At 44.2% G+C, this 62,054-nt stretch overlaps 2 protein-coding genes across 2 annotated transcripts; both read left to right on the forward strand.

Moving 5' to 3' along the window:
• Window positions 1–16,408: 16,408 nt before the first annotated feature.
• Window positions 16,409–23,640, forward strand: zgc:153284 (SH3 domain-binding glutamic acid-rich-like protein 3). The gene is made up of 3 exons (XM_042321345.1): window positions 16,409–16,566; window positions 19,098–19,265; window positions 23,569–23,640. The coding sequence occupies exons 1-3, from the start codon at window positions 16,522–16,524 to the stop codon at window positions 23,629–23,631; spliced, it is 276 nt and encodes a 91-aa protein (XP_042177279.1). The 5' UTR covers window positions 16,409–16,521; the 3' UTR covers window positions 23,632–23,640.
• Window positions 23,641–32,553: 8,913 nt separating this feature from the next.
• Window positions 32,554–57,159, forward strand: lca5 (lebercilin LCA5). Its single transcript, XM_042321543.1, has 10 exons — window positions 32,554–32,773; window positions 32,821–32,944; window positions 36,861–37,107; window positions 37,709–37,873; window positions 38,437–38,577; window positions 40,783–40,920; window positions 41,208–41,301; window positions 42,067–42,239; window positions 54,578–54,731; window positions 55,807–57,159. The coding sequence occupies exons 1-10, from the start codon at window positions 32,554–32,556 to the stop codon at window positions 56,700–56,702; spliced, it is 2,352 nt and encodes a 783-aa protein (XP_042177477.1). The 3' UTR covers window positions 56,703–57,159.
• Window positions 57,160–62,054: the final 4,895 nt, after the last annotated feature.

A 62,054-nucleotide genomic window follows, 5' to 3' on the forward strand; every position in this document is an offset into this window, starting at 1 on the left:
CATGTCCTTACAGAACACCAACAAGCTCCCATCTCTCTGCTCCATGTCCTTACAGAACACCATCAAGCTCCCATCTCTCTGCACCATGTCCTTACAGAACACCAACAAGCTCCCATCTCTCTGCACCATGTCCTTAACACCAACAAGCTCCCATCTCTCTGCACCATGTCCTTACAGAACACCAACAAGCTCCCATCTCTCTGCACCATGTCCTTAACACAAACAAGCTCCCATCTCTCTGCACCATGTCCTTACAGAACACCAACAAGCTCCCATCTCTCTGCACCATGTCCTTACAGAACACCAACAAGCTCCCATCTCTCTGCTCCATGTCCTTACAGAACACCAACAAGCTCCCATCTCTCTGCACCATGTCCTTACAGAACACCAACAAGCTCCCATCTCTCTGCTCCATGTCCTTACAGAACACCAACAAGCTCCCATCTCTCTGCACCATGTCCTTACAGAACACCAACAAGCTCCCATCTCTCTGCTCCATGTCCTTACAGAACACCAACAAGCTCCCATCTCTCTGCTCCATGTCCTTACAGAACACCAACAAGCTCCCATCTCTCTGCACCATGTCCTTACAGAACACCAACAAGCTCCCATCTCTCTGTACCATGTCCTTACAGAACACCAACAAGCTCCCATCTCTCTGCACCATGTCCTTACAGAACACCAACAAGCTCCCATCTCTCTGCACCATGTCCTTACAGAACACCAACAAGCTCCCATCTCTCTGTACCATGTCCTTACAGAACACCAACAAGCTCCCATCTCTCTGCACCATGTCCTTACAGAACACCACCAAGCTCCCATCTCTCTGCACCATGTCCTTACAGAACACCAACAAGCTCCCATCTCTCTGCTCCATGTCCTTACAGAACACCAACAAGCTCCCATCTCTCTGCACCATGTCCTTACAGAACACCAACAAGCTCCCATCTCTCTGCACCATGTCCTTACAGAACACCAACAAGCTCCCATCTCTCTGCACCATGTCCTTACAGAACACCAACAAGCTCCCATCTCTCTGCACCATGTCCTTACAGAACACCAACAAGCTCCCATCTCTCTGCACCATGTCCTTACAGAACACCAACAAGCTCCCATCTCTCTGCACCATGTCCTTACAGAACACCAACAAGCTCCCATCTCTCTGCACCATGTCCTTACAGAACACCAACAAGCTCCCATCTCTCTGCACCATGTCCTTACAGAACACCAACAAGCTCCCATCTCTCTGCACCATGTCCTTACAGAACACCAACAAGCTCCCATCTCTCTGCACCATGTCCTTACAGAACACCAACAAGCTCCCATCTCTCTGCTCCATGTCCTTACAGAACACCAACAAGCTCCCATCTCTCTGCACCATGTCCTTACAGAACACCAACAAGCTCCCATCTCTCTGCACCATGTCCTTACAGAACACCAACAAGCTCCCATCTCTCTGCACCATGTCCTTACAGAACACCAACAAGCTCCCATCTCTCTGCACCATGTTCTTACAGAACACCAACAAGCTCCCATCTCTCTGCACCATGTCCTTACAGAACACCAACAAGCTCCCATCTCTCTGCACCATGTCCTTACAGAACACCAACAAGCTCCCATCTCTCTGCACCATGTCCTTACAGAACACCAACAAGCTCCCATCTCTCTGCACCATGTCCTTACAGAACACCAACAAGCTCCCATCTCTCTGCACCATGTCCTTACAGAACACCAACAAGCTCCCATCTCTCTGCACCATGTTCTTACAGAACACCAACAAGCTCCCATCTCTCTGCACCATGTTCTTACAGAACACCAACAAGCTCCCATCTCTCTGCACCATGTCCTTACAGAACACCAACAAGCTCCCATCTCTCTGTACCATGTCCTTAACACCAACAAGCTCCCATCTCTCTGCACCATGTCCTTACAGAACACCAACAAGCTCCCATCTCTCTGCACCATGTCCTTACAGAACACCAACAAGCTCCCATCTCTCTGCTCCATGTCCTTACAGAACACCAACAAGCTCCCATCTCTCTGCTCCATGTCCTAACAGAACACCAACAAGCTCCCATCTCTCTGCTCCATGTCCTTACAGAACACCAACAAGCTCCCATCTCTCTGCTACATGTCCTAACAGAACACCAACAAGCTCCCATCTCTCTGCTCCATGTCCTTACAGAACACCAACAAGCTCCCATCTCTCTGCTCCATGTCCTTACAGAACACCAACAAGCTCCCATCTCTCTGCACCATGTCATTACAGAACACCAACAAGCTCCCATCTCTCTGCACCATGTCCTTAACACCAACAAGCTCCCATCTCTCTGCACCATGTCCTTACAGAACACCAACAAGCTCCCATCTCTCTGCTCCATGTCCTTACAGAACACCAACAAGCTCCCATCTCTCTGCACCATGTCCTTACAGAACACCAACAAGCTCCCATCTCTCTGCACCATGTCCTTACAGAACACCAACAAGCTCCCATCTCTCTGCACCATGTCCTTACAGAACACCAACAAGCTCCCATCTCTCTGCTCCATGTTCTTACAGAACACCAACAAGCTCCCATCTCTCTGCTCCATGTCCTTACAGAACACCAACAAGCTCCCATCTCTCTGCACCATGTCCTTACAGAACACCAACAAGCTCCCATCTCTCTGCACCATGTCCTTACAGAACACCAACAAGCTCCCATCTCTCTGCACCATGTCCTTACAGAACACCAACAAGCTCCCATCTCTCTGCACCATGTCCTTACAGAACACCAACAAGCTCCCATCTCTCTGCACCATGTCCTTACAGAACACCAACAAGCTCCCATCTCTCTGCACCATGTCCTTACAGAACACCAACAAGCTCCCATCTCTCTGCTCCATGTCCTTACAGAACACCAACAAGCTCCCATCTCTCTGCACCATGTCCTTACAGAACACCAACAAGCTCCCATCTCTCTGCACCATGTCCTTACAGAACACCAACAAGCTCCCATCTCTCTGCACCATGTCCTTACAGAACACCAACAAGCTCCCATCTCTCTGCACCATGTTCTTACAGAACACCAACAAGCTCCCATCTCTCTGCACCATGTCCTTACAGAACACCAACAAGCTCCCATCTCTCTGCACCATGTCCTTACAGAACACCAACAAGCTCCCATCTCTCTGCACCATGTCCTTACAGAACACCAACAAGCTCCCATCTCTCTGCACCATGTCCTTACAGAACACCAACAAGCTCCCATCTCTCTGCACCATGTCCTTACAGAACACCAACAAGCTCCCATCTCTCTGCACCATGTTCTTACAGAACACCAACAAGCTCCCATCTCTCTGCACCATGTTCTTACAGAACACCAACAAGCTCCCATCTCTCTGCACCATGTCCTTACAGAACACCAACAAGCTCCCATCTCTCTGTACCATGTCCTTAACACCAACAAGCTCCCATCTCTCTGCACCATGTCCTTACAGAACACCAACAAGCTCCCATCTCTCTGCACCATGTCCTTACAGAACACCAACAAGCTCCCATCTCTCTGCTCCATGTCCTTACAGAACACCAACAAGCTCCCATCTCTCTGCTCCATGTCCTAACAGAACACCAACAAGCTCCCATCTCTCTGCTCCATGTCCTTACAGAACACCAACAAGCTCCCATCTCTCTGCTACATGTCCTAACAGAACACCAACAAGCTCCCATCTCTCTGCTCCATGTCCTTACAGAACACCAACAAGCTCCCATCTCTCTGCTCCATGTCCTTACAGAACACCAACAAGCTCCCATCTCTCTGCACCATGTCATTACAGAACACCAACAAGCTCCCATCTCTCTGCACCATGTCCTTAACACCAACAAGCTCCCATCTCTCTGCACCATGTCCTTACAGAACACCAACAAGCTCCCATCTCTCTGCACCATGTCCTTACAGAACACCAACAAGCTCCCATCTCTCTGCTCCATGTCCTTACAGAACACCAACAAGCTCCCATCTCTCTGCACCATGTCCTTACAGAACACCAACAAGCTCCCATCTCTCTGCACCATGTCCTTACAGAACACCAACAAGCTCCCATCTCTCTGCACCATGTCCTTACAGAACACCAACAAGCTCCCATCTCTCTGCTCCATGTTCTTACAGAACACCAACAAGCTCCCATCTCTCTGCTCCATGTCCTTACAGAACACCAACAAGCTCCCATCTCTCTGCTCCATGTCCTTACAGAACACCAACAAGCTCCCATCTCTCTGCTCCATGTCCTTACAGAACACCAACAAGCTCCCATCTCTCTGCACCATGTCCTTACAGAACACCAACAAGCTCCCATCTCTCTGCTCCATGTCCTTACAGAACACCAACAAGCTCCCATCTCCCAGCTCCCACCATCTCTGACCCAGTCACAGCACAGCCGTGTTGAAACCGCCGCCACACTGAGTAAAGTTTGATTGGTTGTTAATCAACTAGCGCTAGCCACAGCTTTCAGCCTCTCCTTCACTTCAGTTCATTTGCATGGCAAAGAGGGACTTTGCAATTAATTGCAATTAATCTGATCACTCTTCATAACATTCTGGAGTATATGCAAATTGCCATCATACAAACTGAGGCAGCAGACTTTGTGAAAATTAATATTTGTGTCATTCTCAAAAATGTTTGGCCACGACTGTATGTTCAGGGAATCCTAAATTTGAACTATCTTTCTGGAATATCTCGTTGTTTGAATACGTATTTATTTGGCGTAGGCTACAGACACACAGTAATACCCTGATGAAGACAGTTTGGCTGTCGAAACGGACAAACAGTAGCCTGTGTGAGTTCTGGTTCATAAACCGTTACGTTTGACTACTACTCGATCCTCTGTTGCGGACATTCTCTTACATATGATCTATCGAGGTCATTACAATACGATTAATTGAACATATTTGAAAGTACACAGTTTAAAAAAAAACATTTTTTTCCCCTCTCCATTATTTAAAATGTGTCGACCAATGCTTTGTATTGTCACGGGATTCTTCTGTTGAAGGAGAAGTGGACCAAAACGCAGCGTGGTTATTTAGATACATCTTTAATAAGGATGAAAATAGAACAATATAGAAAAACAAGAACTGTGAAAAACCGAAACCAGCCCTATCTGGTGTAACAGACAGGAACAATCACCCACAAAACCCAACACAAAACAGGCTACCTAAATATGGCTCCCAATCAGAGACAATGACTAACATCTGCCTCTGATTGAGAACCATATCAGGCACAGAAACACAGAAACAGACAAACAAGACATCCAGCATAGACAGCCCACACAGATCACACCCTGACCAAACAAAACATAGAACATACAAAGCAAACTATGGTCAGGGTGTGACAGGTATTTAATTTAATCTCGTGCCGCCAGGCATAGCCAATGCTAAGATTCATTAGAATGTTTTTACTGCATAGAATCTATGATTGTAACATTCATATTCTCGTGTTTCTTCAGAATGCTGAACTTTGAGTGTAAGTATGTACAGGGCCTTCAGAAAGTATTCATACCCCTTGACTTATTCCACATTTTGTTGTTACAGCCTGGATTAAAAAATGGATTCAATGGTTTGTTTTTTTCTCAAACATCTAGACACAATACCCCATAATGACATTACAATACCCCATAATGACATTACAATACCCCATAATGACATCACAATACCCCATAATGACATTACAATACCCCATAATGACATTACAATACCCCATAATGACATCACAATACCCCATAATGACATCACAATACCCCATAATGACATTACAATACCCCATAATGACATCACAATACCCCATAATGACATTACAATACCCCATAATGACATTACAATAGCCCATAATGACATCACAATACCCCAAAATGACATCACAAAACCGCATAATAACATCACAATACCCCATAATGACATTACAATACCCCATAATGACATCACAATACCCCATAATGACATCACAATACCCCATAATGACATCACAATACCCCATAATGACAAAGTGAAAACATGTTTTTTAGAAATGTTAGCAAATGTATTGAAAATTAAATACAGAAATATTGAATTTACATAAGTATTCACACCCTGAGTCAATACATGTTAGAATCACCTTTGGTAGCGATTAAAGCTGTGAGTCTTCCTGGGTACGTCTCTAAGAGCTGTGAGTCTTTCTGGGTACGTCTCTAAGAGCTGTGAGTCTATCTGCGTACGTCTCTAAGAGCTTTGAGTCTATCTGGGTACGTCTCTAAGAGCTGTGAGTCTATCTGGGTACGTCTCTAGGAGCTGTGGGTGTTTCTGGGTACGTCTCTAAGAGCTGTGAGTCTATCTGGGTACGTCTCTAAGAGCTGTGAGTCTTTCTGGGTCAGTCTCTAAGAGCTGTGAGTCTATCTGGGTCAGTCTCTAAGAGCTGTGAGTCTTCCTGGGTCAGTCTCTAAGAGCTGTGGGTGTTTCTGGGTACGTCGATAAAGAGATTTCCACATCTGGATTGTACAATATCTGCCCATTATTATTTTCTAAATTCTTCAAGCTCTGGCAAATTGGTTGTTGATCATTACTAAACAGCCACGTTCTGGTCTTGCCATAGATTTACAAGAAGATTTAGGTCAAAACTGTAACTCGGCAACTCAGGAACATTCACTGTGTTCTTGGTAAGCAACTCCAGTGTAGATTTGGCCTTGTGTTTTAGGTTATTGTCCTGCTGAAAGGTGAATTAATAAATTAGTAAAGCAGACTGAACCAGGTTTTCCTCTAGGATTTTTCCTGTGCTTAGCTCCATTCCGTTTATGTTGTATCCTAAAAAACTCCCCAGTCCTTAACGATTACAAGCATACCCATAACATGATGCAACCACCACTATGCTTAAAAATATGAAGAGTGGTACTCAGTAATGTGTTGTATTTGCCCCAAACATAACACTTTGTATTAAGTACAAAAATGTTAATTGCTTTGCCAAATTTTTAGCAATTTTACTTTAGTGCCTTGTTGCAAACAGGATGCATGTTTTGGAATATTTTTGTTCTGTACAGGCTTCCTTCTTTTCACTCTGTCATTTAGGTCAGTATTGTGGAGTAACTACAATGTTGTTGGTCCCATCCTCAGTTTTCTCCTATCACAGCCATTAAACTCGGTAACTATTTTAAACCACCCTGAGTGGTTTCCTTCCTCTCTGGCAACTGAGTTAGGAAGGACGCCTATATCTTTGTAGGTGTATTGGGTGTATTGGTACACCATCCAAAGTGTAATTAATAACTTCACCAGGCTCATGCTTTTTTTTTACTCATCTACCAATGGGTGCCCTTCTTTGTGAGGCATAGGAAAACCTCCTGTAACGGCTGTTGGAAGGAGTGGAGGACCAAGGTGCAGCGTGGTACATGTTCATCTTTATTATTGGAACTGAACACTGATTAACAAAAATAACAAAGAGAATGAACAAAAAAACCAAAACAGTTCTGTGGTGGTGCAGAAAGACACAAAACAGAAAACAACCACCCACAAAAACCCAGTGGGATAAAGCTACCTAAATATGGTTCTCAATCAGAGACAACGATAGACAGCTGCCTCTGATTGAGAACCACACCGGCCAAACAACAAAGAAATAGAAAACATAGAAAATGAACATAGAATGCCCACCCTAGTCACACCTGGCCTAACCAACATAGAGAATAAAAGCCTCGCTATGGCCAGGGTGTGACACCTCCTTATCTTTGTGGTTGAATATGGGGTACAGAGATGAGGTAGTCATTACAAAAATCATGTTAAACACTATTATTGCACACAGAATGAGTCCATGCAACTTATTACTTGACTTGACAAATTATTACTTAATTTGTACAAATTTGTAAAAACATAATGTCACTTTTGACATCATGGTGTATTGTGGGTAGTGACAAAACATCTCAATGTAATTCAGGCTGTAACAACAAAATGTGGACAAAAGCCAAAGGGTTTTTCTGAAGGCTGCATGTATCTACTGTATTCAGCGTCTGCATCTCTTCAGACCTAAGACATATATCTACTGTATTCAGCGTCTGCATCTCTTCAGACCTAAGACATATATCTACTGTATACAGCGTCTGCATCTCTTCAGACCTAAGACATATATCTACTGTATTCAGCGTCTGCATCTCTTCAGACCTAAGACATATATCTACTGTATTCAGCGTCTGCATCTCTTCAGACCTAAGACATATATCTACTGTATTCAGCGTCTGCATCTCTTCAGACCTAAGACATATATCTACTGTATTCAGCGTCTGCATCTCTTCAGACCTAAGACATATATCTACTGTATTCAGCGTCTGCATCTCTTCAGACCTAAGACATATATCTACTGTATTCAGCGTCTGCATCTCTTCAGACCTAAGACATATATCTACTGTATACACCATCTGCATCTCTTCAGACCTAAGACATATATCTACTGTATTCAGCGTCTGCATCTCTTCAGACCTAAGACATATATCTACTGTATTCAGCGTCTGCATCTCTTCAGACCTAAGACATATATCTACTGTATTCAGCGTCTGCATCTCTTCAGACCTAAGACATATATCTACTGTATTCAGCGTCTGCATCTCTTCAGACCTAAGACATATATCTACTGTATACAGCGTCTGCATCTCTTCAGACCTAAGACATGTATCTACTGTATTCAGCGTCTGCATCTCTTCAGACCTAAGACATATATCTACTGTATACAGCGTCTGCATCTCTTCAGACCTAAGACATATATCTACTGTATACAGCGTCTGCATCTCTTCAGACCTAAGACATATATCTACTGTATTCAGCGTCTGCATCTCTTCAGACCTAAGACATATATCTACTGTATTCAGCGTCTGCATCTCTTCAGACCTAAGACATATATCTACTGTATTCAGCGTCTGCATCTCTTCAGACCTAAGACATATATCTACTGTATTCAGCGTCTGCATCTCTTCAGACCTAAGACATATATCTACTGTATACACCATCTGCATCTCTTCAGACCTAAGACATATATCTACTGTATTCAGCGTCTGCATCTCTTCAGACCTAAGACATATATCTACTGTATTCAGCGTCTGCATCTCTTCAGACCTAAGACATATATCTACTGTATACAGCGTCTGCATCTCTTCAGACCTAAGACATATATCTACTGTATTCAGCGTCTGCATCTCTTCAGACCTAAGACATATATCTACTGTATTCAGCGTCTGCATCTCTTCAGACCTAAGACATATATCTACTGTATTCAGCGTCTGCATCTCTTCAGACCTAAGACATATATCTACTGTATTCAGCGTCTGCATCTCTTCAGACCTAAGATATATATCTACTGTATTCAGCATCTGCATCTCTTCAGACCTAAGATATGTATCTACTGTATTCAGCGTCTGCATCTCTTCAGACCTAAGATATATATCTACTGTATTCAGCGTCTGCATCTCTTCAGACCTAAGATATATATCTACTGTATTCAGCGTCTGCATCTCTTCAGACCTAAGACATATATCTACTGTATACAGCGTCTGCATCTCTTCAGACCTAAGATATATATCTACTGTATTCAGCGTCTGCATCTCTTCAGACCTAAGACATATATCTACTGTATTCAGCGTCTGCATCTCTTCAGACCTAAGACATATATCTACTGTATTCAGCGTCTGCATCTCTTCAGACCTAAGACATATATCTACTGTATTCAGCGTCTGCATCTCTTCAGACCTAAGACATATATCTACTGTATTCAGCGTCTGCATCTCTTCAGACCTAAGACATATATCTACTGTATTCAGCGTCTGCATCTCTTCAGACCTAAGACATATATCTACTGTATTCAGCGTCTGCATCTCTTCAGACCTAAGACATATATCTACTGTATTCAGCGTCTGCATCTCTTCAGACCTAAGACATATATCTACTGTATTCAGCGTCTGCATCTCTTCAGACCTAAGACATATATCTACTGTATTCAGCGTCTGCATCTCTTCAGACCTAAGACATATATCTACTGTATTCAGCGTCTGCATCTCTTCAGACCTAAGACATATATCTACTGTATTCAGCGTCTGCATCTCTTCAGACCTAAGACATATATCTACTGTATTCAGCGTCTGCATCTCTTCAGACCTAAGATATATATCTACTGTATTCAGCGTCTGCATCTCTTCAGACCTAAGACATATATCTACTGTATTCAGCGTCTGCATCTCTTCAGACCTAAGACATATATCTACTGTATTCAGCGTCTGCATCTCTTCAGACCTAAGACATATATCTACTGTATTCAGCGTCTGCATCTCTTCAGACCTAAGATATATATCTACTGTATTCAGCGTCTGCATCTCTTCAGACCTAAGACATATATCTACTGTATTCAGCGTCTGCATCTCTTCAGACCTAAGACATATATCTACTGTATTCAGCGTCTGCATCTCTTCAGACCTAAGACATATATCTACTGTATTCAGCGTCTGCATCTCTTCAGACCTAAGACATATATCTACTGTATTCAGCGTCTGCATCTCTTCAGACCTAAGACATATATCTACTGTATTCAGCGTCTGCATCTCTTCAGACCTAAGATATATATCTACTGTATACAGCGTCTGCATCTCTTCAGACCTAAGACATATATCTACTGTATTCAGCGTCTGCATCTCTTCAGACCTAAGACATATATCTACTGTATTCAGCGTCTGCATCTCTTCAGACCTAAGACATATATCTACTGTATTCAGCGTCTGCATCTCTTCAGACCTAAGACATATATCTACTGTATTCAGCGTCTGCATCTCTTCAGACCTAAGACATATATCTACTGTATACAGCGTCTGCATCTCTTCAGACCTAAGATATATATCTACTGTATTCAGCGTCTGCATCTCTTCAGACCTAAGACATATATCTACTGTATACAGCGTCTGCATCTCTTCAGACCTAAGATATATATCTACTGTATTCAGCGTCTGCATCTCTTCAGACCTAAGACATATATCTACTGTATTCAGCGTCTGCATCTCTTCAGACCTAAGACATATATCTACTGTATTCAGCGTCTGCATCTCTTCAGACCTAAGACATATATCTACTGTATTCAGCGTCTGCATCTCTTCAGACCTAAGACATATATCTACTGTATTCAGCGTCTGCATCTCTTCAGACCTAAGACATATATCTACTGTATTCAGCGTCTGCATCTCTTCAGACCTAAGACATATATCTACTGTATTCAGCGTCTGCATCTCTTCAGACCTAAGACATATATCTACTGTATTCAGCGTCTGCATCTCTTCAGACCTAAGACATATATCTACTGTATTCAGCGTCTGCATCTCTTCAGACCTAAGACATATATCTACTGTATTCAGCGTCTGCATCTCTTCAGACCTAAGACATATATCTACTGTATTCAGCGTCTGCATCTCTTCAGACCTAAGACATATATCTACTGTATTCAGCGTCTGCATCTCTTCAGACCTAAGACATATATCTACTGTATTCAGCGTCTGCATCTCTTCAGACCTAAGATATATATCTACTGTATTCAGCGTCTGCATCTCTTCAGACCTAAGACATATATCTACTGTATTCAGCGTCTGCATCTCTTCAGACCTAAGACATATATCTACTGTATTCAGCGTCTGCATCTCTTCAGACCTAAGACATATATCTACTGTATACAGCGTCTGCATCTCTTCAGACCTAAGACATATATCTACTGTATTCAGCGTCTGCATCTCTTCAGACCTAAGACATATATCTACTGTATTCAGCGTCTGCATCTCTTCAGACCTAAGACATATATCTACTGTATTCAGCGTCTGCATCTCTTCAGACCTAAGACATATATCTACTGTATTCAGCGTCTGCATCTCTTCAGACCTAAGACATATATCTACTGTATTCAGCGTCTGCATCTCTTCAGACCTAAGACATATATCTACTGTATTCAGCGTCTGCATCTCTTCAGACCTAAGACATATATCTACTGTATTCAGCGTCTGCATCTCTTCAGACCTAAGACATATATCTACTGTATACACCATCTGCATCTCTTCAGACCTAAGACATATATCTACTGTATTCAGCGTCTGCATCTCTTCAGACCTAAGACATATATCTACTGTATACAGCGTCTGCATCTCTTCAGACCTAAGACATATATCTACTGTATACAGCGTCTGCATCTCTTCAGACCTAAGATATATATCTACTGTATTCAGCGTCTGCATCTCTTCAGACCTAAGACATATATCTACTGTATTCAGCGTCTGCATCTCTTCAGACCTAAGACATATATCTACTGTATTCAGCGTCTGCATCTCTTCAGACCTAAGACATATATCTACTGTATTCAGCGTCTGCATCTCTTCAGACCTAAGACATATATCTACTGTATACACCATCTGCATCTCTTCAGACCTAAGACAAAACATTCTCTGAGGTGCTCACTGGCATCTCTCTCTCTCTCTCTCTTTTGTGTGTGTGTGTCTGTGTGTGATGCATGTGTGTCTATCTATGTGTGTGTGTGTGTCTGTCTATGTGTGTCTGTCTATGTGTGTCTATCTATGTGTGACTATCTATGTGTCTGTCTATGTGTGACTATCTATGTGTCTGTCTATGTGTGACTATCTATGTGTCTGTCTATGTGTCTGTCTATGTGTGTCTGTCTATGTGTGACTATCTATGTGTCTGTCTATGTGTGTCTGTCTATGTGTGACTATCTATGTGTCTGTCTATGTGTGTCTGTCTATGTGTGACTATCTATGTGTCTGTCTATGTGTGACTATCTATGTGTCTGTCTATGTGTCTGTCTATGTGTGACTATCTATGTGTCTGTCTATGTGTGACTATCTATGTGTCTGTCTATGTGTGTCTGTCTATGTGTGACTATCTATGTGTCTGTCTATGTGTGACTATCTATGTGTCTGTCTATGTGTGTCTGTCTATGTGTGTCTGTCTATGTGTGTCTGTCTATGTGTGACTATCTATGTGTCTGTCTATGTGTGACTATCTATGTGTCTGTCTATGTGTGTCTGTCTATGTGTGACTATCTATGTGTCTGTCTATGTGTGACTATCTATGTGTCTGTCTATGTGTGACTATCTATGTGTCTGTCTATGTGTCTGTCTATGTGTGTCTGTCTATGTGTGACTATCTATGTGTCTGTCTATGTGTGACTATCTATGTGTCTGTCTATGTGTGTCTGTCTATGTGTGACTATCTATGTGTCTGTCTATGTGTGTCTGTCTATGTGTGACTATCTATGTGTCTGTCTATGTGTGACTATCTATGTGTCTGTCTATGTGTGTCTGTCTATGTGTGACTATCTATGTGTCTGTCTATGTGTGTCTGTCTATGTGTGACTATCTATGTGTCTGTCTATGTGTCTGTCTATGTGTCTATCTATGTGTCTGTCTATGTGTGACTATCTATGTGTCTGTCTATGTGTGTCTGTCTATGTGTGACTATCTATGTGTCTGTCTATGTGTGACTATCTATGTGTCTGTCTATGTGTGTCTGTCTATGTGTGTCTGTCTATGTGTCTGTCTATGTGTGACTATCTATGTGTCTGTCTATGTGTGACTATCTATGTGTCTGTCTATGTGTGTCTGTCTATGTGTGTCTGTCTATGTGTGACTATCTATGTGTCTGTCTATGTGTGACTATCTATGTGTCTGTCTATGTGTGTCTGTCTATGTGTGTCTGTCTATGTGTGACTATCTATGTGTCTATCTATGTGTCTGTCTATGTGTGACTGTCTATGTGTGTCTGTCTATGTGTCTATCTATGTGTGACTGTCTATGTGTGACTATCTATGTGTCTGTCTATGTGTCTATCTATGTGTCTGTCTATGTGTCTGTCTATGTGTGACTGTCTATGTGTGACTATCTATGTGTCTGTCTATGTGTGTCTATCTATGTGTCTGTCTATGTGTGTCTGTCTATGTGTGTCTATCTATGTGTGACTATCTATGTGTCTATCTATGTGTCTGTCTATGTGTCTATCTATGTGTCTGTCTATGTGTGACTATCTATGTGACTATCTATGTGTCTGTCTATGTGTCTATCTATGTGTCTGTCTATGTGTGACTATCTATGTGTGTCTGTCTATGTGTGACTATCTATGTGTCTATCTATGTGTCTGTCTATGTGTGACTGTCTATGTGTGTCTGTCTATGTGTGTCTGTCTATGTGTGACTATCTATGTGTGACTGTCTATGTGTGTCTATCTATGTGTCTGTCTATGTGTGACTGTCTATGTGTGTCTGTCTATGTGTCTGTCTATGTGTCTGTCTATGTGTGTCTGTCTATGTGTCTGTCTATGTGTCTATCTACGTGTGTCTGTCTATGTGTGACTATCTATGTGTGTCTGTCTATGTGTCTGTCTATGTGTCTGTCTATGTGTGACTATCTATGTGTGTCTGTCTATGTGTCTGTCTATGTGTGACTATCTATGTGTGACTGTCTATGTGTCTATCTATGTGTCTGTCTATGTGTGACTATCTATGTGTGTCTGTCTATGTGTCTATCTATGTGTGACTATCTATGTGTCTATCTATGTGTCTGTCTATGTGTGACTATCTATGTGTGTCTGTCTATGTGTCTATCTATGTGTGTCTGTCTATGTGTGACTATCTATGTGTCTGTCTATGTGTGACTATCTATGTGTCTGTCTATGTGTGACTATCTATGTGTCTGTCTATGTGTGACTATCTATGTGTCTGTCTATGTGTGTCTGTCTATGTGTGTCTATGTGTGTCTGTCTATGTGTGACTATGTGTGTCTGTCTATGTGTGTCTGTCTATGTGTGTCTGTCTATGTGTGACTATCTATGTGTCTGTCTATGTGTGACTATCTATGTGTCTGTCTATGTGTGTCTGTCTATGTGTGTCTGTCTATGTGTGACTATCTATGTGTCTATCTATGTGTCTGTCTATGTGTGACTGTCTATGTGTGTCTGTCTATGTGTCTATCTATGTGTGACTGTCTATGTGTGACTATCTATGTGTCTGTCTATGTGTCTATCTATGTGTCTGTCTATGTGTCTGTCTATGTGTGACTGTCTATGTGTGACTATCTATGTGTCTGTCTATGTGTGTCTATCTATGTGTCTGTCTATGTGTGTCTGTCTATGTGTGTCTATCTATGTGTGACTATCTATGTGTCTATCTATGTGTCTGTCTATGTGTCTATCTATGTGTCTGTCTATGTGTGACTATCTATGTGACTATCTATGTGTCTGTCTATGTGTCTATCTATGTGTCTGTCTATGTGTGACTATCTATGTGTGTCTGTCTATGTGTGACTATCTATGTGTCTATCTATGTGTCTGTCTATGTGTGACTGTCTATGTGTGTCTGTCTATGTGTGTCTGTCTATGTGTGACTATCTATGTGTGACTGTCTATGTGTGTCTATCTATGTGTCTGTCTATGTGTGACTGTCTATGTGTGTCTGTCTATGTGTCTGTCTATGTGTCTGTCTATGTGTGTCTGTCTATGTGTCTGTCTATGTGTCTATCTACGTGTGTCTGTCTATGTGTGACTATCTATGTGTGTCTGTCTATGTGTCTGTCTATGTGTCTGTCTATGTGTGACTATCTATGTGTGTCTGTCTATGTGTCTGTCTATGTGTGACTATCTATGTGTGACTGTCTATGTGTCTATCTATGTGTCTGTCTATGTGTGACTATCTATGTGTGTCTGTCTATGTGTCTATCTATGTGTGACTATCTATGTGTCTATCTATGTGTCTGTCTATGTGTGACTATCTATGTGTGTCTGTCTATGTGTCTATCTATGTGTGTCTGTCTATGTGTGACTATCTATGTGTCTGTCTATGTGTGACTATCTATGTGTCTGTCTATGTGTGACTATCTATGTGTCTGTCTATGTGTGACTATCTATGTGTCTGTCTATGTGTGTCTGTCTATGTGTGTCTATGTGTGTCTGTCTATGTGTGACTATGTGTGTCTGTCTATGTGTGACTATCTATGTGTCTGTCTATGTGTCTGTCTATGTGTGACTATCTATGTGTCTGTCTATGTGTGACTATCTATGTGTCTGTCTATGTGTCTGTCTATGTGTGTCTATGTGTGTCTGTCTATGTGTGACTATCTATGTGTGTCTGTCTATGTGTCTGTCTATATGTGTCTGTCTATGTGTGACTATCTATGTGTCTGTCTATGTGTGACTATCTATGTGTCTGTCTATGTGTGTCTGTCTATGTGTGTCTGTCTATGTGTGTGATGCGTCTGTCTGTCTGTCTCTGTGTGATGCGTGTGTGTGCTTGGGTCTGTGTTTGTGTAATGTGTGTGTAGTGTGAGTGTGTGTGACAATAGCAAGGAATAGACATAACAGGAGTGGTCGGCAGCCAGGGGGTGTGGCCAACAGGTAAGCCATGTTTAAACCTGTTCACCTTGTCTGCTGCAACACCTTGAAGCAGTCTACACTCCACACACACTCTCCACTGGATCATATTATATTGATATTTTGTAGCAGTATATATCATCAGGCATTATGTCTATCGTGGTGTATTTCAGCAGCGTGAGCGGATCCAGAGAGGTATGTGTTCTCACCTGTCTCATTCATTTACCTGGCTGCATCCACCTCACCACTCTGCCTCTGTAGCTGAGGGATATAAAGAAGAAGAACTGAACATCAATTGTACCTTTCTTGGACTAACACTTGTACTTCTCTTACTAGCTCAGACTTAATACCTCTGATTTACTTAGCTCTGACTTACTAGCTCTGGCTTACTTAGCTCTGGCTTACTTAGCTCTGACTTACCAGCTCTGACTTACTTAGCTCTGGTTTACTAGCTCTGACTTACTAGCTCTGACTTACTAGCTCTGGCTTACTTAGCTCTGACTTACCAGCTCTGACTTACTTAGCTCTGGTTTACTAGCTCTGGCTTACTAGCTCTGACTTACTAGCTCTGGCTTACTTAGCTCTGGCTTACTAGCTCTGACTTACTAGCTCTGGCTTACTTAGCTCTGGCTTACTAGCTCTGGCTTACTAGCTCTGGCTTACTTAGCTCTGGCTTACTAGCTCTGGCTTACTAGCTCTGACTTACTAGCTCTGGCTTACTAGCTCTGGCTTACTAGCTCTGGCTTACTAGCTCTGACTTACTAGCTCTGGCTTACTTAGCTCTGGCTTACTAGCTCTGGCTTACTAGCTCTGGCTTACTTAGCTCTGGCTTACTAGCTCTGACTTACTTAGCTCTGACTTACTTAGCTCTGGTTTACTAGCTCTGACTTACTAGCTCTGACTTACTAGCTCTGGCTTACTTAGCTCTGGCTTACTTAGCTCTGGCTTACTAGCTCTGGCTTACTAGCTCTGGCTTACTTAGCTCTGGCTTACTAGCTCTGACTTACTTAGCTCTGACTTACTTAGCTCTGGTTTACTAGCTCTGACTTACTAGCTCTGACTTACTAGCTCTGGCTTACTTAGCTCTGGCTTACTTAGCTCTGGTTTACTAGCTCTGACTTACTAGCTCTGGCTTACTTAGCTCTGGCTTACTTAGCTCTGACTTACTTAGCTCTGGTTTACTAGCTCTGACTTACTAGCTCTGACTTACTAGCTCTGGCTTACTTAGCTCTGGCTTACTTAGCTCTGACTTACTTAGCTCTGGTTTACTAGCTCTGACTTACTAGCTCTGGCTTACTTAGCTCTGGCTTACTTAGCTCTGACTTACTTAGCTCTGGTTTACTAGCTCTGACTTACTAGCTCTGGCTTACTTAGCTCTGACTTACTTAGCTCTGGTTTACTAGCTCTGACTTACTAGCTCTGGCTTACTAGCTCTGGCTTACTTAGCTCTGACTTACTTAGCTCTGGCTTACTTAGCTCTGACTTACTAGCTCTGGCTTACTTAGCTCTGGTTTAATTAGCTCTGACTTATTTAGCTCTGACTTACTAGCTCTGACTTAGCTGCTTTATCGACGAGAGTTGTGTACTGACTATGAGTTGTGGTTGTCTTACCTAGCTAGCTTAAGATGAATGACAGGAAGCCGCTCTGGGCAAGAGAATCTGATAAATAACTAAAATGTAAACGTTTTCCTGGCTGCATCTACCACGCCACTCCCGACTCGGCCTGCCTCTGTCACGCTATCTATCAGGCGTCTCAGAGTAAAAGTGCTGATTTAGAATCAGTTGTGCTTTTTCACAACGCAATGAATTAAATTACATGGACAGATCCTAGATCAGAACCCGTAATCTGAGATACCGTCACACCGTCCCTGAGCTCCACTATGAATGTGGTGGAGCTCTTACTGTCTCATATAGTAAACTACGACCTCTGTAATCATTATAATATTAAGTTATATAGTAAACTACGACCTCTGTAATCATTATAATATTAAGTTATATAGTAAACTACGACCTCTGTAATCATTATAATATTAAGTTATATAGTAAACTACGACCTCTGTAATCATTATAATATTAAGTTATATAGTAAACTATGACCTCTGTGATCAGTAGAATATTAAGTTATATAGTAAACTACGACCTCTGTAATCATTATAATATTAAGTTATATAGTAAACTATGACCTCTGTGATCAGTAGAATATTAAGTTATATAGTAAACTACGACCTCTGTAATCATTATAATATTAAGTTATATAGTAAACTATGACCTCTGTGATCAGTAGAATATTAAGTTATATAGTAAACTATGACCTCTGTGATCAGTAGAATATTAAGTTATATAGTAAACTATGACCTCTGTGATCATTATAATATTAAGTTATATAGTAAACTACGACCTCTGTAATCATTATAATATTAAGTTATATAGTAAACTACGACCTCTGTAATCATTGTAATATAGTAAACTACGACATCTATTATAATCAGAATATTAAGTTATACTGTACCGCTACAGTATAGATTGTTCCATTTTTTTTTTTTACAATATCCTTCTCTAGGCGATTCTGATTCACCCCTATGGGTCCTGGTCAACAGTAGTGCACTTTATAGGGATAAGGGTGTCATTTGGGAAGCAGACAATGTTATCAATAAATGATACATATGACAAAATATTATAAGTATCACTACTGTTCTATATTATTTCTACTGTTCCCATCCCGTCAGCTAAAGCAACAGCAGAGCCAGATCTTCTCCTTCCTGGACTCTAAGAAGATCAAGTACCAGGCGGTGGACATCACCCAGGGGTCAGAGATCAAAGAGGAGATGAGGAAGAAGACGGGAAACCCCGCCGCTCTGCCACCACAGGTCTTCAACAAGGACGTCTACTGCGGGGTGAGTCTAGAAGACCGCTAGCACAAGGCCAGGGCTGAATTCGAAATGGCCCGTTTCCAATATAGTCCACTACTTTTGACCAGGGAGCCTATTGTGTATGTGTGGGCCCTGGTCAATAGCACCAAGTAAGGAGTAGGTACACATTTGGGGAGCAGTTCTAGCTTCTCTGGTTCAGGAGAGCTACTAGTTCTGTAGAGCTACTGGTTCTGTAGAGCTACTGGTCCTGAAGAGCTACTGGTCCTGAAGAGCTACTGGTCCTGTAGAGCTACTGGTCCTGTAGAGCTACTGGTTCTGTAGAGCTACTGGTTCTGTAGAGCTACTGGTTCTGTAGAGCTACTGGTTCTGTAGAGCTACTGGTTCTGTAGAGCTACTGGTTCAGGAGAGATACTGGTTCTGTAGAGCTACTGGTTCAGGAGAGATACTGGTTCTGTAGAGCTACTGGTTCAGGAGAGATACTGGTTCTGTAGAGCTACTGGTTCAGGAGAGATACTGGTTCTGTAGAGATACTGGTTCTGTAGAGATACTGGTTCTGTAGAGCTACTGGTTCAGGAGAGATACTGGTTCAGGAGAGATACTGGTTCAGGAGAGATACTGGTTCTGTAGAGCTACTGGTTCAGGAGAGATACTGGTTCAGGAGAGATACTGGTTCAGGAGAGATACTGGTTCTGTAGAGCTACTGGTTCAGGAGAGATACTGGTTCTGTAGAAGAACTGGTTCAGGAGAGATACTGGTTCTGTAGAGCTACTGGTTCAGGAGAGATACTGGTTCAGGAGAGATACTGGTTCAGGAGAGATACTGGTTCTGTAGAGCTACTGGTTCAGGAGAGATACTGGTTCTGTAGAAGAACTGGTTCAGGAGAGATACTGGTTCTGTAGAGCTACTGGTTCAGGAGAGATACTGGTTCAGGAGAGATACTGGTTCAGGAGAGATACTGGTTCAGGAGAGATACTGGTTCAGGAGAGATACTGGTTCAGGAGAGATACTGGTTCTGTAGAGCTACTGGTTCAGGAGAGATACTGGTTCTGTAGAAGAACTGGTTCAGGAGAGATACTGGTTCTGTAGAGCTACTGGTTCAGGAGAGATACTGGTTCAGGAGAGATACTGGTTCTGTAGAGATACTGGTTCAGGAGAGATACTGGTTCTGTAGAAGAACTGGTTCAGGAGAGCTACTGGTTCAGGAGAGATACTGGTTCAGGAGAGATACTGGTTCAGAAGAGATACTGGTTCTGTAGAGATACTGGTTCAGGAGAGATACTGGTTCAGGAGAGATACTGGTTCTGTAGAGATACTGGTTCTGTAGAGATACTGGTTCTGTAGAGATACTGGTTCAGGAGAGATACTGGTTCAGGAGAGATACTGGTTCAGGAGAGATACTGGTTCAGGAGAGATACTGGTTCAGGAGAGATACTGGTTGAGGAGAGATACTGGTCCTGTAGAGATACTGGTCCTGTAGAGATACTGGTTCTGTAGAGATACTGGTTCTGTAGAGATACTGGTCCTGTAGAGATACTGGTCCTGTAGAGATACTGGTTCTGTAGAGATACTGGTCCTGTAGAGATACTGGTTCAGGAGAGATACTGGTTCAGGAGAGATACTGGTTCTGTAGAAGAACTGGTTCAGGAGAGATACTGGTTCTGTAGAGATACTGGTCCTGTAGAGATACTGGTCCTGTAGAGCTACTGGTCCTGTAGAGATACTGGTTGTAGATTTTGTTCCACCCGAATACAGAAACACCATTTTCAAAGTAATCAACTCATCAGGGTCTTCAGTGTGGACCTTCAACCATTTCAATCAGGTGTATAAGTGTCATACTGGAACAAAAGCCTACACCTGCAGTGGGACATCCTGGTTCTGCTGGCTGACTGGTTGAACCTATTCCCTATGTAGTGCACTACGTTTGACTAGAGATACTGACTAGAGATACTGACTAGAGCTACAGACTAGAGCTACAGACTAGAGCTACAGACTAGAGCTACAGACTAGAGCTACAGACTAGAGCTACTGACTAGAGCTACTGACTAGAGCTACTGACTAGAGCTACTGACTAGAGCTACAGACTAGACTACTGACTAGACTACTGACTAGAGCTACTGACTAGACTACTGACTAGAGCTACTGACTAGACTACTGACTAGACTACTGACTAGACTACTGACTAGACTACTGACTAGAGATACTGACTAGAGCTACTGACTAGACTACTGACTAGAGCTACTGACTAGACTACTGACTAGAGCTACTGACTAGAGCTACTGACCAGACTACTGACCAGAGATACTGACTAGACTACTGACTAGACTACTGACTAGACATACTGACCAGAGATACTGACTAGACTACTGACTAGACTACTGACTAGACTACTGACCAGAGATACTGACCAGACTACTGACTAGAGATACTGACTAGAGATACTGACTAGACTACTGACTAGAGATACTGACTAGACTACTGACCAGAGAGACTGACTAGACTACTGACTAGAGATACTGACTAGAGATACTGACTAGAGATACTGACTAGAGATACTGACTAGACTACTGACTACTGACACTGACTAGAGATACTGACCCGACTACTGACCCGACTACTGACCAGACTACTGACCAGAGATACTGACTAGACTACTGACTAGAGCCACTGACTAGAGATACTGACTAGAGATACTGACTAGACTACTGACTACTGACACTGACTAGAGATACTGACCAGACTACTGACCAGAGATACTGACTAGACTACTGACTAGAGATACTGACCAGAGATACTGACTAGACTACTGACTAGACTACTGACTAGACTACTGACTAGAGATGCTGACTAGAGATACTGACTAGAGACTACTGACTAGAGATACTGACCAGACTACTGACTAGAGATACTGACCAGACTACTGCCCAGACTACTGACCAGAGATACTGACTAGAGATACTGACTAGAGATACTGACTAGAGATACTGACTAGACTACTGACCAGAGATACTGACTAGAGATACTGACCAGACTACTGACCAGAGATACTGACTAGACTACTGACCAGACTACTGGCTAGAGATACTGACTAGACTACTCTGGTTATAAGGAGCCATTTGGAATGCAGCCTGGGTGTGGACCAAAATCTAATCATTACTCAGGCTGCACAACGCCCACAGCTTTAAGTCAACACACACACACACACACACACACACACACCAGTAATTCTCGTTCAGGCAGCATTGGAATTCCACCACAGCAGGGTGTGGCACGGCCACTTGAAAACCTTCATGTAACCACGGTACGGCAAACATCCTTCCTATTGGGGTGGACTTCATGGTCACTGGCGTACCCTCACACACCAGCAGCCCCCGCAAGACAGGGGGTACGGGGGGGGGGTCCCCACTCCCCAGATAGCATATGAACATGTCCTAAGCCATGGCAGGGGCTTGCTCAGACCTGGCGGTGCGTCACTGTGTCTGGCCTTGCCGTTTAACTGAACGAAGAAGAAATTAACCTCTGATTGTAGACCAATACTGTGCCATGTTGTTGTTGGGGGTTTATCGTAGCTGGTCCTGTCGGTCTGTGATGCTGTTATTGTGTTTAAAGCGTTGTGTTTGTTCATGTGTCCAAATCCCATTTCCATCTATTTGCATCAGTATTACTCAGAATCAGTGAAACACACTGCATCCACAAACACAGCTCTCACGCTCTCCCTCCCTATCCAACTGATGTTTTTCTCCTCTCCCTCCTCTCTCTCATCACTCTCTCTGCCCTCTCTCCCCCATCTCTCATTGCTCTCTCTGCCTTCTCTCTCCCCATCTCTCATTGCTCTCTCTGCCCTCTCTCCCCCATCTCTCATTGCTCTCTCTGCCCTCTCTCCCCCATCTCTCATTGCTCTCTCTGCCTTCTCTCTCCCCCATCTCTCATTGCTCTCTCTGCCCTCTCTCCCCCATCTCTCATTGCTCTCTCTGCCTTCTCTCTCCCCATCTCTCATTGCTCTCTCTGCCCTCTCTCCCCCATCTCTCATTGCTCTCTCTGCCCTCTCTCCCCATCTGTCCTCGCTCTCTCCCATCTCTCATCATTCTTTCTGCCTCATCTCTCATCTCTCTCTCCCCATCTCTCATCGCTCTCTCTGCCCCCATCTCTCATCTCTCACTCTACTCTCATCTCTCCCCGCTCTCTCCCATCTCTCATCACTCTCTCTCCCCCATCTCTCATCTCTCTGCACCCCTTTCTCCCCATCTCTCATCATTCTCTCCGCCCCAACTCTCATCTCTCTCTCTGCCCCTCTCTCTCTCTCTCTCCCCTCATCTCTCTCGCTCTGCAGGACTTCTCTGTGTTTTATGAGGCGGTGGAGACTGGAAAAGCAGAGGCCTTCTTTAAGCTGTAACAGACAGAGGAAGATCACCTGCCAGAAGACTCTCCCCTCCACTTCAGAAAGTATTCACACCCCATGACTTATTCCCCATTGTGTTGTGTTACAGCCTGAATTCAAAATGGATTGAAAATGTTTGCAAATTTATTTAAAATGAAATACAGAAATATCAAATTTACATAGGTATTCACACCCCTGAGTCAATACATGTTAGAATCACCTTAGGCAGCGTGTACAGCTCTGAGTCTCCATGGATGTCTCTAAGAGCTCTGAGTCTCCCTGGATGTCTCTAAGAGCTCTGAGTCTCCCTGGATGTCTCTAAGAGCTCTGAGTCTCCCTGGATGTCTCTAAGAGCTCTGAGTCTCCCTGGATGTCTCTAAGAGCTCTGAGTCTCCCTGGATGTCTCTAAGAGCTCTGAGTCTCCCTGGATGTCTCTAAGAGCTCTGAGTCTCCCTGGATGTCTCTAAGAGCTCTGAGTCTCCCTGGATGTCTCTAAGAGCGCTGAGTCTCCCTGGATGTCTCTAAGAGCGCTGAGTCTCCCTGGATGTCTCTAAGAGCTAGTCAAGTTAGCTAGACAGCCATTACCAAGTCTTGCCATAGATTTTCAAGCTAATTTAAGTCAAAACTGTAACTAGGCCACTCAGGAATATTCAGTGTAGTCTTGGTAAGCAACTACAGTGTAGATTTGGCCTTGTGTTTTAGGTTATTGTCCTGCTGAAAAGGTGAATTCATCTCCCAGTGTCGATTGGAAAGCAGACTGAACCAGGTTTTCCTCTAGGATTTTGCCTGTGCTTAGCTCTATTCTGTTTCTTTGATCCTAAAAATCTCCCTAGTCCTTGCCAATGACAAGCATACCAATAACATGATGCAGCCACCACCATGCTTGAAAATATGAAGAGTGGTGCTCAGTGTTGTGTTGAATTTGCCACAAACATAACACTTTGTATTCAGGACATAAAGTGAATGTCTTTGCCAAATTTTTTGCAATTTTACTTTAGTTGCAAACAGGAAGCATGTTTTGGAATATTTTTATTTTGTACAGGCTTCCTTCTATTAACTCTGTCATTTAGGTTAGTATTGTGGAGTAACTACAATGTTGTTGATCCATCCTCAGTTTTCTCCTACAACAGCCAGTAAACTCTGTAACTGTTTTAAAGTCACCATTGGCCTCATGGTGAAATCCCTGAGGGGTTTCCTTCCTCTCCGGCAACTGAGTTAGGAAGGACGCCTTTATCTTTGTAGTGACTGGGTGTATTGATACACCATCCAAAGTGTAATTAATAACTTCACCATGCTCGAGGAATATTCAATGTCTGCATTTTTAAACACTATCATTGCACACAGAGCGAGTACATGCAACTTATGAGACTTGTTAAGCAAATATTTACTCCTGAATTTATTTAGGCTCGCCATAACAATGGGATTGAATACTTGACTCATTTCAGCTTTTCATTTTTTATTGATTTGTAAACATGTAAAAAAAAAACAACAACATAATTCTACTTTAAAATGGGGTATTGTGTGTAAGCCAGGGACACATCTCACAAGTTAAGGGGTGTGAAGGCTTTCTGAATGTAAAACCATTGTCTTGTTTAACAAAATAAAACGATTCATATATTTCTTATTGTGTTATTTATCATTGTTACAATGTTATTATGTTATTTGTAGTAGTCCTCTCATGTAAGTCAAATCTCTTAACATAATCAATAATACATATCAGCAGGAATCATAATTACACACACACACAACAACAAATTCTGAACCTACACTTCCATGCATAACTGACCAAATGATGAAATACATTGCATTGTAATTTTGAATTCTGTAAAGTAAGTGTGGAAGAGGTAAAAACATTTTTTTTTTTAAATCTATCAACAATGACAATCCAAGTCTGACAACTTGGATGGATTTTAAAAATTAATATTTGTTTTAATTTCACCTTTATTTAACCAGGTATTTATAAATATAACCCTTTATTTAACCAGGTATTTATACATATAACCCTAACCCTTTATTTAACCAGGTATGTATATATATAACCCTAACCCTTTATTTAACCAGGTATTTATATATATAACCCTAACCCTTTATTTAACCAGGTATTTATATATATAACCCTAACTCTTTATTTAACCAGGTATTTATATATATAACCCTAACCCTTTATTTAACCAGGTATTTATATATATATATATAACCCTTTATTTAACCAGGTATTTATATATATATAACCCTTTATTTAACCAGGTATTTATATATATAACCCTAACCCTTTATTTAACCAGGTATTTATATATATAACCCTTTATTTAACCAGGTATTTATATATATAACCCTTTATTTAACCAGGTATTTATATATATAACCCTTTATTTAACCAGGTATTTATATATATATAACCCTAACCCTTTATTTAACCAGGTATTTATATATATAACCCTAACCCTTTATTTAACCAGGTATTTATATATATAACCCTTTATTTAACCAGGTATTTATATATATAACCCTAACCCTTTATTTAACCAGGTATTTATATATATAACCCTTTATTTAACCAGGTATTTATATATATAACCCTAACCCTTTATTTAACCAGGTATTTATATATATAACCCTAACTCTTTATTTAACCAGGTATTTATATATTTAACCAGGTATTTATATATATAACCCTTTATTTAACCAGGTATTTATATATATAACCCTTTATTTAACCAGGTATTTATATATATAACCCTAACCCTTTATTTAACCAGGTATTTATATATATAACCCTAGCCCTTTATTTAACCAGGTATTTATATATATATAACCCTTTATTTAACCAGGTATTTATATATATAACCCTAGCCCTTTATTTAACCAGGTATTTATATATATAACCCTTTATTTAACCAGGTATTTATATATATAACCCTAACCCTTTATTTAACCAGGTATTTATGTATATATAACCCTAACCCTTTATTTAACCAGGTATTTATATATATAACCCTTTATTTAACCAGGTATTTATATATATAACCCTTTATTTAACCAGGTATTTATATATATAACCCTTTATTTAACCAGGTATTTATATATATAACCCTTTATTTAACCAGGTATTTATATATATAACCCTAACCCTTTATTTAACCAGGTATTTATATATATAACCCTTTATTTAACCAGGTATTTATATATATAACCCTAACCCTTTATTTAACCAGGTATTTATATATATAACCCTTTATTTAACCAGGTATTTATATATATAACCCTTTATTTAACCAGGTATTTATATATATAACCCTAACCCTTTATTTAACCAGGTATTTATATATATAACCCTTTATTTAACCAGGTATTTATATATATAACCCTAACCCTTTATTTAACCAGGTATTTATATATATAACCCTTTATTTAACCAGGTATTTATATATATAACCCTTTATTTAACCAGGTATTTATATATATAACCCTTTATTTAACCAGGTATTTATATATATAACCCTTTATTTAACCAGATATTTATATTTATATAACCCTAACCCTTTATTTAACCAGGTAGGCCAGTTGAGAACAAGTTCTCATTTACAACTGCGACCTGGCCAAGATAAAGCAAAGAAGTTCCACACATACAACACAGAGTTACACATGGAGTAAAACAAACATACAGTCAATAATACAGTAGAAAAAATAAAAATAAAGTCTATATACAGTGACACCTGTATTTAATGGATTTTATTTGTCAAAATTACAGACAATGACAGCGGATGATATTGCCACTTCTATTTGTCGTCTCTTCAATCTAAGCCCAAAGGAAAGTGTCTCAAGCCCTCAGGAGGGAAGTAAAAGACATTCCTCTACCCAAGAATAGCAAAGCACCCTTCACTGGCTCAAACAGCCGACCAATCAGTCTGTTACCAACCCAAACCTAACTGTGCTTCGGACCGAGAGAGCCTCCTCTCTCTACTGCCGCATGGCACACTGTACCGGAGTGCCAAGTCACGGACAAAAAGGCATCTCAACAGTTTTTACCCCCAAGCGATAAGACTCCTGAACAGGTAATCAAATAGCTACCCGGACTATTTGCACAAACCCTATTTTAAATTGCTGCTACTCTATGTTTATCATATATGCATAGTCACTTTAACTATACTTTAATGTAAATACTACCTCAATTGGCCTGACCAACCAGTGCCCCCGCACATTGGCTAACTAGGCTATCTGCATTGTGTCCCACCAACCACCAACCCCTCTTTTACGCTACTGCTACTCTCTGTTCATCATATGTGCATCGTCACTTTAACCATATCTACATGTACATACAACCTCAATCAGCCTGACTAACAGGTGTCTGTATATAGCCTTGCTACTGTATATATCCCCTCTACTGTATGTAGCCCCTCTACTGTATATAGCCCCTCTACTGTATATAGCCCCTCTACTGTATATAACCTCTCTACTGTATATACCCTCTACTGTATATAGCCTCTCTACTGTATATAGCCTCTCTATTGTATATAGCCTCTCTACTGTATATATCCTCTCTACTGTATATAGCCTCTCTACTGCATATAGCCTCTCTACTGTATATAGCCTCTCTACTGTATATGGCCTCTCTACTGTTATAACCTCTCTACTGTATATAGCCTCACTAATGTATATACCCTCTCTGCTGTATATACCCTCTCTACTGTATATAACCTCTCTACTGCATATAGCCTCTCTACTGTATATAGCCTCTCTAATGTATATAGCCTCTCTACTGTTATAGCCTCTCTACTGTATATACCCTCTCTACTGTATATAGCCTGTACTGTATATAGCCTCTACTGTATATAGCCTCTCTACCGTATATATCCTCTCTACTGTATATAGCCTCTCTACTGTATATAGCCTCTCTATTGTATAAAGCCTCTCTACTGTATATAGCCTCTCTACTGTATATAGCCTGTCTACTGTATATAGCCTCTCTACTGTATATAGCCTCTCTACCGTTTATAGCCTCTCTATTGTATATAGCCTCTCTACTGTATATAGCCTCTCTACTGTATATAGCCTCTCTACTGTATATAGCCTCTCTACTGTATATAGCCACTCTACTGTTTATAGCCTCTCTACTGTATATAGCCACTCTACTGATATACCCTCTCTACTGTATATAGCCACTCTACTGTATATACCCTCTCTACTGTATATAGCCACTCTACTGTATATACCCTCTCTACTGTATATAGCCTCTCTACTGTATATAGTCTCGCTGCTGTTATAACCTCCCTACTGTATATATTTCTCTACTCTATATAGCCTCTCTACTGTATATAGCTTCTCTACAGTATATAGCCTGTCTACTGTATATAGCCTCTCCACTGTATATAGCCACTCTACTGTATATACCCTCTCTACTGTATATAGCCTCTCTACTGTATATAGCCACTCTACTGTATATAGCCACTCTACTGTATATAGCCTCTCTACTGTATATAGCCTCTCTACTGTATATAGCCTCTCTACTGTATATAGCCTCTCTACTGTTTATAGCCTCTCTACTGTATATAGCCTCTCTACTGTTTATAGCCTCTCTACTGTATATAGCCTCTCTACTGTATATAGCCTCTCTACTGTATATAGCCTCTCTACTGTATATAGCCTCTCTACTGTATATGGCCTCTCTACTGTCTATAGCCTCTCTACTGTATATAGCCTCTCTACTGTATATAGCCTCTCTACTGTATATGGCCTCTCTACTGTCTATAGCCTCTCTACTGTATATAGCCTCTCTACTGTATATAGCCTCTCTACTGTATATAGCCTCTCTACTGTATATAGCCTCTCTACTGTATATAGCCTCTCTACTGTACATAGCCTCTCTACTGTTTATAGCCTTGCACTACTATTTTTCAAGGTCTTTTTACTCTTGTTTTTATTTTTGTACTTACCTATTGTTCACCTAATACCTAATACCTTTTTTGCACTGTTGGTTAGAGCCTGTAAGTAAGCATTTCACTGTAAGGTCTACTACACCTGTTGTATTCGGCGCACGTGACAAATAAACTTTGATTTGAGGTGCATGCCGCTACCTGCTGTATGGGTTGGTAAACTATAGAAGAACAAAAAAAATCCACAATATAAAAACAGACACATACAATAAAAAAAGTCACATTGAAATTCAAGTCACATCCTTTGACATGATGTTTTTGCCTCTGCTGTAAACTCATCGAGACCCCAAAAGAGTTCTGCTGCACTCACAATAATTCACCTTTTCCTCCGATTTATTCTCCGTTTTGTGATGTGTGTACAGTTTATGACCATTGCAAAAATCCACTCTGTTTTTATTTTATTTTTACATGCACTCACAATAATTCACCTTTTCCTCCGATTTATTCTCCGTTTTGTGATGTGTGTACAGTTTATGACCATTGCAAAAAATCCACTCTGTTTTTATTTTATTTTTACATGCACTCACAATAATTCACCTTTTCCTCCGATTTATTCTCCGTTTTGTGATGTGTGTACAGTTTATGACCATTGCAAAAAATCCACTCTTTTTTTTTTAATTTTTTTTTTTACATGCAAATATATCAGGATGAATGAATCCCTTCGGTTCCCGGAATGAAATAATCTGTATAATCTCTTATCTGGGTTCATGCAACAAGTGGTCACAGCGTCTCTCTGTGGCGCAACTCTGGAACTACACCGTGAAGCGGTACCGGAGGGTTGCCATGGCGCCGCGTCACAGTGACCAGAGCGGACCGACCGAAAGGGGCCAGGCGTGGAGTCTGTCATGTAGCGGTGCCTATCCCCTAGCTAGTTTTTAGTAGATCTCCCCCCAAAATTAGATTAGAGGACAGTAAATGACCCATATCCTAAATAGATAGCTAAAGAGCCATGGACATATTCTGGCATAAATGCAGGGTTAAATGTTACTAAGGTTACAGGCTTTGTTGTTGTTAGCTAGACTGCTAATTTAGCTAACGTCGTTAGCTATATAACTAGCTATTCGGAGCTAACGAACGGTGCTAGGTTAGCAAGACAAATAGCTAGTTATCTAGACTAGTCAGCAAGACAAATAGCTAGTTATCTAGACTAGTCAGCAAGACAAATAGCTAGTTATCTAGACTAGTCAGCAAGACAAATAGCTAGTTATCTAGACTAGTCAGCAAGACAAATAGCTAGTTATCTAGACTAGTCAGCAAGACAAATAGCTAGTTATCTAGACTAGTCAGCAAGACAAATAGCTAGTTATCTAGACTAGTCAGCAAGACAAATAGCTAGTTATCTAGACTAGTCAGCAAGACAAATAGCTAGTTATCTAGACTAGTCAGCTACCAAGTTGACCAGACAAGAGACCATCCCGCGAAAGCAGAGAAGTCACGGAGACGTGACGCCAAGGTTCATCTAAACGAGGTGGGTTGATAATGCCTCTTTCCAAACTTTTACATTTAAAATGAGCCTAAACAAATAGCAAATCGACTCAAATAAATGTTGATTAAACCTGGTGATGTAGGGGGGGGGGGTAGCTGGGGATTTACGTTTTGCAACGGAAAGGCTTTTATAACTAAGCCAAGATAGACCACAGTCTATCGTTTCCAATGGGAACTAATGAGTCATAGTGGCCAGAAGAAGCAAGAAGTTGGCTTGCTAAGCGAAACACCCGCTGGGGATATCTTTATTGACGCAGTCTAGTATACATCTGCATATCTCCGTCAGGAAACGCATAACTCTTTGATGTGCGCGTAATGCAATAACTTAACTCGCTTTTGCACTCCTTTATAAACAGCTTGATTTAAAAAACATTTTTTTATAATGTTTTTACAAAAGGGTGAAGTCTACAAAACTTAGTCCGTTCTGTTCATAGCATATTTTAGTTTTGGTAACAGAAAGCTGCATTGAGATCAAATGTTTTAATTGATGAGAAGATTTGCAGAATATCGGACAAAATCTATCTTGTTCCATCTTCTCCCACTGCCCGCCAGTGGGCTTCCTCTAACTACCAAATTTGGTAGTGAGCGGAAACGCTAACCGGATGCTTCATATTTATAAATCCAGTGAAATATCTGTGCGTTTACGGTTTACTCTTTACCAAACGGAAGCAAACAGAGTGTAAACAGAACTAAACGGGGCAGGACCTACCTGAATTTGTCCAATAGAAACACAATTTTTTGTTCAAAACGTTTGTTTGCGCTAACCTTTGTTGGACTCATCACACGCAACTGCTACTGTACAATCTGTCACTTTATTCCTATTCTTGTATTTGATTTGAACATCGCAGCGTTCTAAGGCACTGCATCTCAGTGCTAGAGATGTCACTACAGACACCCTGGTTCGAATCCAGGCTGTATCACAATCGGCCTTGATTGGGAGTCCCATAGGGCGGAGCACAGCTGGCCCAGCATCTTCCGGGTTTGGCCGGTGGAGGCCATCATTGTAAATAAGAACTGACTTGCCCAGTTAAATAAAGGTTACATACATGTTTTTTTAAGTAAGATGTGAAAGCTTCTCAGACCTGTCCAAAAATGTTGTCCTCCTGAATTGCATTAATGTGAAATAGGCTACCCTGGGGAGGCAGGGTAGCCTAGTGGTTAGAGCGTTGGACTAGTAAACGTAAGGTTGCAAGTTCAAACTCCCGAGCTGACAAGGTACAAATCTGTCGTTCTGCCCCTGAACAGGCATTGAAAATAAGAATTTGTTCTTAACTGACTTGCCTAGTTAAATAAAGGTAATAAAAAATACAATGACAAAATGGCTAGGATGTTATGCCTTAGAGAGAATGATTAAGGACCAAATTAAGGACCTATTGCCTTTGTAGTACACTAGGTTATATCAATGTTATTGACTGGTAGGGAGCCTACACAGTCAGTGATACAGTGTAATAGGACAAATCGGATGACTTCTTCTGTGTATCCATCTTATCCATGAAGAATCTCCTGTCAGAGGGACCACATGGATACGGAGAACATTCCTCACCCTTACGAGGACAACCGAGATGCAGAGCGCCAGAGTCGTCAGTCCCGCAGCAGGAGCACGGCTGGGAAAGGTTCCAAGGCGTCGGTACGAACTCTGAAACGGGACAAGAGTCGGGACGGAGAAAGAGATGAGAGGGACAGCTGTGCTGGGGACCAGGCTAAGACACGGACACAGGAAGTGGATCCGGACCGGGACCGCATGTCAGACAGAGAGCATCGGAGGAGCAGCTCTTTCTACTCTGAGGACTACGAGAACCTAACACCCTCGGAACACACGCTGTCGCCCTACTCCCGTACGCCCTCCCCCAGCCCTCGCAGAAAGGGACCTCGCGCCAAGAGGGTCTCCAGCAGTCCTCTACACAAAACAGGTACTGTAAACCCACACCCACCCACTCAATGTCTCCAGCAGTCCTCTACACAAAACAGGTACTGTACACCCACACCCACCAACACCAAGAGGGTCTCTGTACCCGCACCAAACAGTTACTGTACACCCACACCCACCAACACCAAGAGGGTCTCTGTACCCGCACCAAACAGGTACTGTACACTCACACCCACCCACCCACGCAATGTCTCCAGTAGATAGCAGTGTAGCTCGCTAGCACACTTCAAATGTGGTCTCTGTACTACTCTAAGGTGTAACTTGTTATGTAGGTGTAACAGAGATGTCCTAGTTGTTATGTAGGTGTAACAGAGATGTCCTAGTTGTTATGTAGTTGTAACAGAGATGTCCTAGTTGTTATGTAGTTGTAACAGAGATGTCCTAGTTGTTATGTAATTGTAACAGAGATGTCCTAGTTGTTATGTAGTTGTAACAGAGATGTCCTAGTTGTTATGTAGTTGTAACAGAGATGTCCTAGTTGTTATGTAATTGTAACAGAGATGTCCTAGTTGTTATGTAGTTGTAACACAGAGATGTCCTAGTTGTTATGTAGTTGTAACAGAGATGTCCTAGTTGTGTGTCCCAGGTGTGTACTGTGTAACCCTGTGTGTGTGTGTCCCAGGTGTGTACTGTGTGTAACCCTGTGTGTGTGTGTGTGTCCCAGGCGTGTACTGTGTGTAACCCTGTGTGTGTGTGTCCCAGGTGTATACTGTGTGTAACTCTGTGTGTGTGTGTGTCTCAGGTGTGTACTGTGTGTAACCCTGTGTGTGTGTGTCCCAGGTGTGTACTGTGTGTAACCCTGTGTGTGTGTGTGTCCCAGGTGTGTACTGTGTGTAACCCTGTGTGTGTGTGTCCCAGGTGTGTACTGTGTGTAACCCTGTGTGTGTGTGTCCCAGGTGTGTACTGTATGTAACCCTGTGTGTGTGTGTCCCAGGTGTGTACTGTGTGTCCAAACATACAGGAACTCAAATCCTTCTGTTCACCTGATTTAGAATTCCTCACAATCAAATGTCGACCGCATTATCTACCAAGAGAATTCTCTTCGATTATAATCACAGCCGTATATATCCCCCCCCAAGCAGACACATCGATGGCTCTGAACGAACTTTATTTGACTCTTTGCAAACTGGAAACCATTTATCCGGAGGCTGCATTCATTGTAGCTGGGGATTTTAACAAGGCTAATCTGAAAACAAGACTCCCTAAATTTTATCAGCATATCGATTGCGCAACCAGGGGTGGAAAGACCCTGGATCATTGTTACTCTAACTTCCGCGACGCATACAAGGCCCTGCCCTGCCCTCCTTTCGGAAAAGCTGACCACGACTCAATTTTGTTGATCCCTGCCTACAGACAGAAACTAAAACAAGAAGCTCCCACGCTGAGGTCTGTCCAACGCTGGTCCGACCAAGCTGACTCCACACTCCAAGACTGCTTCCATCACGTGGACTGGGAGATGTTTCGTATTGCGTCAGATAACAACATTGACGAATACGCTGATTCGGTGTGCGAGTTCATTAGAACGTGCGTTGAAGATGTCGTTCCCATAGCAACGATTAAAACATTCCCTAACCAGAAACCGTGGATTGATGGCAGCATTCGTGTGAAACTGAAGGCACGAACCACTGCTTTTAATCAGGGCAAGGTGACTGGTAACATGACCGAATACAAACAGTGCAGCTATTCCCTCCGCAAGGCTATCAAACAAGCTAAGCGCCAGTACAGAGACAAAGTAGAATCTCAATTCAACGGCTCAGACACAAGAGGTATGTGGCAGGGTCTACAGTCAATCACGGACTACAAGAAGAAAACCAGTCCAGTCACGGACCAGGATGTCTTGCTCCCAGGCAGACTAAATCACTTTTTTGCCCGCTTTGAGGACAATACAGTGCCACTGACACGGCCTGCAACGAAGACATGCGGACTCTCCTTCACTGCAGCCGAGGTGAGTAAGACATTTAAACGTGTTAACCCTCGCAAGGCTGCAGGCCCAGACGGCATCCCCAGCCGCGGATAGGGGGTGTTAGAGCATGCGCAGACCAGCTGGCCGGTGTGTTTACGGACATATTCAATCAATCCCTATACCAGTCTGCTGTTCCCACATGCTTCAAGAGGGCTACCATTGTTCCTGTTCCCAAGAAAGCTAAGGTAACTGAGCTAAACGACTACCGCCCCGTAGCACTCACATCCGTCATCATGAAGTGCTTTGAGAGACTAGTCAAGGACCATATCACCTCCACCCTACCTGACACCCTAGACCCACTCCAATTTGCTTACCGCCCAAATAGGTCCACAGACGATGCAATCTCAACCACACTGCACACTGCCCTAACCCATCTGGACAAGAGGAATACCTATGTGAGAATGCTGTTCATCGACTACAGCTCGGCATTCAACACCATAGTACCCTCCAAGCTCGTCATCAAGCTCGAGACCCTGGGTCTCGACCCAGCCCTGTGCAACTGGGTACTGGACTTCCTGACGGGCCGCCCCCAGGTGGTGAGGGTAGGCAACAACATCTCCACCCCGCTGATCCTCAACACTGGGGCCCCACAAGGGTGCGTTCTGAGCCCTCTCCTGTACTCCCTGTTCACCCACGACTGCGTGGCCACGCACGCCTCCAACTCAATCATCAAGTTTGCAGACGACACAACAGTGGTAGGCTTGATTACCAACAACGACGAGACGGCCTACAGGGAGGAGGTGAGGGCCCTCGGAGTGTAGTGTCAGGAAAATAACCTCACACTCAACGTCAACAAAACTAAGGAGATGATTGTGGACTTCAGGAAACAGCAGAGGGAACACCCCCCTATCCACATCGATGGAACAGTAGTGGAGAGGGTAGCAAGTTTTAAGTTCCTCGGCATACACATCACAGACAAACTGAATTGGTCCACTCACACAGACAGCATCGTGAAGAAGGCGCAGCAGCGCCTCTTCAACCTCAGGAGGCTGAAGAAATTCGGCTTGTCACCAAAAGCACTCACAAACTTCTACAGATGCACAATCGAGAGCATCCTGGCGGGCTGCATCACCGCCTGGTACGGCAACTGCTCCGCCCACAACCATAAGGCTCTCCAGAGGGTAGTGAGGTCTGCACAACGCATCACCGGGGGCAAACTACCTGCCCTCCAGGACACCTACACCACCCGATGTTACAGGAAGGCCATAAAGATCATCAAGGACAACAACCACCCGAGCCACTGCCTGTTCACCCCGCTATCATCCAGAAGGCGAGGTCAGTACAGGTGCATCAAAGCTGGGACCGAGAGACTGAAAAACAGCTTCTATCTCAAGGCCATCAGACTGTTAAACAGCCACCACTAACATTGAGTGGCTGCTGCCAACACCGACACTGACTCAACTCCAGCCACTTTAATAATGGGAATTGATGGGAAATGTAAATATATCACTAGCCACTTTAAACAATGCTACCTTATATAATGTTACATACCCTACATTATTCATCTCATATGCATACGTATGTACTGTACTCTATATCATCGACTGCATCCTTATGTAATACATGTATCACTAGCCACTTTAACTATGCCACTTTGTTTACATACTCATCTCATATGTATATACTGTACTCGATACCATCTACTGTATCTTGCCTATGCTGCTCTGTACCATCACTCATTCATATATCCTTATGTACATATTCTTTATCCCCCTACACTGTGTATAAGACAGTAGTTTTGAAATTGTTAGTTAGATTACTTGTTGGCACAAGCTAGAACTAGAAGCACAAGCATTTCGCTACACTCGCATTAACATCTGCTAACCATGTGTATGTGACAAATAAAATTTGATTTGATTTGATTTGTGTAACCCTGTGTGTGTGTGTCCCAGGTGTGTACTGTGTGTAACCCTGTGTGTGTGTTTCTCCTCCATAGGCGTCCGTCGGGGTGTGTCTCGCCCTCCCCGCGTGGGTGCCCAGCCCCAGCGGGCTCAGCGTTGGGGGTACGGACCGAGTCCCAGAGCCTGATCAAGGACACCACGGCACCCCCTAAAGATCTTGACCTGGTGACCAAGCGCATGCTGTCGGCCCGCCTGTTGAAGATCAACGAGTTACGCAACGCCCTGTCAGAGCTACAGCTCCACACCGACCAGATAACTAAGGAGAACCGCATCCTCAGACAGGTAAACCTACTAACCCTAACCCCTAACCCTGACCCTCAGACAGGTAGCTAACTAACCCTGACCCCTAACCCTGACCCTCAGACAGTTAAACCTACTAAACCTGACCCCTAACCCTGACCCTCAGACAGGTAAACCTACTAACCCTGACCCCTAACCCTGACCCTCAGACAGGTAAACCTACTAACCAAGACCCCTGACCCTTAGACAGGTAAACCTACTAACCCTGACCCCTTTTAGCATGGGTATTGCCAAGGGCTTCCACATTTTAAAAGTAGTCAACTGGGTAGGGTTTTCTACGGATTGGGTGCGATCAGCCAATGATCAGAGGGTTGTGGTTGTTCATATTGGGTTGCCTATGATTTGTACATTTCTTCTATATCACTACCAGTTAGTGGCCACAATACATGAATGACACATAATATTTGGTTTAGGTCAATCACCAATATAAGGTTTATGCTTTTTTTTCAAACGCAAAAGAAGAATAAAATGGACTACTTTAAAATGGAGATAGCCTCAATGGTGATGTCACAGACGCCACAATAACTCAGATACAGACTCCTCAATCTATTTCAATCGGCCTGTCTGTGTGTGATTCCTATAGCTCCATCACCGCCAGGAGAGGGCGCTGCAGCGATACGACGACACGGAGAGTGAGATCGCCCAGCTGCTGTCGCGCCACGCCAACGAGACCACAGCTCTGCGGGAACGTCTACGGCGGACACAGGAGAGGGAGCGGGACGCTGAGAGGCGACTCAAAGACACACAGGTACGGAAAGCCAGAGGACTCATACTGACCAGATCTAAATGCAGAAAGTGTTTGCTTTTTGTTGAAGAGTACAAAATAAATCAAATAGATTTAAGTGTGAGCTGGCCAGAAGTGTCCATCTGTCTGTCCATCTGTCTGTCCATCTGACTGTCCCTCCCTCCCTCCCTCCCTCCCTCCCTCCCTCCCTCCCTCCCTCCCTCCCCTCCCTCCTGCCTGCCTCCCTGCCTGCCTGCCTCCCCTCCCCTGCCTGCCTGCCTCCCCTCCCTGCCTCCCTCCCTCCCTCCCTCCCTCCCTGCCTGCCTGCCTCCCCTCCCTGCCTGCCTGCCTCCCTCCCTCCCTCCCTCCCTGCCCTGCCTCCCTCCTCCCTCCTCCCTCCCTCCCTCCCTCCCTGCCTCCCTCCCTCCCTCCCTGCCTCCCCCCTGCCTCCCTCCCTCCCTCCCTCCCTCCTCCCCTCCCCCTGCCTCCCCTCCCTCCCTCCCTCCCTCCTCCCTCCTCCCCCCTCCCTCCCTCCCTGCCTCCCTCCCTCCTCCCTGCCTCCCTGCCTCCTCCCTCCCTCCCTCCAGGAGCAGCTGCAGCGTAGCCAGTCGTCCCTGGGTCGTCTGAGGCGTCTGGCAGAACAGCAGGAGTTAGGTCCCAGGGAGGAGCTCACCAGGAGACTAGAGCAGGAGAGGGCCAAGGACCAGGAGAACCAGCTAAAGATCAAGGTACAGTAGCTACTAACACACTACAGAGACCATCTCCTGCACGTGTTAAACAAAGATCACACATCACAGAGCTCTAAAGGAGAAGTACCGGACACTAGTCCCCCCCCATACACGCAGGCAGGCAGGCAGGCAGAGCAGTAGCTATCCTCTTTGTAGCGTGGTTTCTGTTCCTGGGCGATGGTTGGTTTCAACATGTTGTTTGGCATCGATTATTGTAGGGGCGATAAACCAATATGACACCAATGTCTATGAAAATTCCACATACCGGATTTTTAAGAGGGTCGTTAGCATTTTAGTTTTCAGAGTATTTCCTGCACCTACTTAACTCAAATTCGAGACGTCGGATTACAACGAGACTGTAGCGTCCCATAAAGCGACGATTGGACTTACAAAAATGTCAGATTGTCTTAAGTTTGTAGGTGCAAGAGTTTTATTAAATGTATCAATTATCGGTTTCACATGCTAATTTCTGTCCATTAAGAACCAACGGTCCTTCTTGTAGCATTTCGGATACAGTGCCAGTCAAAAGCTCATTCAAGGGTTTTTCTTTTCTTTTTTACTATTTTCTAAATTGTAGAATAATAGTGAAGACATCAAAACTATGAAATAACACATATGGAACCATGTAGTAACCATAAAAGTGTTAAACAAATCAAAATATATTTTATATTTGAGATTCTTCAATGTAGCCACCCTTTACCTTGATGAAAGCTTTGCACACTCTTGGCATTCTCTCAACCAGCGTCATGAGGTAGTCACCTGGAATACATTTCAATTAACAGGTGTGCCTTGTTAAAAGTTCATTTGTGGATTTTATTTCCTTCTTAATGCAACAAAAGATCTTTGTTTCTTGGGACCTAGAACTAGTATCTCTGTTTTGTCCGAGTTTAAAAGTAGAAAGTTTGCAGCCATCCACTTCCTTATGTCTGAAACACATGCTTCTAGCGAGGGCAATTTTGGGGCTTCACCATGTTTCATCGAAATGTACAGCTGTGTGTCATCCGCATAGCAGTGAAAGTTTACATTATGTTTCCGAATGACATCACCAAGAGGTAAAATATACACTGCTCAAAAAAATAAAGGGAACACTTAAACAACACAATGTAACTCCAAGTCAATCACACTTCTGTGAAATCAAACTGTCCACTTAGGAAGCAACACTGATTGACAATAAATTCCACATGCTGTTGTGCAAATGGAATAGACAACAGGTGGAAATTATAGGCAATTAGCAAGACACCCCCAATAAAGGAGTGGTTCTGCAGGTGGTGATCACAGACCACTTCTCAGTTCCTATGCTTCCTGGCTGATGTTTTGGTCACTTTTGAATGCTGGCGGTGCTTTCACTCTAGTGGTAGCATGAGACGAAGTCTACAACCCACACAAGTGGCTCAGGTAGTGCAGCTCATCCAGGATGGCACATCAATGCGAGCTGTGGCAAGAAGGTTTGCTGTGTCTGTCAGCATAGTGTCCAGAGCATGGAGGCGCTACCAGGAGACAGGCCAGTACATCAGGAGACGTGGAGGAGGCCGTAGAAGGGCAACAACCCAGCAGCAGGACCTCTACCTCCGCCTTTGTGCAAGGAGGAGCAGAAGGAGCACTGTCTTCTTCTCCCTTAAAACTTCTCCCATAAATATCTGGTCTAAGCTGCAGGGTAAAACCAATGGCACCACTCCTGATGTAACAACAGCAGACCTTTTATTGCAGACTGAACATGGTGACATCAAAGAACAATCTGAACAATATACAGTACATTTAACATGAATAGTTAAAATACATTATTTAAACATACTTTTAGTTTCCTGTTACATATATATTAAAACTAGTACACAAATAGACTCCACATATACAAACAAACTTAAATATAGCGTTTAACCGTCACATACAGCAATATTAAAATGGAATGTTGAGTTCAGACAACGTTGGAGCATTGTTACATCATCAAGAGGAGACGGGAAGACTAGGGGGTAGGGAGTAGGGGGTAGGGACTAGGGGGTAGGGAGTAGGGGTTAGGGGACCGGACGGATCTCAACACCACAAAGCATTCTGTCCATCATATCAGACCAATGCCTACTTCTCCCTTAAAACATAGTTGTTGATGTTCTTAGTGTCCAGTTCCCTCTCCTTCTCCTACAAGGGTTAGAGTTAGCTTCTATAACGCAAATTATAGTGTGTGTGTGTGTGTCCGTGTGTGTGTGTGTTTAGGATCTGGAGCGCAGAGTGGAACTGAGCAGCAGTAGTTACCAGAGACAGCTAGCTACAGAGAGGAGGAAGACCATCAGTACCCAGGACCAGGTCTCAGACCTGCAGGAGGAGGTGGAACGACTCAGCAACAAACTCAAGGTACACACACACACACACACGGACACAGACACACACACACAGACACACACACACACACACACGGACACAGACACACACACACACAGACACACACACACACACGGACACACACACACGGACACAGACACACACACACAGACATACACACACACACGGACACACACACCCACACACACACACACACGGACACAGACACACACACACACACAGACACACACACACACAGACACACACACACACACACACACTCTACGTTGCGTTATAAAAGCTAACTCTAACCCTTGTAGGAGAAAGAGAGGGAACTGGACACTAGGAACATCTATGCCAACCGCTTGTTGAAACCATCGCCCAGGAATACAGACAACACCACAAAGAGGAAAGGTAGGGTCGCTTGGTGTTAAATGCAGTCCAGGGTTAAAGGTCCCCCTCCTGTTATTCTCTCACTGTCCCTGGGTGCCACTAGTCCTGCTCAACTAAACAATGTTGAAGTCACTCCTAGAAAACTATTGAGGTAAATGTATTTAATCATTTGTCATTTAGAGAAAATAATGTTGTATATACCAGTAGGGGAGCCTAAAGATATATTATTTAATTTATATATATATACCAGTAGGGGAGCCTAAAGATATATTATTTAATTTATATATATATACCAGTAGGGGAGCCTAAAGATATATTATTTGATTTATATATACATACCAGTAGGGGAGCCTAAAGATATATTATTTAATTTATATATATATACCAGTAGGGGAGCCTGAAGGTAGATTATTTAATTTATAAATATATATATATACCAGTAGGGGAGCCTGAAGGTAGATTATTTAATTTATAAATATATATATATATACCAGTAGGGGAGCCTTAAGGTAATAATAGTAGAAAGAAATTATAGAAATTATAGAAGAAATTGTAATGAAAAAATAAAAAGATTGTAATAAAATGTCATGTTTGGTTGCACCCTACTGCTCTGTGTCTGTGTGTGTATGTGTATGTATGTATGTATGTATGTATGTGTATGTGTGTGTGTGTGTGTGTGTGTGTGTGTGTGTGTGTGTGTGTGTATGTGTATGTGTGTGTGTGTATGTGTGTGTGTGTGTGTGTGTGTGTGTGTGTGTGTGTGTATGTGTATGTGTGTGTGTATAGGCCCCAGTATGTCCAGCTCTAAGGCAGTACAGACAGTGAACGAGAACTTGAGTCTCGACTTCCCGTCACCGCCCCCGGCCGTCACCGAGGGCAACTATCACTACAACGACCAAGCCCCTGATGACTACCTGTCACTCAAGCCAGGTGTCTCTAGTACACCTTACAGCTCTAGGGTGAGTCACAAATAGTGCCCTATTTGCTCTGTAGTGCACTACTTTTGAACCTTATTCCCTACATACAGTGCCTTGCAAAAGTATTCAGATCCCATGGATTTCTTCGCATGTTATTGTGTTACAAAGTGGGATTAAAATCGATTTAAATGTCTTTTTCTTGTCAACAATGTACAGAAAATACTCTGTCAAAGTGGGGGGAAAGAGTACATATATTTTAGGATAAATAAAAAATTCATAACTATAGTATAGTCATACTCCATGTGAAATAACAGGGGTTGGCATGATTTTTAATGACCACTCCTTCCTCTGTCCCTCATACATACCACATCTGTAAGGTCCCTCAGTCTAGTAGTGAATGACCACTCCTTCCTCTGTCCCCCATACATACCACATCTATAAGGTCCCTCAGTCTAGTAGTGAATGACTACTCCTTCCTCTGTCCCCCATACATACAACATCTGTAAGGTCCCTCAGTCTAGTAGTGAATGACTACTTCCTTCCTCTGTCCCCCATACAACATCTGTCCCCCAAGGTCCCTCAGTCTAGTAGTGAATGACTACTCCTTCCTCTGTCCCCCATACAACATCTGTAAGGTCCCTCAGTCTAGTAGTGAATGACTAACCCTTCCTCTGTCCCCCATACAACATCTGTAAGGTCCCTCAGTCAACTATTGAATTTCAAGCACAGATTCAACTCTTTGAAAGCCTCATAAAGAAGGGCAGTGATTGGTGGATGGGTAACAATGACACATATAGACATTGAATATCTCTTTAAGGTTAATAAGTTAATAATGATGCTGTGGATTATTTATTAAACCACTCAGACACATCAAAGATACAAATCAAATGTTATTTTGTCACATGCGTAAACAACATGCGTAAACAACAGATGTAAACAACATGCGTAAACAACATGCGTAAACAACATGCGTAAACAACATGCGTAAACAACATGCGTAAACAACATGCGTCAACAACATGCGTAAACAACATGCGTAAACAACATGCGTAAACAACAGACTAACAGTGAAATGCTTACTTACGCTTTGAGGTAGATATGTACATATGACTAGGAATAAAATGACAGATAAGAAACAGTAGCAGCAGCGTATGTGACGAGTATAAAGAGTGCAGAAAGGGTTAATGCAGAAAGACCGGGTAGCTATTGATTAACTATTGAACTATTGATCAGTCTTATGGCTTGGGGGTAGAAGCTGTTCAGGGTCCTGTTGGTTCCAGACGGTAGCAGAGAGAACAGTTTGTCTTGGGTGGCTACCCGGTCTTTCTGCATTAACCCTTTCTGATCAATTGATTAACTATTGAACTATTGATCAGTCTTATGGCTTGGGGGTAGAAGCTGTTCAGGGTCCTGTTGGTTCCAGACGGTAGCAGAGAGAACAGTTTGTCTTGGGTGGCTAGAGTCTTTTGATAATTTTTAGGCAGCCAGTCAAGATGCTCTCAATGATGCAGCTGTAGAACTTTATGAGGATCTGAGGGGGCCATGCAGAATCTGAGGGGGCCATGCAGAATCTGAGGGGGCCATGCAGAATATTTTAGACTATTCGAAGAGGGAAGCAAGCTATTGTTTGGTGAATGTTAAAAACAGCAGTCAATAGTTTGAAAGAAGAGTGAACGCGCAATCGCGGTCGACTATAGCAGTTACTAATTCAGACCAATAACCATTCAGGGCCATAACCATTCAGATGGTGGTAGACTATAGCAGTTATTAATTCAGACCCATAACCATTCAGACCCATAACCATTCAGATGGTGGTAGACTATAGCAGTTATTAATTCAGACCCATAACCATTCAGATGGTGGTAGACTATAGCAGTTATTAATTCAGACCCATAACCATTCAGACCCATAACCATTCAGACCCATAACCATTCAGACCAATAACCATTCAGATGGTGGTAGACTATAGCAGTTATTAATTCAGACCCATAACCATTCAGATGGTGGTAGACTATAGCAGTTATTAATTCAGACCCATAACCATTCAGATGGTGGTAGACTATAGCAGTTATTAATTCAGACCCATAACCATTCAGATGGTGGTAGACTATAGCAGTTATTAATTCAGACCCAGAACCATTCAGACCCATAACCATTCAGACCCATAACCATTCAGACCAATAACCATTCAGATGGTGGTAGACTATAGCAGTTACTAATTCAGACCAATAACCATTCAGGCCCATAACCATTCAGACCAATAACCATTCAGGCCCATAACCATTCAGACCCATAACCATTCAGATGGTGGTAGACTATAGCAGTTACTAATTCAGACCAATAACCATTCAGGCCCATAACCATTCAGACCAATAACCATTCAGGCCCATAACCATTCAGATGGTGGTAGACTATAGCAGTTATTAATTCAGACCCATAACCATTCAGATGGTGGTAGACTATAGCAGTTATTAATTCAGACCCATAACCATTCAGACCCATAACCATTCAGACCAATAACCATTCAGAGGGTGGTAGACTATAGCAGTTATTAATTCAGACCCATAACCATTCAGATGGTGGTAGACTATAGCAGTTATTAATTCAGACCCATAACCATTCAGATGGGGGTAGACTATAGCAGTTATTACCTCAGACCCAGAACCATTCAGATGGTGGTAGACTATAGCAGTTATTAATTCAGACCCATAACCATTCAGATGGTGGTAGACTATAGTAGTTATTAATTCAGACCCATAACCATTCAGATGGTGGTAGACTATAGCAGTTATTAATTCAGACCCATAACCATTCAGAACCATAACCATTCAGATGGTGGTAGACTATAGCAGTTATTAATTCAGACCCAGAACCATTCAGATGATGGTAGGCTATAGCAGTTATTAATTCAGACCCATAACCATTCAGACCCATAACCATTCAGATGGTGGTAGACTATAGCAGTTATTAATTCAGACCTACAACCATTCAGATGGTGGTAGACTATAGCAGTTATTAATTCAGACCAATAACCATTCAGACCCATAACCATTCAGACCAATAACCATTCAGACCCATAACCATTCAGATGGTGGTAGACTATAGCAGTTATTAATTCAGACCCATAACCATTCAGATGGTGGTAGACTATAGCAGTTATTAATTCAGACCCATAACCATTCAGATGGTGGTAGACTATAGCAGTTATTAATTCAGACCCATAACCATTCAGACCCATAACCATTCAGACCAATAACCATTCAGAGGGTGGTAGACTATAGCAGTTATTAATTCAGACCCATAACCATTCAGATGGTGGTAGACTATAGCAGTTATTAATTCAGACCCATAACCATTCAGATGGTGGTAGACTATAGCAGTTATTAATTCAGACCCATAACCATTCAGACCCATAACCATTCAGACCCATAACCATTCAGGCCCATAACCATTCAGATGGTGGTAGACTATAGCAGTTACTAATTCAGACCAATAACCATTCAGGCCCATTACCATTCAGACCAATAACCATTCAGGCCCATAACCATTCAGACTATAACCATTCAGACCCATAACCATTCAGACCAATAACCATTCAGATGGTGGTAGACTATAGCAGTTACTAATTCAGACCAATAACCATTCAGGCCCATTACCATTCAGACCAATAACCATTCAGGCCCATAACCATTCAGATGGTGGTAGACTATAGCAGTTACTAATTCAGACCAATAACCATTCAGGCCAATAACCATTCAGACCAATAACCATTCAGATGGTGGTAGACTATAGCAGTTACTAATTCAGACCAATAACCATTCAGGCCATAACCATTCAGACCAATAACCATTCAGGCCCATAACCATTCAGACCCATAACCATTCAGATGGTGGTAGACTATAGCAGTTACTAATTCAGACCAATAACCATTCAGGCCCATAACCATTCAGACCAATAACCATTCAGGCCCATAACCATTCAGGCCCATAACCATTCAGATGGTGGTAGACTATAGCAGTTACTAATTCAGACCAATAACCATTCAGGCCCATAACCATTCAGACCAATAACCATTCAGGCCCATAACCATTCAGATGGTGGTAGACTATAGCAGTTATTAATTCAGACCCATAACCATTCAGATGGTGGTAGACTATAGCAGTTATTAATTCAGACCAATAACCATTCAGGCCCATAACCATTCAGATGGTGGTAGACTATAGCAGTTATTAATTCAGACCCAAAACCATTCAGACCCATAACCATTCAGATGGTGGTAGACTATAGCCGTTATTAATTCAGACCCATAACCATTCAGACCCATAACCATTCAGACCAATAACCATTCAGATGGGGGTAGACTATAGCAGTTATTAATTCAGACCCATAACCATTCAGATGGTGGTACACTATAGCAGTTATTAATTCAGACCCAAAACCATTCAGACCCATAACCATTCAGATGGTGGTAGACTATAGCAGTTATTAATTCAGACCCATAACCATTCAGATGGTGGTAGACTATAGCAGTTATTAATTCAGACCCATAACCATTCAGATGGTGGTAGACTATAGCAGTTATTAATTCAGACCCATAACCATTCAGATGGTGGTAGACTATAGCAGTTATTAATTCAGACCCATAACCATTCAGACCCATAACCATTCAGACCAATAACCATTCAGATGGTGGTAGACTATAGCAGTTATTAATTCAGACCAATAACCATTCAGGCCCATAACCATTCAGACCAATAACCATTCAGGCCCATAACCATTCAGACCCATAACCATTCAGATGGTGGTAGACTATAGCAGTTATTAATTCAGACCAATAACCATTCAGGCCCATAACCATTCAGACCAATAACCATTCAGGCCCATAACCATTCAGATGGTGGTAGACTATAGCAGTTATTAATTCAGACCCATAACCATTCAGATGGTGGTAGACTATAGCAGTTATTAATTCAGACCCATAACCATTCAGACCCATAACCATTCAGATGGTGGTAGACTATAGCAGTTATTAATTCAGACCCATAACCATTCAGACCCATAACCATTCAGATGGTGGTAGACTATAGCAGTTATTAATTCAGACCCATAACCATTCAGACCCATAACCATTCAGATGGTGGTAGGCTATAGCAGTTATTAATTCAGACCTACAAACCATTCAGATGGTGGTAGACTATAGCAGTTATTAATTCAGACCCATAACCATTCAGATGGTGGTAGACTATAGCAGTTATTAATTCAGACCTACAACCATTCAGATGGTGGTAGACTATAGCAGTTATTAATTCAGACCAATAACCATTCAGACCCATAACCATTCAGACCAATAACCATTCAGACCCATAACCATTCAGATGGTGGTAGACTATAGCAGTTATTAATTCAGACCAATAACCATTCAGACCCATAACCATTCAGACCAATAACCATTCAGAGGGTGGTAGACTATAGCAGTTATTAATTCAGACCCATAACCATTCAGATGGTGGTAGACTATAGCAGTTATTAACTCAGACCCATAACCATTCAGATGGTGGTAGACTATAGCAGTTATTAACTCAGACCCAGAACCATTCAGATGGTGGTAGACTATAGCAGTTATTAATTCAGACCTACAACCATTCAGATGATGGTAGACTATAGCAGTTATTAATTCAGACCCATAACCATTCAGACCCATAACCATTCAGATGGTGGTAGGCTATAGCAGTTATTAATTCAGACCTATAACCATTCAGATGGTGGTAGGCTATAGCAGTTATTAATTCAGACCCAGAGATGTTGTATATGTTGTGTTATATAGTGACAGTGCTCTCTGGTCTTGGTATATGTTGTGTTATATAGTGACAGTGCCCTCTGGTCTTGGTATATGTTGTGTTATATAGTGACAGTGCTCTCTGGTCTTGGTATATGTTGTGTTATATAGTGACAGTGCTCTCTCTGGTCTTGGTATATGTTGTGTTATATAGTGACAGTGCTCTCTGGTCTTGGTATATTTTGTGTTATATAGTGACAGTGAATACTGGGGGAGCTGAATACTGGGGGAGCTGAATACTGGGGGAGCTGAATACTGGGGGAGCTGAATACTGGGGGAGCTGAATACTGGGGGAGCTGAATACTGGGGAGCTGAATACTACTGGGGGAGCTGAATACTGGGGAGCTGAATACTGGGGCTGAATACTCGGGGAGCTGAATACTGGGGGCTGAGCTGAATACTGGGGAGCTGAATACTGGGGGAGCTGAATACTGGGGGAGCTGAATACTGGGGGGGGAGCTGAGCTGAAATACTGGGGAGCTGAATACTGGGGGAGCTGAATAGTGGGGAGATGAATAGTGGGGAGCTGAACACTGGGGAGCTGAATACTGGGGGAGCTGAATAGTGGGGGAGCTGAATACTCAGGGAGCTGAATACTCAGGGAGCTGAATAGTTATGCAATGACTATATAAGTTATTACATTTTTATAAATATTTTTAAAAATGTATATTTTTTTCCACTTTTCTTTCACTTTGTATTTTGTGTAGATTGTTGAAAAAAAAAACAATAAATCAATTTTAATCCCACTTTGTAACACAATAAAATGTGAATAAATCCAAGGGGTCTGAATACTTTTGCAAAGCACTGTAGTATACTACTTTTCTCTATATATTGCAGCCGTTTCCCCATATATTGCAGCCGTTTCCCTATATATTGCAGCCATTTCCCTATATATTGCACCCGTTTCCCCATATATTGTACCCGTTTCCCTATATATTGCACCTGTTTCACTATATATTGCACCCGTTTCCCTATATATTGCACCCGTTTCCCCATATATTGTACCCGTTTCCCCATATATTGCACCTGTTTCCCCATATATTGTACCCGTTTCCCTATATATTGTACCCGTTTCCCTATATATTGCACCCGTTTCCCTATATATTGCACCCGTTTCCCTATATATTGTACCCGTTTCCCTATTATTGTACCCGTTTCCCCATATATTGCAGCCGTTTCCCATATATTGTACCCGTTTCCCTATATATTGTTCCCGTTTCCCTATATATTGTACCCGTTTCCCCATATATTGCAGCCGTTTCCCTATATATTGTACCCGTTTCCCCATATATTGCACCCGTTTCCCTATATATTGTACCCGTTTCCCCATATATTGCACCCGTTTCCCCATATATTGCACCCGTTTCCGCATATATTGCACCCGTTTCCCCATATATTGCACCCGTTCATATTTCCACCCGTTCATGTAACGGTTTTCTAGTGGTGATAAAGGAGAGTCGGACCAAACTGCAGCGTGTCGATTGCGATCCATGTTTAATACAACAAAGAAACACGAACTTACAAAAAACAATAAACGAAACCGAAACAGCCTATCTGGTGCAAACTAACAGAGAGTACACATAGGACACTAAGGACAATCACCCACGACAAACTCAAAGAATATGGCTGCCTAAATATGGTTCCCAATCAGAGACAACGATAAACACCTGCCTCTGATTGAGAACCACTCCAGACAGCCATAGACCTTTGCTAGACAACCCACTAAGCTACAATCCCAATACCACCACCAAAACCCCAAGACAAACACACCACAATTACAAAAACCCCATGCCACACCCTGGCCTGACCAAATACATAAAGATAAACACAAAATACTTTGACCAGGGCGTGACAGAACCCCCTAAGGTGCGGACTCCCGAACGCACCTCAAAACAATAGGGAGGGTCCGGGTGGGCGTCTGTCCATGGTGGCGGCTCCGGCGCGGGACGTGGACCCCACTCCTTTAATGTCTTAGTCCCCTCTCCCTTCGTCCCTGGATAGTCCACCCTCGCCGCCGACCATGGCCTAGTAGTCCTCACCCAGAACCCCACTGGACTGAGGAGCAGAGCGGGACTGAAGAACAGCTCGGGACCGAGGCAGCTCGGGACTGAGGGGATGCTCGGGAGTGAGAGAAAGCTCGGGAGTGAGAGAAAGCTCAGGAGTGAGAGGAAGCTCAGGAGTGAGAGGAAGCTCAGGAGTGAGAGGAAGCTCAGGAGTGAGAGGAAGCTCAGGAGTGAGAGGAAGCTCAGGCAGGTAGATAGATCTACCAGCTCCTGGCTGGCTGGTGGTTTCAGCAGATCCTGGCTGACTGGCAGATCCTGGCTGACTGGCAGATCTGGAAGAGTCTGGTTGACTGGCAGATCTGGAAGAGTCTGGTTGACTGGCAGATCTGGAAGAGTCTGGTTGACTGGCAGATCTGGAAGAGTCTGGTTGACTGGCAGATCTGGAAGAGTCTGGCTGACTGGCAGATCTGGAAGAGTCTGGCTGACTGGCAGATCTGGAAGAGTCTGGCTGACTGGCAGATCTGGAAGAGTCTGGCTGACTGGCAGATCTGGAAGAGTCTGGCTGACTGGCAGATCTGGAAGAGTCTGGCTGACTGGCAGATCTGGAAGAGCTGGGCAGACTGGCGGCGCTGGGCAGACTGGCGGCGCTGGGCAGACTGGCGGCGCTGGGCAGACTGGCGGCGCTGGGCAGACTGGCGGCGCTGGGCAGACTGGCGGTGCTGGGCAGACTGGTGGCGCTGGGCAGACTGATGACGCTGGGCAGACTGACGACGCTGGGCAGACTGGCGGTGCTGGGCAGACTGGCGGTGCTGGGCCGACTGGCGATGCTGGGCAGACTGGCGATGCTGGGTAGACTGACGGCGCTGGGCAGACTGGCGACGCTGGGCAGACGGGGGGCACTGGCGGCGCTGGGCAGACTGGCGGCACTAGCTGCTCCATATAGGCTGACAGCTCTGGCGGCTTCTTACAGACTGACCGCTCTGGCGGCTCCGTGCTGACTGGCAGCTCCTTGTAGACTGGCAGCTCCTTACAGACTGACAGCTCCGTGCAGACTGACAGCTCCGTGCAGACTGACAGCTCCTTGCAGACTGGCAGCTCCTTGCAGACTGGCAGCTCCATGCAGACTGGCAGCTCCATGCAGACTGGCAGCTCCATGCAGACTGGCTGCTCTATGCAGACTGACAGCTCTGGCTGCTTCATGCAGACTGACAGCTCTGGCTGCTCCATGTAGACTGGGTGCTTCATGCAGACTGGCAGCTCGGGCTGCTTCATGTAGACTGACAGCTCTGGCTGCTCCATGCGGACTGACAGCTCTGGCTGCTCCATGTAGACTGGCTGCTTCATGCAGACTGGCAGCTCGGGCTGCTTCATGTAGACTGACAGCTCTGGCTGCTCCATGCAGACTGACAGCTCTGACTGCTCCATGCAGACTGACAGCTCTGGCTGCTTCATGCAGACTGGCAGCTCTGGCTGCGCTGAACAGGCAGGAGACTCCTGCAGCGCTGTGTCGGAGGAAGGCTCTGGCTGCGCTGAACAGGCGGGAGACTCCGGCAGCGCTGGAGATGAGGAAAGCTCTAACAGCGCTAGATAGGCGGGAGACTCCGGCAGCGCAGGAGAGGAGAAAGGCTCCGACAGCGCTGGAGAGGCGAGGCGCACTGTAGGCCTGATGCGTGGTGCTGGTACTGGTGGTACTGGACCGAGGACACGCACAGGAAGCCTGGTGCGGGGAGCTGCTACCGGAGGGCTGGGGTGTGGAGGTGGTACTGGATAGACCGGACCGTGCAGGCGCACTGGAGCTCTTGAGCACCGAGCCTGCCCAACCTTACCTGGCTCGATGCCCACTCTAGCCCGGCCGATACGAGGAGCTGGAATATATCGAACCGGGCTGTGCACCCGCACTGGAGACACCGTGCGCTCCACAGCATAACACGGTGCCTGCCCGGTCTCTCCAGCCCCCGGTAAGCACAGGGAGTTTGCGCAGGTCTCCTACCTGGCATAGCCATACTCCCTGTAAGCCCCCCCCCAAGAAATTTTTGGGGCTGACTCCCGGGCTTTCTTGCCAACCGTGTTCCCTCGTATCGCCGGCTCCTCTCTCCGGCTGCCTCTGCTCTCCTAAGTGCCTCCACCTGTTCCCATGGAAGGCGATCCCTTCCCGCCAGGATCTCCTCCCATGTGTAGCAACCCTTGCCATCCAATATATCGTCCCATGTCCAATCCTCATTGCGCCGCTGTTGCTGCCTTTGTTGCCTCTCCTCTTTCGGCTGCTCCTGCCTGTTGACACGCCGCTTGGTCCGTTGGTGGTGGGTGATTCTGTAACGGTTTTCTAGTGGTGATGAAGGAGAGTCGGACCAAACTGCAGCGTGTTGATTGCGATCCATGTTTAATACAACAAAGAAACACAAACTTACAAAAAACAATAAACGAAACCGAAACAGCCTATCTGGTGCAAACTAACAGAGAGTACACATAGGACACTAAGGACAATCACCCACGACAAACTCAAAGAATATGGCTGCTTAAATATGGTTCCCAATCAGAGACAACGATAAGCACCTGCCTCTGATTGAGAACCACTCCAGACAGCCATAGACCTTGCTAGACAACCCACTAAGCTACAATCCCAATACCACCACCAAAACCCCAAGACAAACACACCACAATTACAAAAACCCCATGCCACACCCTGGCCTGACCAAATACATAAAGATAAACACAAAATACTTTGACCAGGGCGTGACAGTTCATATTTTTTATTTTTTATTTATTTTACCTTTATTTAACCAGGCAAGTCAGTTAAGAACAAATTCTTATTTTCAATGACGGCCTAGGAACAGTGGGTTAACTGCCTGTTCAGGGGCAGAACGACAGACCCTGCCGCCCCAAATTTCCACCCGTTCATATTTCCACCCGTTCATATTTCCACCTGTTCATATTTACACCCGTTCATATTTCCACCTGTTCATATTTGCACCTTCCGTTAGTTGCGGAGTTCTTGGAGAAACCTTTAATGGGTTCCTAGAGGAACCCTGGAGTGGAGGCGTGGCTTAGTAGGGGCGTGGCATTAAAATAGATGATTTGTTTTTGGCCACCCGTTGGAGTAAATGTCATTCCTGTTCATCTCTTCTGTTGTATTGTCATCACATGTTAAAGGTAATCACTGGCAGGTTTGTAGCTTCAATGATGCTAACAGAGGTGTATGGGGCTCCCGAGTGGCGCAGCGGTCTAAGGCACTGCATCTCAGTTCAAGAGGCGTCACTACGGTCCCTGGCTCGATTCCAGGCTGTATCTCATCCGGCCGTGACTGGGAGTCCCGTAGGGCGGTGCACATCGTCCGGGTTTGGCCGGTGTTGGCCGTCATTGTAAATAATAATTTGTTCTTAACTGATTTGCTTAGTTAAATAAAGGTTTAATGTAAAAAATGAGTTCCTCAAGAGCCTATGATGCTAACAGAGGTATATGAGTTCCTATGCAAATCCCGATGTTGGAATAGTTACCACTTTATTACTGTATGTAATCAGCAATGTTAATATTATTCAGATTATATTAGAATATGTAATATCCATGTTCAAGGAACACTTTAATTTACAGTGTACAAAAACATTTACGCTAACAGGTGACCATAAATAACAATCTGAAAGCCACGCCTCCAATAAGCCACTCCTCCAATAAGCCATGCCTCCAATAAGCCACTCCTCCAATAAGCCATGCCTCCAATAAGCCATGCCTCCAATAAGCCACTCCTCCAATAAGCCATGCCTCTAATAAGCCACTCCTCCAATAAGCCATGCCTCCAATAAGCCACTCCTCCAATAAGCCATGCCTCCAATAAGCCACTCCTCCAATAAGCCATGCCTCCAATAAGCCACGCCTCCAATAAGCCACTCCTCCAATAAGCCACTCCTCCAATAAGCCATGCCTCCAATAAGCCACTCCTCCAATAAGCCATGCCTCCAATAAGCCATGCCTCCAATAAGCCACTCCTCCAATAAGCCATGCCTCCAATAAGCCACTCCTCCAGTAAGCCATGCCTCCAATAAGCCATGCCTCCAATAAGCCATGCCTCCAATAAGCCACTCCTCCAATAAGCCACTCCTCCAATAAGCCACTCCTCCAATAAGCCATGCCTCCAATAAGCCACTCCTCCAATAAGCCATGCCTCCAATAAGCCACGCCTCCAATAAGCCACTCCTCCAATAAGCCATGCCTCCATTAAGCCACTCCTCCAATAAGCCATGCCTCCAATAAGCCACGCCTCCAATAAGCCACTCCTCCAATAAGCCATGCCTCTAATAAGCCACTCCTCCAATAAGCCACTCCTCCAATAAGCCATGCCTCCAATAAGCCACGCCTCCAATAAGCCACTCCTCCAATAAGCCATGCCTCCAATCTGATAGGCTGCTACCTCCTATAATTAAAAAGGTAAAAAATGTAACCGTTCCCACTGGTTTTGAACAGCTTGTTGATGGAATAACCAAGATGTCCGCATGGATGTCCTCTCTCCCCCTCTCCCTGTGTCTCGCTCTCTCTCCTTCTCTGGACAGGAGGTTGACATAGCAGAGCGAAGGCCGAAGGAGACTGAGGAGAGAAAGGAGAGAGGGGAGCGAGAGAGGGTACAGAAGGAGAGAGAGAGGGAGAAGCAGAGGATTGACCTGGAGTTGGACACACTTGAGGAAAAGACCAAGAGACTGAGAGATGGTGAGAGAACTACAACCACAGCACAACATAACCATATCCTGAACGTACTCTGACCAGCACCACCACGTATAACCATATCCTGAACGTACTCTGACCAGCACCACCACCATAAACATATCCTGAACGTACTCTGACCAGCACCACCACGTATAACCATATCCTGAACGTACTCTGACCAGCACCACCACCATAAACATATCCTCAACGTACTCTGACCAGCACCACCACCATAAACATATCCTGAACGTACTCTGACCAGCACCACCACGTATAACCATATCCTGAACGTACTCTGACCAGCACCACCACCATAAACATATCCTGAACGTACTCTGACCAGCACCACCACGTATAACCATATCCTGAACGTACTCTGACCAGCACCACCACCATAAACATATCCTCATATCCTGACCAGCACCACCACGTATAACCATATCCTGACCAGCACCACCACCATAAACATATCCTCAACGTACTCTGACCAGCACCACCACCATAAACATATCCTGAACGTACTCTGACCAGCACCACCACGTATAACCATATCCTGAACGTACTCTGACCAGCACCACCACGTATAACCATATCCTGAACGTACTCTGACCAGCACCACCACGTATAACCATATCCTGAACGTACTCTGACCAGCACCACCACGTATAACCATATCCTGAACGTACTCTGACCAGCACCACCACGTATAACCATATCCTCAACGTACTCTGACCAGCACCACCACGTATAACCATATCCTGAACGTACTCTGACCAGCACCACCACGTATAACCATATCCTGAACGTACTCTGACCAGCACCACCACCATAAACATATCCTGAACGTACTCTGACCAGCACCACCACGTATAACCATATCCTGAACGTACTCTGACCAGCACCACCACGTATAACCATATCCTGAACGTCCTGACCAGCACCACCACCATAAACATATCCTCAACGTACTCTGACCAGCACCACCACCATAAACATATCCTCAACGTACTCTGACCAGCACCACGTATAACCATATCCTGAACCATATTTCTCTCTTTCTGTCTCTCTCTCTACACAGGCTGGGAGAAAGAGGAGGAAGAGAGTAAGAGGCTGATCCATAAGGAGGAAGAGAACAGGAAGAGGCGTGGCCAAGTCCAGGAAGAGGTTGCGAGGCGGAACCAAGAGGCGCTAGCCAGTCAGGAAGTGGCGGAGGCAGAGCGGCGCAGGAAGGAGCGACTATTGGCAAAGCTGAGGGAAATTGACAAGCAGAATGAGCCACCCCAGAACGCTGGGCTGTTCTACGAGGTTGACCCAGAACCCCTGGAGTCTAGCTCAGGTTCCACTGCACGTTCTCCTCCACAGCTCTCCGACCCACGGAACCAGAACCCTTCCATCTTCAGCTTCACTGAGCCGGAGGAGATGGGCGGTCTGCGTGGGGGAGCGGGGAGCAGGGAGGGGGGCAAGTCAGGGCGAGGCGGGGCAGAGAGCGGTTTGGGTCCAGGAGCGGGGACTGGGAGGAGAGGGATGAGGGCTCAGAACTCAAGCGAGGACCTGGCTTTCGGTAGCTACGCCCCGTCCTTTGGACGGCCGGCCCCACGAGGGGGTACAGGATTCCCAACCCCACCGCCGCCCTCGGCTCTGGACGCTCTGCTGGGGCGGTCAGAGAGAGAGGAGAGAGGAGGACCAGGCCCGGGAAAGGAGAGGAAGTCTACTTTGTTGCAGCAGCTCTTTGGCCCCCCATCCAGCCCCTCTCCGATCTCCGACAGCCCCCCAGACGTCCTCTTTAACCCTCCCACTTCCACCCTCACCGGGCCCCGCAACTGCAGAGAGGGCTTTTTCCCCTTTGAGCCCAAGGCCCCTGCCCCAACAGGTTCCCTTGGACCCTTCCTTTCCTCCCTCCACGTGACCGAGAGCAGGCCGGCCGTACGAGCCATTGCTTCCTTCGACGACGACATCGAGGAACTCAAACTTTGATCAAATCACTTTTTTATTATTTTTATTATTCGTCTGTTGAGTAGGAACTCGCGGTCTGATTAGTCAACGAAGGAGGAAGTGACACTTGGATTGGCCGTTGAGGCTGTTAATCACTATACTAAGGGTGGACCCGGTGGTTGGGTTTTCACAGGGTTTTAAAAGCACTAAGTCGTATTTGTTCTGCTATCAGATCAATCTCAGCCTGGTTATGGACTGTTTTATGTGATAGATCAATGTCTCTCAGTGTGTGTGTCAATACCATGTGTGTATGTTGCTCAGGGGAGTCTGTAAAATCAGGGAAGAACAGCAGCATTTTCAGACAGACTTAGGCTCCGCCTCAAATGGTGCCCTAATGAAGACCACTTTAACGTTGAATGATGCACAGAGGAAGCAGCTGTAATGTTGACAGCTTTATTAACGTTGGTTATTGAATTGTGCATCAGAGATACATTGTATATAAAAAAGTATGTGGACACCCCTTCAAATTAGTGGATTTCACTGTTTCAGCCACACCCGTTGCTGACAGATGTATAAAATTGAGCACACAGCAATGCAATCTCCATAGACAAACATTGTCAGTAGAATGACCTTACAGTGACTTTCAACGTGGCACCGTCATAGGATGCCACCTTTCCAACAAGTCAGTTCATCAAATTTCTGCCCTACTAGAGCTGCCCCATGTCAACTGTAAGTGCTGATATTGTGATGTGGAAACGTCTAGGAGCAACAACGGCTCAGCCGTGAAGTGGTAGGCCACACAAGTACACAGAACGGGTCCGCCGAGTGCTGAAGTGCGTAGCGCATACAAATTGTCTGTTCCAAAACTCACTACCGAGTTCCAAACTGCCTCTGGAAGCAACGTCAGCACAATAACTGTTAGTCGGGACCTTTAGGAAATTTCCATGGCTGAGCAGCCGCATACAAGCCTAATATCACTATGCGCAATGCCAAGCGTCGGCTGGAGTAAAGCTCGCCGCCATTGGACTCTGGAACAGTGGAAATGTGTTCTCTGGAGTGATGAATCACACTTCACCATCTGGCAGCGTGACGGATGAATCTGGGTTTAGCAGATGCCAGGAAAATGCTACCTGCCCCAATGCATACAGACAACTGTAAAGTTTGGTGGAGGAGGAATAATGGTCTGGGGCTGTTTTTCATGGTTCGGGCTAGGCCTCTTAGTTCCAGTGAAGGGAATTCTTAACGCTACAACATACAATGACATTCTAGATGATTCTGTGCTTCCAACGTTGTGGCAACAGTTTGGGGAAGGCCCTTTCCTGTTTCAGCATGACAGTGCCCCCGTGCACAAAGATAGATCTATACAGAAATGGTTTGTCGAGATTGGTGTGGAAGAACTTGACTGGCCTGCACAGAGCCCTGACCTCAACCCCATCGAACACCTTTGGGATGAATTGGAATGCCGACTTCGAGTCAGTCCTAATTGCCCAACATCAGTGCCCGAATGGAAGCAAGACCCGGCAGCAATGTTCCAACATCTAGTGGAAAGCCTTCCCAGAAGAGTGGAGGCTGTTATAGCAGCAATGTTCCAACATCTAGTGGAAAGCCTTCCCAGAAGAGTGGAGGCTGTTATAGCAGCAATGTTCCAACATCTAGTGGAAAGCCTTCCCAGAAGAGTGGAGGCTGTTATAGCAGCAATGTTCCAACATCTAGTGGAAAACCTTCCCAGAAGAGTGGAGGCTGTTATAGCAGCAATGTTCCAACATCTAGTGGAAAGCCTTCCCAGAAGAGTGGAGGATGTTATAGCAGCAATATTCCAACATCTAGTGGAAAGCCTTCCCAGATGACTGGAGGATGTTATAGCAGCAATGTTCCAACATCTAGTGGAAAGCCTTCCCAGAAGAGTGGAGGATGTTATAGCAGCAAAGGAGGAACCAAATTCATATTAATACCCATGATTTTGGAATGAGATGTTGGACAAGCAGGTGTCCACATACTTTTGGTCATGTAGTGTAGCTTGAGTGTACAGCTATTACTTTTATTTTGAAGTGTGCATCAAATGGCACCTTTTTTCCATATTTAGTGCACTACTTTTAACCAGGCCATCGAGCTCTGGCCAAAGTAGTGCACTATATAGGGAATAGGGCTCTGGCCAAAGTAGTGCACTATATAGGGAATAGGGCCCTGGTCTATAGTAGTGCACTATATAGGGAATAGGGCTCTGGCCAAAGTAGTGCACTATATAGGGAATAGGGCCCTGGCCAAAGTAGTGCACTATATAGGGAATAGGGCTCTGGTCTATAGTAGTGCACTATATAGGGAATAGGGCTCTGGCCAAAGTAGTGCACTATATAGGGAATAGGGTGTCATTTGGGACTACCTAAGTCGGAGCCCTGAAAGGGCCAAAGGGTACAGTCCTGTTTGGCAGTTAGGTTTCAAACTTATAGACTCTTTTAATTTGCTCTGAACCCTCACGAGTCAATTACCCCGCCCTGCGGAAATCGAATTAGCATAATACAAAAATCACCATAAAAAAAATCTGTCTGTTAATGCTAGAGATATATCTGGGTGGCCGAGATAATAGCGGTGTTTGTCAGATCAGGAGACATCCTGAAAATCCGTCTTCTCACAAAAACATCTGTAGGCTACATGCTAATATGACCCCTCTGTGGGATGGTGAGTCTCTCACGAACACATTTATGTATGTTGTGTTGCTCTAGGACACCCAAGGGGTTAAATATGTGTCAAAAATAAAATAGTTTCCTGATCTTTCTTATATCTCTGGTATAAGACAGACACTTCAGAACTTCCTTTGGAGTTTTTTTTTTGTTGGGGGGGGGACTATCTGATGTTCCATGTGTGAATCTGATATTCAAAGCGCTTCAATATTTATAGTGAATTCTGGGCTAATAGCAGTAAGGCCAAATGTAATGTTTCATCATTTTAATATATATCTTTTTTTATACATAGGTATGACCAACTTAAAACAATTGCATATGTTAGCTTAGTAGAACCCCCCTCCTCAGTCTTAACCTCTAAAACAGTGGTCACCAATCGATCGCGATCTCCAAGGCATTTCTAGTCGATCTCCAAGGCATTTCTAGTCAATCTCCAAGGCATTTCTAGTCGATCTCCAAGGCATTTCTAGTCGATCTCCAAGGCATTTCTAGTCGATCTCCAAGGCATTTTTAGTCGATCTCCAAGGCATTTCTAGTCAATCTCCAAGGCATTTCTAGTCGATCTCCAAGGCATTTTTAGTCGATCTCCAAGGCATTTCTAGTCGATCTCCAAGGCATTTCTAGTCGATCTCCAAGGCATTTCTAGTCGATCTCCAAGGCATTTCTAGTCGATCTCCAAACATTTCTGTATAAAAGACCCAACGATACGAACGCCTTGTGTTCCTATTTTTTTTTATAACAGTCTTGGGCTGTTGGTGGTGCAGGCAGCGGCCCTGCGCGCCGGGTCTGACGGTACCATCTCTGTCTTCCCGGTGGGCCTGGTGAGGAAATCAAGTGCACTATAAGTGTACCGCTGGCCTGGTGAGGAAATCAAGTGCACTATGCTCCCGCTGGCCAATCAGATGGCTCAGATGACCGAGTCTGTAGTAACGTAGCAGGCATAGAAGAAACCTACAGCAAAGATGATACTGAGAGATTTCAAATAATTTAAAACCATGACTAGAGAGAGACTGTCAACGAATACAGAGAAGAGCTGCTGTTTTTATGAGTGAGTTCATGTTTAAGGTCTTACTCAGCACTGTCAACACTTTGTATTCAACACTTCTATCAGCCATTAAATGCACGTTCTTCCTATTTCCACTCAGCGCTACAACAAGCACTGCAGCTGTAATGAATGAGGAGGAAAGTGGATCTACAGGCGTTGTTGTTATTATTAGTGGGTTGGGTCTCTTTTAATATCAAGGAATATTTCACTTTCTCTGTTCGTCGGAGGCCCTTTTGGGTCAGTGTCAGTGGAGGAAAGGGAGAGAGGAGGGACGTTGAGAGACTGACCCTCAGTCTGCTGCTCTCTCCCTCTGCTGAGACTGACCCTCAGTCTGCTGCGCTCTCCCTCTGCTGAGACTGACCCTCAGTCTGCTGCGCTCTCCCTCTGCTGAGACTGACCCTCAGTCTGCTGCTCTCTCCCTCTGCTGAGACGGACCCTCAGTCTGCTGCTCTCTCCCTCCGCTGAGACTGACCCTCAGTCTGCTGCTCTCTCCCTCCGCCGAGACTGACCCTCAGTCTGCTGCTCTCTCCCTCTGCTGAGACTGACCCTCAGTCTGCTGCTCTCTCCCTCTGCTGAGACTGACCCTCAGTCTGCTGCTCTCTCCCTCTGCTGAGACTGACCCTCAGTCTGCTGCTCTCTCCCTCTGCTGAGACTGACCCTCAGTCTGCTGCTCTCTCCGTCTGCTGAGACTGACCCTCAGTCTGCTGCTCTCTCCCTCTGCTGAGACTGACACTCAGTCTGCTGCTCTCTCCCTCTGCTGAGACTGACCCTCAGTCTGCTGCTCTCTCCCTCTGCTGAGACGGACCCTCAGTCTGCTGCTCTCTCCCTCTGCTGAGACTGACCCTCAGTCTGCTGCTCTCTCCCTCCGCTGAGACTGGCCCTCAGTCTGCTGCTCTCTCCCTCTGCTGAGACTGACCCTCAGTCAGCTGCTCTCTCCCTCTGCTGAGACTGACCCTCAGTCTGCTGCTCTCCCTCTGCTGAGACTGACCCTCAGTCTGCTGCTCTCTCCCTCTGCTGAGACTGACCCTCAGTCTGCTGCTCTCTCCCTCTGCTGAGACAGACCCTCAGTCTGCTGCTCTCTCCCTCTGCTGAGACTGACCCTCAGTCTGCTGCTCTCTCCCTCCGCTGAGACTGACCCTCAGTCTGCTGCTCTCTCCCTCCGCTGAGACTGACCCTCAGTCAGATGCTGCTCTCTCCCTCCGCTGAGACAGACCGTCAGATGCTGCTCTCTCCCTCTGCTGAGACAGACCGTCAGATGCTGCTCTCTCCCTCCGCTGAGACAGACCGTCAGATGCTGCTCTCTCCCTCCGCTGAGACAGACCGTCAGATGCTGCTCTCTCCCTCCGCTGAGACAGACCGTCAGATGCTGCTCTCTCCCTCCGCTGAGACAGACCGTCAGATGCTGCTCTCTCCCTCCGCTGAGACAGACCGTCAGATGCTGCTCTCTCCCTCCGCTGAGACTGACCCTCAGTCTGCTGCTCTCTCCCTCCGCTGAGACAGACCGTCAGATGCTGCTCTCTCCCTCTGCTGAGACAGACCCTCAGTCTGCTGCTCTCTCCCTCTGCTGAGACTGACCCTCAGTCTGCTGCTCTCTCCCTCCGCTGAGACTGACCCTCAGTCTGCTGCTCTCTCCCTCCGCTGAGACAGACCGTCAGATGCTGCTCTCTCCCT

This window comes from Oncorhynchus tshawytscha, linkage group LG05 (genome assembly GCF_018296145.1).
Source record: "Oncorhynchus tshawytscha isolate Ot180627B linkage group LG05, Otsh_v2.0, whole genome shotgun sequence".
In the NCBI taxonomy this organism is placed as follows: Eukaryota; Metazoa; Chordata; class Actinopteri; order Salmoniformes; family Salmonidae; genus Oncorhynchus; species Oncorhynchus tshawytscha.

Coding starts and splice junctions, on each gene's coding strand:
- zgc:153284 (XM_042321345.1), top strand. CDS start 16,522: ATGTCTATCGTGGTGTATTTCAGCAGCGTGAGCGGATCCAGAGAG. Junction 16,567..19,097: donor GCGTGAGCGGATCCAGAGAG/GTATGTGTTCTC, acceptor CCATCCCGTCAG/CTAAAGCAACAGCAGAGCCA. Junction 19,266..23,568: donor ACAAGGACGTCTACTGCGGG/GTGAGTCTAGAA, acceptor CTCGCTCTGCAG/GACTTCTCTGTGTTTTATGA.
- lca5 (XM_042321543.1), top strand. CDS start 32,554: ATGGATACGGAGAACATTCCTCACCCTTACGAGGACAACCGAGATGCA. Junction 41,302..42,066: donor CAACACCACAAAGAGGAAAG/GTAGGGTCGCTT, acceptor GTGTGTGTATAG/GCCCCAGTATGTCCAGCTCT. Junction 54,732..55,806: donor GACCAAGAGACTGAGAGATG/GTGAGAGAACTA, acceptor CTCTCTACACAG/GCTGGGAGAAAGAGGAGGAA.